The 71,657-nt window shown below is 44.1% G+C and overlaps 6 protein-coding genes across 6 annotated transcripts in view; 4 read left to right on the forward strand and 2 right to left on the reverse strand.

Moving 5' to 3' along the window:
- The first annotated feature begins 7,935 nt into the window (after window positions 1-7,935).
- LOC136751874 (uncharacterized) lies at window positions 7,936-16,398 on the forward strand. The gene is made up of 3 exons (XM_066707626.1): window positions 7,936-8,373; window positions 9,298-9,702; window positions 12,118-16,398. The coding sequence occupies exons 1-3, from the start codon at window positions 7,936-7,938 to the stop codon at window positions 16,042-16,044; spliced, it is 4,770 nt and encodes a 1,589-aa protein (XP_066563723.1). The 3' UTR covers window positions 16,045-16,398.
- A 191-nt stretch (window positions 16,399-16,589) lies between these two features.
- rps19bp1 (ribosomal protein S19 binding protein 1) lies at window positions 16,590-25,612 on the reverse strand. The gene is made up of 4 exons (XM_066707124.1): window positions 25,372-25,612; window positions 22,904-23,089; window positions 18,412-18,509; window positions 16,590-17,222 (listed from the first exon to the last, which is right to left on the reverse strand). Exons 1-4 carry the CDS (start codon window positions 25,424-25,426, stop codon window positions 17,070-17,072), a joined length of 492 nt encoding a protein of 163 aa, XP_066563221.1. The 5' UTR covers window positions 25,427-25,612; the 3' UTR covers window positions 16,590-17,069.
- Window positions 25,613-25,685: 73 nt separating this feature from the next.
- mpst (mercaptopyruvate sulfurtransferase) lies at window positions 25,686-28,918 on the forward strand. Its single transcript, XM_066707123.1, has 2 exons — window positions 25,686-26,322; window positions 27,519-28,918. Exons 1-2 carry the CDS (start codon window positions 25,740-25,742, stop codon window positions 27,815-27,817), a joined length of 882 nt encoding a protein of 293 aa, XP_066563220.1. The 5' UTR covers window positions 25,686-25,739; the 3' UTR covers window positions 27,818-28,918.
- Window positions 28,919-34,778: 5,860 nt separating this feature from the next.
- Window positions 34,779-38,748, forward strand: LOC136751478 (cyclic AMP-dependent transcription factor ATF-4). Its single transcript, XM_066707125.1, has 3 exons — window positions 34,779-34,970; window positions 36,524-36,973; window positions 37,173-38,748. The coding sequence occupies exons 2-3, from the start codon at window positions 36,673-36,675 to the stop codon at window positions 38,204-38,206; spliced, it is 1,335 nt and encodes a 444-aa protein (XP_066563222.1). The 5' UTR covers window positions 34,779-34,970; window positions 36,524-36,672; the 3' UTR covers window positions 38,207-38,748.
- An 800-nt stretch (window positions 38,749-39,548) lies between these two features.
- Window positions 39,549-41,450, forward strand: LOC136751479 (uncharacterized). The gene is made up of 2 exons (XM_066707126.1): window positions 39,549-39,810; window positions 40,415-41,450. The coding sequence occupies exon 2, from the start codon at window positions 40,416-40,418 to the stop codon at window positions 41,349-41,351; it is 936 nt and encodes a 311-aa protein (XP_066563223.1). The 5' UTR covers window positions 39,549-39,810; window position 40,415; the 3' UTR covers window positions 41,352-41,450.
- A 29,741-nt stretch (window positions 41,451-71,191) lies between these two features.
- The window catches only part of LOC136751875 (neuritin-like), a 7,554-nt gene continuing 7,088 nt past the window's right edge, over window positions 71,192-71,657 (reverse strand). Inside the window, exon 2 of the mRNA XM_066707629.1 lies at window positions 71,192-71,462. Within this exon, the coding sequence (XP_066563726.1) occupies window positions 71,192-71,462 (271 nt within the window). The remainder of the gene's footprint in view (window positions 71,463-71,657) is intronic.

Consider the following 71,657-nt stretch of genomic DNA (forward strand, 5'->3'; position numbering starts at 1 on the left):
AACTTTTACAAACCGAGAGATATCACGTCAATAATGTTTTAATTGCAGAAACAAGATGCATAACATTCCTCACGTGTTGATACTTAAAAATAACACCCTAATTGCTTTGATTTCAAACTGTGATTTCAGTGCTGGTGAACTGAAACCGGTGATGATAATAATATGAATAACAATACATGGCGTTTAAATCCCCTCCATTAAAATTACATTAAATTGACCTTTGAACCCTCAAGTAAAGGTGAAAGTTCAAACTTTTTTATTTCAGAAGAACACATTTGGCCTGCTTTATATGTGGCATGGTGCCCGTTATGGATTTTGCAGTATTTTCACACTACAATCCTACAATTTCATGTTTGACTTTGAAAGAGAAGTCATAGGTCAAGTTCAAAGACATCCATGGATAGAGGCTGTATGGTTTCCTATACGTGTTCTATAGACACCATCATCGTATCTGGCATACGAAAGGAGTTATAAGCCGTCAAAGTTTTTATTTCTTTTTGCAATATCCCATGATCCTTAGCTCTGAGCAGAAAACCGATAGCATTTTTGGAAACTTAATTCAGGAGTTCGTATTAGTGTGACAGCCTGGTGATATCTGGTATTTAAAAAATAATGCTTTTAATAAGTTCATTGTACGGGTAACTCCAGTGCTAGCTTAGTCAAACTGTTTCACTGCCTAGCAGTACTGTGCCACCACATAGGTACACTTGCACACAGTTTTTGAAGGAACTTGGCAGGTAAATTGGCTCTTGGAGAACTAACCACAATTCTTCTGTGGATTTAGACAGCCTCAGTTGCTTCTCTCTCTTCATGTAATCCCAGACAGACTCAGTGATGTTGAGATCTGGGCTCTGTGGGGGCCATACCATCACTTCCAGGACTCCTTCTTTACACTGAAGATAGTTCTTAATTACTTTTGCTATATGTTTGGGGTCATTGTCATGATGCAGTATAAATTTGGGGCCAATCAGATGCCTCCCTGATGATATTGCATGATGGATAAGTATCTGCCTGTACTTCTCAGCATTGAGGAGACCATTAACTCTGACCAAATCCCCCAACTCCATTTGCAGAAGTGCAGCCCCAGACTTGCAAAGAACCTCCACCATGCTTCACTGTTGCCTGCAGACACACATTCATGTACTGCTCTCCAGCCCTTCGGTGAACAAACTGCCTTCTGCTACAGCCAAATATTTAAAATTCACTCATCAGTCCAGAGCACCTGCTGCCATTATTCTGCACCCCAGTTCCTGTGTTTTCGTGCATAGCTGAGTCACTTGGCCTTGTTGCCACGTCAGAGGTATGGCTTTTTGGTCTCCATGAAGGACACTTCTGACCAGACTTCTGCAGACAGTAGATGGGTGTACCAGGGTCCCACTGTTTTCTGCCAATTATGAGCTGATGGCACTGCCGGACATCTTCCGATTGCGAAGGGAAGTAAGCATGAGGTGTCTTCATCTGCTGCAGTAAGTTTCCTTGGCTGACCACCGTATCTACGGTCCTCAATGTTGCCTGTTTATATGTGATTCTTCAAAAGAGCTTGGATAGCACATCTGGAAACCCCTGTCTGCCTTGAAATTTCTACCTGGGATAGACCTTGCTGATGCAGTATAACTACCTTGTGTCTTGTTGCCATTTCAGTTAATGATTGTGTTTCAACCTACATATTGAATTGATGGTCATTAGACTATATACAAAATCCCTGACTGTACAAGTGTAGCTAGAAGAATTTATGCTGTTTTGAAGGCAAAGGGTGGTCACACCAAATATGGGTTTTCACGTTTCATGATTAGATCCATGTTCACTGACTTTGCATTTAATGAATTTAATATAATCTATTAATAATTAACATTTATACAATTATTAAGAAAAAAATAAAACCATAAAACAACAATTATTCAGGAAACTACCATAATGCATTGTGGGTATGGTAAATTCTTTGGTTTTACACCAGTACAGTGTAAAATCAACACTTTAATTTGACACCCTTTATTAACACTGACTTTCAAGATGGTTTAACTCTCAAAGTGTCAACTGAATCTTTTTAGTGTTGAAACAACACTGATTTTAACACTATTATTATTAACACTGGGATTTCAACACTACAGATTTTGCTGTGATAACTTATTCTCATGTTTGTACATTTCCAAATCTATTGCACAGGCACACCAACGAGAAGAAGCGCGCACTTTACCTACCCAAACAAAAACACACAACACGCACGTTTAAAACACAGTAGCCTACTCAAAGTGCTAGATGTTTAATAAAATCCGATTTTTTTTTTAAATAAAGAGACCAGGACCAGCAGGAATGGACTTCTAATGTGGTCACGTGAGGTCCCGCTACAGACCCAACATACCTATCTGGGTCGTTGTTAAGTGGGCGGTAGCAGAGCCGCACAATGAGGCGCTGTGTTTTAATCCACTAATTGGAATCACTGGGTCGGTATTATAACAGCGATCTTCTCTTTCCTGGCGCATTCGGTCTTCGCCGCTCATCTCTCGCCCGTGCTTCTTACCGCCGGTTCCCGCTCTAGTGCTGTTGTTGAGAGGTGAGTGTCACCGTGCTGCTCCGCACACCGCTCACTGTTGTAATGCAGTCTTGTTTCAATGTATTATTATTATTATTATTATTATTATTATTATTATTATTATTATTATTATCACTATCTTTACCCATTTGTGACTTTTTTATTTTACGATTTGTGAATCGTAATGCTGCTGTAAAGGACCAGGGCTGCAGACCCTACTGAAGTGTGCAGTACAGTAATAGACTGTTCTGTACTGTGCTGGAGACCCCTGGTATATATATTGGTTGCATGGGTAAAATCTCCACGTGAAAGCCTATAGAGTAACCGGTAACTGTATAAACTTTATTAGTTGCCCAGCCCAGTAGTTAATGTATACAATTATTCAAGCGCAAATTAGAAAAGTTGCTTAACTGCAATAACTAACGAACGAACTGAACTTATTTACTTAAGAGCTAAAAAAATTGAATTACTGGCATACCATTCAGTGTATGGTGAAGATAGAGATCAGGTTATTAAGCAGTACCACAAAGTTCCACAAACTCTGTACAAAGTTAGTTTAAATGGAAGTGCACCATCACAGGTGTGTGTGTGTGTGTGTGTGTGTGTGTGTGTGTGTGTGTGTGTGTGTGTGTGTGTGTGTGTGTGTGTGTGTGTGTGTGTGTGTGTGTGTTTCATCGTCATCAGTCCCCTTGTCCCTCTCCCTGCTCACGCCAGCACACTCCTCCGCTCTCATCCTCCGGCTTCTGCACTCTTCTCCTCGAATTCCACAGATTCTGTGAGTGTATGGCAGGGGCGAATTTAGGTATAGGCGACATGGGCAGCCGCATCTTGCCGGGGGCGGCACGGGGCGCCCGCACAAAAAAAATCGGAATGACGTGTGGGACTGTGGGTCAGTTAACCTTGTCAGAGTGGGCGCCCTGATTCTAGTTTGTGAGCTAGGCAGGCTACTGCCTGGGAAGGTCTCCCACTCAGATGTACAAGATGGGGAGGGGGGCGGGGGTAGGGTGACCTCAGGTCTCCCCATTGGATGCCCGAGCGGGGGAATCAATCAAATCGCGCACCTCTAACTTTGTTCAGTACTAATGCAATTAGTAAAATCATTCACACTACGAAAGTTTAATTTGTGTGTTTTTTGTTAGCAATATGATAATAATGTAATTCGATTGTCTTTTTTATTTATTTATATACTACAATTTGTTTATTTGTCTTTTGTTACTTTTTGATATTTGAGTCTTATTTTTGTATATTTTTATATTTATATAGTTTTAAATGTTATGATTATGTTATTCCAAATGTCTGAAATTGACAGTGCATTTTATTTTATTATTATTATTTTTTTGGGGGGGGGGGATTCGCCCATCCATCCACTCACTCACTCAGTGTCAATAGCCATTCATACAGTGCAGGTTCAGTACAGAGTGAACCGGAGCCCAGCCCAGCTAGCAGACATAGGGCGCAAGGCAGAGGGGTCTGTGTAAAGCTTATCAGTTCAATTTTCGGAAAATTCCCAAAAATGAGAGAATGCGATTAGGATCTCATTTAATTAGGATCACATTTTCCCATTTTTAGTTTTATTAGTGCTGTTACAAAATTGGACACATTTAATTTTGGTGAAATACTTTTTTATTTTGGTTTACTCATTACATAAATCAGAACTTGGGCGTGTTGTTTAAAACTACTCTAATTTATTTTTCATGCTGGTTTAAATTGAAATGTATCAGTAGCGCACGCTTTGGTATTCGTCTGTTAACACTATAGTAGTCATGGGGCAGCGGAACACCGAAGAGCAGAGCTGACAAGGGTAATTTCTCTTTAGTGAAGGAAGCATTCAATCAAAATGCCAATATCTGTTTAGACTTGACATTAATTGTAATTTAAATTGCAATTTATGATCATGTAAAAATACAATGTGGGCACGTATATGCAAGTAAATACAATATGATAAAAGGTATGTTATTTCGTGGGAACACCAAAATAAAAATATAATTAAAAAATTACTGTTATTTAGAACTAAGAAAACTAAAACAAAAAATGAACAACGAGATCATAATTAAACGAGATCATAATCGTATTGTCTTAATTTTAGGGAAAGTTGCGAAAATTAAACTAATAAGAATTACACAGACCCTGCAGGGGAATCCAAGGCATCAAATGCCAACACATCGGGTCTGCTTTAATAAAATCAAATAAAAATAAATGATGCAACGGAAGCAAGTTTACATTGCGGAAACACGTCTTATTGGAGACCACTGCCCATAAATACACACAGCAAATTTGAATGTTTGAATTTAACACCATGAGTGTTCAATTTAACACTTTTGAAGTGTTTATATGGGAACCACCACAAAAGTGTTAAATCAACACTTTTAAAAGTGTTGAAGTTCTAACACTTTCTCGGAGTAAATGTTTAACACTATGAGTGTCATGCATATATACTATTTATTGGGTGAAGTATTTTACATTACAATGTAAAAAATATTCAAAATTGTAATACTTATGATTAATTAACTTATGATGAATTCTAAAATCACTTAAAACTTTTAAAATCTTAATGTGATTTAAATTAAACCAAAAACACAAGAACTCAAATAAACATGTGCAATAAATCAATCAAACAATGAACTTGTGATAAAAAGGCAATACTGCCAAATGAAACATCATTAAACAATTAGGTCAAATGCATTGAAATTAACTGAAAATGTATCATAAAATAAAAACAAATCCAAAACTATCTGATGCATTTAAAATAAAAATCCAAACGGTCAATGCATTTGACAAAATAACAGAACAAAAACAACCAAACAATCAAAACAACCAAGTGCTTTTAAAATCAATACATTCTTTAAAAGCAATTAAAATTCATTTTTAAATCATTTTTAAAAGCAATCACAAAATATGTCATGCATATATACTGTTTTATTGTTTAAAGTATTTTACATTACAAATAAAAACAATTCAAATTTTTAATACTTATGATTCAAAACTTTTTTTAAATCAATTCTTAAAATCACTTAAAATTTTTAAAATCTTTGTGATTTAACAAGAACAAAAAAAAACTTAACTTTAAATAAACAAGTGCACAAAACAACAAAACAAACGTGATTAAAGCAAAACTGCTAACCAACATATCATATCAAATACATTGATAATAACTGAAAATGCACTGGACAAAATAAAAAAACAATTAAAAAGGAAAAAATAAAAAACAAACAAAAAGGTCCAATGCATTTAAAATTAAATCCAAAACGGACAATGTATTTGACAAAAAAAAATAGAACAAAACTATACCAAAAAAAACCTAAACAATTAGTGTTTTAAAAACAACTAAATCTTTAAAAACAGTTAAAATTCATTCTTAAAAGTCATTTTAAAAGCAATCATTCATAAAATGGTTAAAAGATCTTGGACTCGGGCTCCAGCAGGGGGAACTGACCGTCCCCGGAGGTGGGTCCCATCATGGGATCCTGAGCTCCCCCAGATCTTGTATATGCCAGTTCTTATAGGCTTCCTCCTTGCCCCTCTGATGGACCTCCAGATTGACGTAGTCCCTCACGAGCACCATGCCCCTCCGCGCGATGACAATCGGGTCCAGCTCCTGCTTATTGAATAGACAGATATGTCATGCATATATAGGTCATGCTCACAAGCACCACCACAAGCAGAGAAATACAAAAGAATATTTATAAAAAAATGTGGTAGGTGTTGGCTCAAAGACATGACTTCCAATTTAGGGTAGGAAAACACAAATATTAATATATTGGTGGGTAAATACACATTTTATATTCAAACAATAATTGCTTTACAATAATTAATATTTTTACAATAATTGTGTGCTTAAATACGAAATAACACAATAAAACATCAATTATTCTGGAAACTACCACAATGCGTTGTGGAAAAGTTTAGTTATTTGGTTTTACACCAGTAGAGTGTTAATTCAACACTCTTTATTTTGACACCCAGTATTAACACTGACTCTCAAGATGGTTTAACGCTCAGAGTGTTAATTACACCCAATGAGTGTTGAAACAACAATGATTTTTAACACTACATTTTAACACTATAGATTTTGTTGTGCATAGCACGTCTGTTGATCTTAATTGTATTGTGCACTGATTGTATTTGTATGATGTCATGCCTTTGAAAAATGTTTGTTGTGACAACTGTAAGTCGCCCTAAGTCTGCTAATAAATAAATAAATAAGAAATCTAAATATTAATAATACACACTATGAGTACTGCTTGTAATACACTACTACTACTAGCAGCAGCAGTGTGTAGGGGAGACCAGGGATAGTTGTAACATGGGCCAGTTGTAACACTGTCAACTGTCATTCATTGACAAAAACAGTATATTTTTGATGCTATTGATCATCAGTGCTAATGTTATAGTAGTAAGCTACAAAATGAAGTGGTTTATTAATTTTAGGTGTTTGGGTTAATTGTAACAAATATTTTTAAAAATTGAAGAGGTCATGAAGAAGCACAATTTGGATGGAAAATGACATTTGCAATGTTGGTGAAACAGGGATGACAACAGGGACCAAATTCCTGGGTGACCTCTGACAGGGAGCAGGTCTGTGGGAGGTTGGCTGGCAAGCTGGGGGACATAGGCCTTGGTAATTCCTGGCATTGCAGAGTAATTTAAGCAAACAGTCTGCACTGTGTGTTGCCCTGTATGAAGGGGATTATGGGTAATATAATTGTATTAATCCAATGAAGGCAAGTATGTCTGAAGGGCACAATAACAACACTGAGAGAATCGCCCCTCACAGCAGATCAAATAAAGATTTGTATTTTATATTTAAAAAATAAAACCCTAATACTGACATACATAGAGAGACACAGATACACCAGAGACAAACAGTCACACACACACACACACACACACACACACACACACACAGACCGCAAGAGACATTCACATACACACAAATGGACAGAGACACAGACAGACACACCTGCACACACCAACAGACAGACATGCACAGATACACACACAGAGTTACACAAGATAAAAGCTAATTGCCTACACTTTAGAATCCTACAATCCACCAAGGTCAATATTATTATTATTATTTTTTTTTTTTTTTTAAATCAGGCAGACTGAAAGCATGTTGTCAATAGAGGCCGACCCCATTGGCAATAGATGTCTCAAGCTCAAAAACAGTACTATCACAGTCGTTCCATTCCCTTCTGACTCTGTATGGCTGTGCCTCGTTAGTCCTCTACAATTACTGGAGACCAAAGCGTGGGTGGGGGGGCACTGGGGGGAGTAGGAAAGAGCATGGAAAGGTACAGTACAGTACAGTACAGTACAGTACAGCACAGTACAGTACAGCAGGGTCGCCAGCCCTGGCGTCTTAATACTAACATTGGCTTGTAATACCTCCTCCAGCCCACAGGATGGTGCTACCCAATTATCCCGTGTCAGAGCTGCAAGTGACCCTGAGGGAGGCGAGCCGGGTGCTATCACTCATCCTGCCGCCCCGTTGCTTCCAGCAGTATGAGGGTGTCCTCCATGGGCAGGAGGGGGTGCTGCAGGAGACTAACCTGCGCCTGGCTGCCATCGCCACCACCAAGGAAAACTGGGTGACCGAGCAGTTCAAGGAGCGGCTGCTGTCTTGCCCTGATCCCCTGCCTGGCTCGGCCATCCTGTCTGCCCTGCTGCCCTCCTCCTCCGCCACCCCCTGGCTCCAGCGGGCGGCGGCCCTGTTGTGGGCAGTGGCCCGACTGCGCTGCGAGCCCCAGCTGCTGGAGGGGGAGGCCCCCACCGAGCGCACCCAGCAGGCTGAGGTGCTGGCGGCCGCACGGCTCCCTGGGGAAGCCGGAGACCACATCCAGGTCAGTGTGGGGATGAGAGAGAGAGAGTTTAATACAGTACAATAAAATACAGTACAATACAGCAGACCTGGGATAAATATATTTTATTTGAACTAGGATGTATGCTTATTGTAATTTGTACTGATTGTACTACTGCACTTTTGTAATGCTTTCTGATGTTTATTGTGTAAACTATATGTCACTCTGCCTCCTAATAAATAATAATTATAATATACAATATAGTACAGTGAAATACAGCACAATATGATACAGTACACTCCATTACAATACAATACAGTAAAGAATCCCATCTCATCCAGATTTGTCCAAGTTTGTTCACTGGCTTTCAAACCAAGTACACAGATTTCCATCAAAACTGGTCTACACTGCAGTTCCCCCTGAATCACCCCACACCCCTTCCTGCCTGGGATATCAAATTAACAAATGAGACACCGTGTGCACCTCATTAACACATTACAACCTGGAGACAGCCCTGGGCTTGAGGGGACAGTGGTTTGTGTCACAGTTCAAATGGGTTTGATTGGCAGGTATGCCAGAGTAATTCCAGAGTGTGTGTGTGTGTGTGTGTGTGTGAGAGAGAGAGAGAGAGAGAGAGAGAGGCTAGTTACTGATATAGAGCCGAGGAAGAAATTGTGTGTTTAGTCTAGATTGATTTGATTACTGCCTAATTCCCTAACCTAATTGTAGTGTGGTGTAAGATCGTTTACAGTACACTGTCATATTGTGTAGTGCAGAATAGTACAGTGACATATGGTATAGTCCTGTACAGTAAAAGAATATCATATAGTACAATAGTATAATAAAGTACAGAACAGTAAAGTGCAGTAAAATATAGTACAGTACAGTAGTACAGAAATCAGTGGTATCAACTGATAGCAATCACACGTGCCAGTAATTAACTCACCCTCATCCTCTCCCCCCCAGTTGTACCCTGACAGCCTCCACGCCATCCTGCTCTGTCCTGGGGGGGGTGTGTACCCAGTGGACATCCTGTCCTGTGGGGGGGGGGCTGGCACCCCCCTGTTGCCCCTCCCCCTCCCCGAGATCTACAGACAGATATCGGGGGTGGTGGCTGGGGCCAAGGCAGAGAGGGAGCAAGAGGGGACACACAACTTGGCCTACCCAGCCTGGGCCTATTCTGCCCTACCACGCCCGACCTGGAGCTCCCTGAGACAGGCAGTGCTAGCTGGGGGAGGCGGGGGCCTGGAGATGATGGAAAGCTCAGTGGTGGCCCTGGCCCTGGAGGACTGCCCACCTCCAGCAGACCTGGCCGATGCCCTGAATGCAGTGAGGCTGGGGGGGGGCACCTGCCTGAGATACTACGATAAGGTATGGCTGCCCACTATAGCTCCTGCTGTATCTGGACTTTGAATTGCCTTTTTGACTGTAACATGGGCGGGTTTTACTAACACGATCCGATCTTGATCTTGATCTCAGATCCGAGTTCAAAAATGATCCTGCTTTTGAGCAGGATCAGAGCTTGATCCGACTTTTTAAAAATACAGGAACTCTGTATACTTCATCTAGTTCGCCGGTGTCAAACACGCAGACCCGGGTATTTAAAGAGGTTTTTCAGGAGGAAGACGTATGAAAGGGGTATAGATTAACAGCATGAAGCATATTTGATAATATTGATAATATTTTAGGACCTACATCGAAGCAATCATGCCTTACCAAAACCTCTGAAGCTGCGTTTAGCATTGAGATATTTTGCAACCGGCAGATTTCAGCAAATAGGTAACATTATCGATATAGACAAATCTGGTTAAGCACAGATAAACAACGAAAATGTGATTTGCATGGGGCGCCAAATGTAAAACAGCGCACACTTTTTTCTTTTTTTCACACATTTAACTTAAACCTTTTTTTTTCACATTTAGTAAATACTTAAACTGTTTTTTCCACGTTTATAAAGATTTAGTTTTTTAAATAAATACTTAAATGCTTAATCTCTTTTTGAAAAATAAATATTTATCGTTTGATTAAATATTTAACTTAATCCTAAATCTATTTTAAAAGTTTTTTAAATAAATATTTAGTCTAAATATAAATGTTAAATATAAATGTAAATGTTAAATGTGGCGTTTGCAGAATAAATATATAGCTAACATGCAAATGTAGCCCCGCCCCTCTGGTCAGGTCAGCCTCTCACAGCAGTGGGTGGTACTTCAGTAACCCGTGTAATGTGAGCCGTTTCGGTGCATCGTTGGTTCATCAAATTTTCTGATTGTGTTTTCGTGATGCGGTCAGTGGAGCTAGTGGTCACTGATCACTGAGTGGATACTGGCTCCCAGTAAAAACTGAATTAAAAAGAATCTGCGGATCCGGCGCGAGGTCAGGGCAGGACTTTATATACAGTGAGCGGCCAGCGGAGCAGCAGCGCAGGGTATGTTATGGAGGGTGATCAGTGCCAAAATTAAGATGAACGTGATTATGAACATGAAGATGAACATGAAGATGATTATGAAGATGAACATGAAGATGACTATGAAGATGATTATGAACATGATTATGAACATGAAGATGAACATGAAGATGATTAACATGATTATGAAGATGATTATGAACGTGAACATGAAGATGACTATGAAGATGATTATGAAGATGATTATTAACATGATTATGAAGATGATTATGAACGTGAACATGAAGATGACTATTAAGATGATTATGAACATGAATATGAACATGAAGATGAACATGAAGATGACTATGAACATGAAGATGAACATGATTATCAACATGATTATGAAGACGAACATGAAGAGGATTATGAACGTGAACTTGAAGATGATTATGAGCACTGGATAGGACAATAAGCGCACTGGCTACCGCCCACCAGCTCTGATTGACAGAGTTCAGAGTATTTGAAAGTGCAAATCTTTGTAAATAATGTAAGTCACATTTTTGTTGTTTAGCTGTGCTTAACCAGACTTGTCTACATTGATAATGTTAACTACTATTTGCTGAAATCTGCCCATTGCAAAATATCTCAATGCTAAACGCAGTTTCAAACGTTTTGGTAATGCATGACTGCTCTTCGATGTAGGTCCTAAAATAGGATCAATTATGTCTGTAAGGTTAAATATGCTTCATGATGTTAATCTATACCGCTTTCATACGTCTTCCTCCAGAATAACCTCTGAAGGCTTTTGCCTGTCTTTAAATACCCGCGGTTTGTGTGGGAATACAGATGAAGTATACAGAGTTCCTGCATTTAAAAAAGTCGGATCAAGCTCTGATCCTGATCAAAAGCAGGACCATTTTTGAGATCGGATCTGAGCTCAGATTGAGCCCTGATCCCGTTAGTACAACCCGCCCTGGAGATCTCAATCCAGTACAGTACAGCAGGGTCTCCAGGGTCTCATGGAGAGCTATGGTACAGTACAGTACAGCAGGGATTTGCAGGTGTTTGTTGCAGCTCAGTCAATGTTATCTTTCTTTTGTTTTCCATTGAGCCAAATACTGAAAAAGAAATCTCATCCCAAATGTGTGACCCCTGTGTGACTCCAGGGCTGGGCAGCCCTGCAGTAGAGGTGTGGGGTCTCCATGGTGACTGTGCCACTGTGACCTGGCGACAGACTAACCTGCCCCTCCTTTTCTCCCCCACTGCCCCCTCTCCCCCACTCTCCCTTCCCCTCTCTCTCCTCCTTTCCTTCTGGTTTGCTCTTTCCCTGTGCCTCTTCCTCTCTTTCCACACTCTCCCTTCCCTTTCTCTTCCTCCCCCCCTTCTCCTCCTTGCAGGTGGTCAGTGTGGTGGTGTTCAGTGACGGGGAGGCAGGGCTGCTGTTTGATCACAGCGCAGTGGACGGCATGGTGGCCGGGCTGGTGGCCGACAGCCTGTGGCGCCTCTCCGACTCCCTTGACCTCCAGGAGCTGGACACTGGGCTTACCACCTCCCCGCCACAGCCCCTGCATCTCTCCCTGCCCTCTCTGGCCCTCCTCCCCCCACCACCTGCCCCCGCCGCCCTCCCAATCCTGACCTTCGACCTGCCCTCGTACCCAGATGTGTTCTCCACACTGCGGGCTGTACGTGGGGCCTACGACGCCTGGGTCAACTTCTCCCTGCAGCTCGCCCTGTGCCGTGCCTACGGAGAAGGGGGAGAGGGGGGGATGACAAGCTTCCTGCTGGTCACCCCCACCCATATGCGTCACTTCAAACATGGCCGCTGTGACCCCACCTACTCCATCAGCCGCCCCGCCCACGCCCTTGTTTCTGCCCTGCAGGACTCGGGCCCCCCCCAGTACCACCACCTCCTCCCCCTCTTCCACACTGCTTTCCTGGAGCACAAGAGGCTCATCAAGGCCACCAAGAGCGGCCAGGGGGTGGGGCCGCACCTGGGATCCCTGCGCCGGGCCCTGCCCCCTGGCTGCCCCCTGCTACCCTTCCTGGAGCTCTTTGCCCAGCCAACTGTGTACCTGACAGGCAAGGATCTAATGGAGGGGGTGCAGTGTGCCGTGAGCAATGTCTATGCCCCCGAACAGCTGGCTGTCACCTACCTGGGCCGCCGGGACCGTGTTAGGCTGGTGCTGGCAGCCCGGGGCTCCTTCGCCCCCCACCTGCCCACCCTCAGGGATAGTCTGCAGGGGGCGATGCACCAGCTGCTGGGCCTGGCGCTGCGCTACTGCCTGGCCTCAGAGATGGGCGCCTTGGACTGCCTGCTGGAGAGATACCGGCAGGGGGAGGAGGAGGAGGAGGAAGGAGATGGAAAGGACGAAAAGAAGAAGGGGCAGGGCAAGGAAGACAGGAAGAAGGAGAGGCCGATAGGGGAGGCAAGGGCTGATGAAGGGGCTGGGGGGGCATGTTCAGGCTCCAGTGAGCAGCAGGACTTCACGCTGGTGGTGCATGGCGGGGCAGGTGAGGAGCCGCTGCTGAACCCAGAGGTGCAGGGCACAGTGCGGTTTGCACTGCGGGCAGCGCTGGCAGTGGGGGCACAGGTGCTGGTGGGTGGGGGCAGCAGTCTGGACGCAGTGGAGGCCAGCGTGGCGGCGCTAGAGGACTGCTTCCTGTTCAATGCAGGCCGAGGTGCTGTGCTCACCCGTGACGGGCAGCACGAGTTGGAGGCCTGCCTTGCAGAGGGAGGGGGGCGTTCAGGAGCGGTGGCCTGCCTGCGGGGGGTGCGCAACCCAGTGCGGGGGGCACGGAGGGTGCTGGAGGAGACACCTCATGCCCTACTGGCAGGGGAGGGAGCCGAGCACTTCCTACGGGGCTGCAAGGGTGCGGGGGAGGCTGGGCCAGAGCACTTCTACACTGACCTGCGCTGGCGAGAGCTGGAGGCACACCGGGGGGGGGAAACCACTAACCATGCCCAGACCGTGGGCGCAGTGGCACTGGACCGCTGGGGACAGCTAGCGGCTGCCTCCTCTACAGGGGGATTGATGGGGAAAGTGGCGGGGCGTGTGGGGGACACGGCGGTGGTGGGAGCAGGGCTGTGGGCAGGGCGGGCACTTGCGGTGGCGTGCTCTGGTGATGGGGACGCATTCCTCAGGCAGGCGGCGGCACGGCGAGTGGCAGAGCTGTATGAGCATGGGGGCCGCTCCCTCAGGGCCGCCTGCCGCGAGGCACTGGACAGTCTGGGTGGGGCGCGGGGGGGCATGATTGCAGTGGACCAGGGTGGGGAGGTAGTGATGGAGTGCAGCTCGAAGCTGATGTTTGTGGGCTCAGTTGCGGGGGGGGTGCTGCAGGCTGAGGTGCTGCGGCCCAGGCCCAAGTTCCAGCACGTGATCTGGGAGACGGAGGAACTGGTGGCCTACCTGGACCCTCGGCCATGGACACCAGGAGCCACAGTTCTGACCTGCAAGGCAGGAGAAGGAGGCCCAGTCAGTCTGTTCGAGCTGCCGGTGTGTCAGTACAGCACTCTGTTGCAGGGGGCGCGGGCCGTTGGGGAGCTGCTGTGCCAAGGGCTGGGCGTGCAACGCTGCGCCCTGGTGGCTTACCCCAGGCCAGGCTGCCCTGCCCATGCCCAGCTGCTGCCTTTGCATGGCCTGGCCCCCTGCTGGGAGCCCATGTTGGCCCCTGACACCATGCTGCAGCCCCTGGACCCAGGATACTGCAGCTCCCGCAATGGCCCTCGTGCCCCCGATGCAGATCTGGCACACATACAAGCCCAGATCCGCGCCCGGCTGCCTGTGCCCACCCCCCCCAGCCATGTCTTCCTGGGTGACCCAGCGGATGGGCGCCTGTTCGCACGGCTGGTTCAGGGAGAGGAGCCACAGTGGCGCATTTGGGAGGATGATGCCCACGTGGCGTTCCTCACGCCCTTCCCCCAAGCACCAGGCTGCACCGTGCTGGTCCCCCGCCGGCCCCTGCCTAGCGACCTGCTGCGGCTGCCGGAGCTCGAGTATGAGGCGCTGGCTCTGTGCACCCGGCAGGTGGCACTGCTTCTGCAGGAGGGCCTGGGTGCACGGGGCTGTGCGCTGGTGTTCGAGGGCTATGAGGTGGACTACGCTCACGCCAAGCTGTACCCTCTGATTGCACCCCCCCAGCTCCCCTTGTCCCCTGTGCCCGAGTTCTGCCCCGTCTACCCTGGTTATGTCAGCTCTATAGACGGGCCACCAACCAGCGTCCAGGAGCTCCGCGAGCTGCATGCTCGACTCACGCGGTGCAGGCCGCCCCGGTCCTGGGATAGCCCGAAGGACCACGCCCTGTCAGCGCCGTGCAGCCCTTGGTACCAGGCTGTGCTGCAGCTACAAAGCACACTGTTCCATGCCACTGCTGACTTCTTCCAGCGCCGCGGCTTCTGCTACGCACTCACACCCCTGACCACTGACACAGTATCCTCCCCGATTGGGCTGGGCTCTGACTCGCAGCCCGTGGTCGTGCGTCTGCTGGGCCAGGACGTGTTCCTGGCTGACTCCATGCAGTTTACACTGGAGTACCTGCTGCGCTTCCAGGATGGGCTGCCCGGAGCCTATTATGTGTCACCCAGCTTCCGGGGGGAGGATCCTGACGCCTCGCACCTCAACCAGTTCTTCCATGTGGAGTGCGAGCTCCGGGGGGACATGGAAGCAGCCATGCACGTAGCCGAGGCCTATCTGAGCCACCTGACTCGCTCCCTGCTGGACACCCACCACGATGCCATCCTGCGCTGCGCCGGCACCCTGGAGCATGTCCACCACCTGCTAGGGCAGCTGGGCGAGGCAGGAGGAGGGAAGGGAGGTGTGGGGCAGGGAGGGAGGCTGCCCAGAGTCACCCTGGAACAGGCAGCCCAGGAACTGCTCTCCTCAGACTGCCTGGACTGGGTGGAGGAGGGCCGGCCTGAGCTGGGCCGCAAGCTGACACGGCGAGGGGAGCAGGCACTGCTAGAGCGGCACGGAGGGGCGCTGTGGGTGACAGAGATGGACCACCTGAGCGTGGCATTCTACCAGGCCTACGCGGGCGACAGCGGGCACACCAAGGCCAAGGCAGCTGACCTACTGCTGGGGCTGGGGGAGACACTGGGGCTGGGTGAGCGCCACGCCACCCCCGAGAGTGTGAGGGAGGCACTGGAGCACCACGGTGTAGCACCACAGCCCTACCAGTGGTACATCGACATGCGCCAGCTGCAGCCCCTTGTCACAGCGGGCTGGGGTATGGGGGCCGAGCGCTATCTGTGCTGGCTGCTGCAGCACCATGACGTGCGCGACATGCAAATCATTCCCCGCCTGAAGGGCAACAAGTACCTTCCCTGAAGGTCCCCCCCAGCATTATCGGTGCCTTACTGCCCATTTACTCCCATACTAGCCTGAAGGATTCTACTGTCCCCCCACTCCTCTATTCCCCTGTGCTCTGTGCGCCTTTGAGGATTGTACTCTCCCTGTATCTCTAGTCCCTTCCTTTTTTCAAACCACACCTCTATAGTACAATGTATTATAATAGTGTAGTGCCGTATTTTATAATAGCGTAGAGTATATTATAACCACCGTGTGTGCACTGTCAATGAGTATCTGCTTAGTTTGTGACTGTTTAAACCACCGACTAAACCAAAAGTGAGTCAACTCCAGGCCAGCGTTGTACTGCTTCAAAATTAAATCCTGACGACCTTATAGCCTTTCTGAGTCCTTTGTTCCTGCTTTCCATCCACCCTTTGCACACTCCTCTTTGAGTACAGTGATTCAGTACAGTAGTGTATGTACAGTGAGTACGTATAGTAGTGTGTAGTACACAGAGTACAATGTGTAGCACAGTCAATGTGCAGTACAGTATTGTTACAGTAGACAGACCAGAAAAGACACACTGCTGATACCTCTCTGTGCTTTATTGGATTACCCATTCTCACACCCTCAGCCTGGCTCACACAATGCAGGCCATTCACATGTAACTGACCCCTGACCTCTATGCTCAGATGCCTGAGCCACCACTGACCTCAGCACATGGGCCATCAGTGTTGCTCTCAGCTGAGCTGGGTATCTACAATGGAGACAGGGGAAGGCAGTAGGTTTCTATGGAATCCATTAAAATTTGTTTGATTGATTGACTAATACACTGACTTGACTGCATGGTCCTGCATAGTTTTGCTCACTGTATTAAAATGCCAATATGGATTTACTTTTTTTTTAAATTATTATTATTTTTGTGTGAATTTCCCTTATAGTAATAAGCAAGAGAGATTTCATGGATTTCAGAGGTGAGACCTGAATAGGGTGACCAACATTATTGCATTTGAGGGACTGACCCCCTCCCCCTCTCCACCAGCATTTCAGGCGTAATGTGGGGGTCACTGCACTCCCTCCACTGTCCTGCCGAAATATTCCTTCTGGAACTGCTGGAACTCCTCCTCTGTGAAGACAGACCGCGGCTCCTTTGCCCGTGGCTGCTCCCTTCGCTGTGGGACGTCCCGAGACTGTCTGCCCCGTTGCTGGGTCAAAATCTGAGGATGAGGGGAGTGGAGCAAATTAACAAACAAAACTAACACACCTGTCCACAAAACATATATAGACCAAAACCAATTCTGGGAAATGTGGAAGAATTTAAGTAAAAGCCCACCTCAGGAACTAGACAAAGAGGATGGGGATATTTGGATACATTACTTTGAAAACCTATACATTTAGTTAGAACAGCAAATAATTCAGGAAAATCAGGCTGCAGCAGAATCTGGCCCTGCTGGAGCAGTAGTGTCAGACCTGGGCCCTGGCAGTAAATATGAACCAAATCAAGATCAAGATCTTCCAAAAAAAGGGCCAGATGTCAGGAAAGCAGATACTCTTTCACCCCAGGCAACACTGCCCTAGAAAACACCACACCGTATACAGTATACTTAGGCCTGAAAAATCAGTGTGTCGGGGAGCTTCAGCCTGGCAGTGATTTGGGAAGAAAAAAAAAAAAAACCCAGAAGAGCTTTCTATGCCATCAAACTGAAACTGTACAAAACAAAAATACCCATTAGAATCCATTTAAATGTACTGTGTACATTTGTCTGTCACTTGTTTTATCTACTTTGAGATCGGAGATCGAGTAGTTGTATAGATTTGAGTTTATGGATGATTTTCTGATGAAAGGGCCCTCTACTATTATATTTGGAAGACTGGATGTGTGCAGTAGAGGTCAAGTTTTCTTCTAACCATGCCTCTGGTTCCAGCACCCATTCCAGATATTTGAGCTTTGCCACCAAATCACCTTCTATCTGGAACATTGGGACAACCAAACTAAATCCCAAAGTAAACTGGATTGCTATTGGGCCCAAACAGACTCTCGTTCACTGTCAGAGATACAAAGCAGAGACAGATCCTGACCCAGTACAGACTCAGTGATCACAGCCTGGCCATAGAGACAGGCCAACAATGGCAGATCTGGCTTGCCAGAGAGACTGGCACTGTGGTCACTGAGACAGGAGAGGTGGACACAGATGCACTCTCTCCTTCACTGCAATAAATAGGCCCAAATAAGGGACATATTCTTTAATAAAAAATTAATGTGTTAGTCATGCAAAAAAGCACCTTAAATTGAAATTGAACTGAGAGGGGAGATAGATACTATAGATGAATGCTGTCTGACAGTCCAACCAATGAAATATTGACATTAATAATATCACTGATCATCATCATAATCATGAAGCTCACCTTCTCTGTAACTGCTTGCTCCGTTTTGAATCCTGTTCCCAGAAAATACTGCAGGTTTGTGTTCATCTGACTGGGACTCTGCTGCCTCCTGAACTCCTCTGAAACATTAGACAGAGAGAGGGGAAGGGAGGGGATTACACTACACAGTACTAGGGCTGGGCAGTATAAAGTAAAAAACGATATACCAGTATTCATTTAAGGACTGGTTTGGACTTTGGACTATACCTTCATATCGATATTGTAAAGTTTTCTATGCTAAATTGAATAATTTATTAATTACCGTGTCATTCAGTCAAAGCATTCAAGTACAAATAAACTTGATGGCGTTCGTGTATCCCATGACTTGCTGCTTGAGACTGCGCTGTCTGACATGAGATGCATCTGATCAAAGAACGTAGATAGCGTTCATGTAACGCAAATTTCCGCAGATCTGCACGGCTCCACCAATGGGATCGGTTGGATCCTGCAGTTCTGCGCAAATCTGCTCTACAAGAAAGCGACCACATTTCTATGGAGCATTTTAGGGGTCAAAATTAAATCTTTAATTAATAAATTAATGAGTCAATTCATAAATCAATTAATTTATTGCGCTGTTTGCCAAGTGATCTTTCAATTTAATTTGCCAATTGATCTTTCAATTTCATTTGGCAAACAAACTTCTTTTAATGCTTGTCAATCACCCGAGGGTGGGTTTTGGCCTTCTGGAGGCACCAATCGCACGCAGGGGGTGGGTCCGATCAATGGTGCTGTGATTGTGTAGCGTGGCTGCTGTGCTGCTGGGGAGGGACGACTAGTGTTGACAATATTCCGTTTTGACCCGTGATAAGTGCTTTAAAGTGAATGTCCAAAAAGCATATGTAATAGAGTGCTGTAACCCCATATACAATTTTGTTCTCAATTTATACATTTATTTTAAATGAATTTACAATAATTCAGTCATATGGACTACACATAATTAGGACAGTTGTCTGTGTTAGGAGGGTACTTTACTGTGTATGGGCTGGTGTAGTGGTTAAGAAATACAGCTACGAACCTGCGGATATGGGTTTGACTCCATACAGAGGAGGTATTATTACTTATGTAATGATTTTTTAAATACAATTATAATATTTTTGAAAAGCAATACCAACATATTAAAGGGGTCATGAACTGAGAAATCAAAATTCCCTTGATCTTTTGACATATAGAGGCAATTGTACTAGAAAAACATCCTGTAAGTTTCAGAACTCAAAACTTTATCGTTAGTTTAAAAACTTATATTGCTTATATTGAAGCCAATCTGCAAAAACGACAGGATGTGGAATGTGCCACTTTATTACGTAATAGTGTGGCTAAACCCCGCCTCCGCAGAAGAAGCAGGCGTTGATCTTCTACATTACTACCTGCTTAGCCCCGCCCACTGAATAAAGCATATAGTAGGTAAATAACGAGAGGCAAACGCATGTCTTTGCAGAAACCATACGATAAAGATGGCTCCCAAGACAACAATTGACAAGTTTTTACTTTAATGAAAATGATGGACGATGAATATAAGAACGACAGCTTGACAAATGATAGTACATTCATTTATACTTTGTTTACATGAAGCAGCGCAAATTATCCTTTGTCAGATATAACTGTATTAATGCCTAGTATCTAAACTTTATATGCAACAACCAATGAAATATAAAACTTGTAATATGCACAAATGTTAACAACATAACGACACAAACCGCTTTCTGTAGCATCTTCGGCTAAACTCTAATATAATGTAATAGGCTAACTACCTCACAAATACATAAAGTATAAATATAAATAAAGATGATTATTTACCACTCTGTCGCAGGCTGTAGTATCCTTGTCATTTGAGGTGCAGGTTCGTTGTCTTGTGATTCGGGATCAGACTCTGGATCAAACATGTTTGGCTGAATTTCACTGGCTGCCATTTCTCAACATCGGAAATTTTCAAAACAATTCCACACGTGTACTGACGGGGAGTTGAATTTTTTTTAATATGCAAAACTGTTAGCCAATCATACCAGTGGGCGTTTACTTCCGAGTCTACAATCCGCCACGCCTATTCAAACGGTGTGTTCCGAAGAGGGGGGTCAAAACAGGACAGAAAATAGCCTATTACTTCTAAATTATGATGTTTTCTGAAGTAAAAACTTTGATAACATTATAAGTGGACCTCGGAGAATAGTACAAAATAAAAAAGGCAGTTCATGACCCCTTTAAGTAATTTAATAACACTTGAACACAGCATAATAATAATAATAATAATAATAATTATTATTATTATTATTATTATGATAATGTATTGTTATTAATTTCAAACATTTAATTTCATCCACTCTAACTCGTGATATAAAGCAAGTTATATTACATTTCCTACCAGTGGCGCAGGCAGGAATTCGCGGGGGGGGCATGGCGGGGGTCTCCCCCATAACATTTTGAAAATTACATACATGAAATTAGGCAGATTCAAATATATCTTTGCTTCACAACCACATATCACTATGGGACAAATCTGGTGAATAAACCTCACATCAACCGACTTTATGCAGCAAACTAGACGTGGTTTCTGGTGTTTGTCAATCACAGATCTACATCGGTGGAGCTGTAATTGAAACGGGTGAGGACGCACACCTTGCTGTGTGCGTTGCTAGAAATGTGCGTGTTCCTTGGAAATCAGCTGTTTCCACTGCTGATGTAGGTGTTTGTAAGTGAATTCAAGTCTCCTGTTGTGACGCCCGAATTCATCAATAACATCAACATATATTAGTTTGATGTCCATATTTATGCACAGGTGAACGAGTCCATAAAGTCTTTCTGTCATAGTGGATCGAACATTTGAGTAGTTTTAGCCACTGAATGATTGCTGTTGCGGTCGTGACTGGTATATGAGCTGAAGCGTGAGCTGAAGCGTGGCCTGAAGCGTTGTTCTTATTGAAACGCAATTCTAATGAAGAGAAGCTATGTAAAAGCCTTATGAATCACCTTATAATTGTTCGTTCTATTTAACTCCAGGAAGAAAAAATATACAGCTCTGGAAAAAATTGAGACCACTTACAATTGATTTCTGAACTTTGAGTGGTCTCAATTTTTCCCAGAGCTGTATATATATTTAAATCCAACACCTACATAGTAAATAACTTCTTGGCTGGGTGGAATCGAACCCACAACCACAGGTTCGTAGCTGTGTTTCTTAACCACTATACCAGCACATACACAGTAAAGTACCCTCCTAACGCAGACAACTGTCCTAATTATGTGTAGTCCATAAGACTGAATTATTGGAATTCATTTAAAGTAAATGTCTAAATTGAGAAAAAACAATGTGTGTATAGGGTTACAGCACTCTATTACATATGCTTTTTGGACATTCACTTAGGAGACTTTAAAGCACTTATCACAAGTCAAAATGGACTCTGAAATATTGTCAACACTAGTCATCCCTCCCCAGCAGCACAGCAGCCCCGCTACACAATCACAGCACCATCGATCGGACCCACCTCCTGCATGCAATTGGTGCCTCCAGAAGGCCAAAACCCACACCCCCGGGTGATTGACAAGCATTAAAAAGAAGTTTGTTTGCCAAATGAAATTGAAAGATCAATTGGCAAATTAAATTGAAAGATCACTTGGGAAACAGGGCAATACATTAATTAATTGACTAATTTACTAATTAATTTACAAATTGACTAATTTATTAAAGATTTAATTTTGACCCTTATAACACTCCATACCTTTCTTCACAAACCCTGCAGAAATCGACGTAATTGGATGTCTTAATTTGTTATTTTAGTTTTTATTTAAGAAATAAAATTGCCAATCATTTAAGTAACAACTTAAATTGTTGTGCATCATAGATTTACACTATTTTTAAAAATAATTGATGTAATTATTTAATAAAGCATTGACAATGCTAGTGTCGATCTAGAATTCTATATCTATGGTTTGGACAATGCTGTTCACAGCTTCATTGCATAATGAATGTCGACATTCGCCTCTGCTAACAAGGGGTCAGTAGTATTTTTCATTCAACTTAACACGTCCCTTTGAGTTCTGCATAATCTTTTCTCACAGCCACAGCTCGCATCCCACTGCAGCTTCTCAGAGCTGTGCTAGGCTGTGAGATTCTGCGTAGATTTCTGTGGGTGGGGCTTAGTGGCATCACACAGAAACACTCCGAGAACACGTCTCTGGATCTCTGTGCAGAACTGCGCTTCTCGAACACGACCCTTGTTTTGGAATGAATGAGGCCTCAGCCTAATATTGAAAATAAATTCCATGTGTTTTGCGTGTTGACATAAACAAACGTGATAAATGCACAATGAACGAAGACAAGATGGAGGAGTGTGGGTGAAACTTCACAGCAAAGAGACCCCAGTGCATGTCCCGAAGAAAGGTGTGTAGTTGATAGTGTGGACATGATTTGGTTTCAAGACAACTGACACAGAACAGGGAAATGTAATTCAATGTCAGTTGTGTGAAGTGAACAAAGCCTTACCCACAGCTGAAATGACCCTCTTGTTCTTCACCGTGCCCTGTGCCCGCCCCTTTCCGGACTGGCCTTGCAGTCTCCACCGTTGTTTGGACACGCCCTGCCGGTTGGTGCCGATACAGTCCTTCACACTGCCTGCCCCTCCTGCCTTCTCCCCACTCTCCCTCTTCTTTTTCCCCCGCCTCTCTGTGTCTAAGAGATAGAGAAAGACATTAAACACTGTAAAACTGGAATAGGGAAAACACATAAATTAACTAGCAGGAACAACTTGGATTAAGAGTAGTATGTGCCTATTCAAACTTAAAAGTTCACATGATTTATAGATTTCATATAATTTTATGAATAATGAAAAAGTCACTCCAGCCATATCCTGGGTTTTCAGCATTTCATCAGAGTTCAAGTCAGTATTTTCCTCTGTGCAAGACTTTGTTTCCAAATGATGACACAGTCTATTCATATAGTTCAGGAACTCTTCGGTATAACAATACTTTAGACCCACGAATCCATCTTCCTTTGCTTTTAACTGGATTTGCTTACTCCTTACATTATCACTGAATTGTTTAAAAGATATCTTAAATAGTCCATCAAAATGCTTTGCTTTTGTCTCGTTCAATTTAACACCATCCTCGTTCCCCTTTTTGTCTCTCTGTAGGTCTGTCTGCTACACCATTATGGCTTTTTTCTTTGAAATATATACACCAAGAGTCGCCTGGAACAATATGCATTATTAAAGTGAGAGATTCATCAGTGGACTGTCACAAGACCGACACAGGCAGAGAGATGCAGAAAGACAGAGGAAGAGACAGGGAGAGAGAGAGAGAGAGAGAGAGAGAGATTAATGTCCCGTTTCCACTGGCGGACGCTTAAACGTGCGTTTCCACTGGCTAAGCGTCTGGACACATCCGTGTTTTGTGGACGGTTTAATATCTGGTGCTAGACGTGTCCGTAAGCGTCCGTCCCGCCCACTTAGGACATGATTCGCTTTCAGGAGCGGAGGTGTGCGCTTGACTGTAGACAGACAGGGAAGAGATCAGATACATTGTGTCGGAAGATATAATCTCAAGTGCAGTGTGCGATCACGAAGAAATTAGTTTTATTAGCAGCATGGAGTGAAATCCACGTACAGAAACAATGACTGCTTACAGTTAATATCCGAGTGTATTAAAAACTTGGATTTCACAGGACCGGTGCAGTGCCGTGACAAGTTGCGCGGCGGTATGCAAAATAGATTGACAGACAGGAAGGACATCCTATCATTAAATTCGGACCGAATGCAATGATTGGTCGATCCTTTTTTAGTCCTGTCCCTTCCACAGAAGATTATATATATATATATACATATACATACATACACACACACACACACACACACACATTTGCGAAGAGACTTTCAACCAGTATAACAAAAAATGTTAAGATTGCATACCCTACCTTTAAGGGTTAAATACTCACATACTGATCAAATTAACTACAACAGATTTTGTTTGTGTGTGTACAATATTATATACACTGGTTTCGAATCTACATTAAACATGTGCATTCAGAGAAATACACATGTACAATATGTTGTATGTATTATTATGGATTTCCTTGCCAGGTGTGCAACTTCACATAATACGTGGAAATTAGGTTAAAATGTATACGTACACCACTACACATGCATATTATTTTATTGTTGAACTGTCAATCTTTAAAATATTATATTTCTGTTGTTACTTATCTAGCATGAAACTAATATAATAAATAAATATAATAAAATATAATATATATATATATATATATATATATATATATATATATATATATATATATATATAATAAAACTAATAACTAATATTCATGACATGACTCAAGGGTGATTCACACCCCCTAACTAGGTGGCGCTGGCACATGCAGTGAGCTGTCTCTGATTGAAACATATGTCTTTGTCACACAGCGCTCGTTTGTTGTTTTGAAGCCGCGGGCACCAGCGCAGTCCCTCTGGAGAAGCTGCGCGACTGTGCAGACTTTGCAGCCTGTGGATGCGTCGCATTGTGACGTGTTTTCCGGCTGAGTTCATGCAGACGGGTAACTTGGACAGTTTCGTCACAGAGTCTGCGAAAAGTCTGCGTAGACTCGGCAAAGTATGCGTGTCGTGAACTCGGCCCTTATATGCACTGACACAGACATACCGTGCCTATAGAAAGTCTACACTGCTTTCACCATTTTCACCGTCTGTTGCTTTAGAAATTAAAGATCAAGATTATTTTAATTAATGATTTCTTAATTTGGGATTATATTTTGAGTGTGCGGTCTTCTTTCTTGTAGTATGTTGTTCCCGTTTATCTATATTTGTGTGCGTTCTTTCTTTTGTATTAAAAATAAATTGCAGTCATAACAATACGATGTTTTTCAGTAACCGACAACCGCGTCTGTTTTACTCGGGGAAAAGAAGCCTGTAGCCATTATATGAAATAGAAAATCCTTCCGTTTACCTTTTAGATCATCGCTGAGCAGCTCCAGGCCCTTTCTCATAAGAGACGCTGACATATCCTGACCCTGTCCCGCTCCAATAATCTAAGTTTTACTACAAACGATAGACGGAGACGTGTTTCGGTCCGGGATACGGTTTCGCAAAACATGCACACATGTAGACAACTTCCGATGTGTCACTATAAACCTCCGGTTGGGAAACGATGTTACGCGAAACGGGTTCCGAATAGAAACGACAACGGAATGAAGGGGGCCGGTACGTGCGCTATCCCTTTAAGATCAGAACGCTGGGGACGAGGGCCAGGGGGCGTGGCCTATACTGTCACTACTTGCGCCCGTCGCTTCATCTTCCAGCAGATCCAGCTCCAGTATGGCGCTACAGACGCTAATCGCTGCCAGGTGGCTCGCCGAGGCGCTGAAGAGCAACCGGATCGGGCCGAGTTTGCGGGTGCTGGACACGTCCTGGTACCTCCCGAAACTCAAGCGAGATGCCAAGAAGGAATTCAGGCAGCGACACATTGCGGGCGCCGGCTTCTTCGACATCGACCAGTGCTGCGACAAGACCTCGCCCCTGGATCACATGCTGCCCACGGAGGACGAGTTCGCGGACTACGTGGGGCGGCTGGGCATCGGGAACCAGACCCACGTCGTGGTGTACGATGCCAGCGACTTCGGCAGCTTCTCAGCGCCCCGGGTGTGGTGGATGTTCCGGGTGTTCGGGCACCAGGCCGTGTCCTTGTTGGACGGCGGTTTGAAGAACTGGCTCCGGGAAGGGCACCCCGTCACCGGCGAGTATTCGAAGCCCGAGCAGACGGAGTTCCGGGCGAAGCTGAACCGCTCCTGGGTGAAGAGTTACGAGGACATGCTGGATAATTTGGAGAGCAAGCGCTTTCAGGTCGTGGACGCCCGGCCCCAGGGCAGGTTCCGAGGAGTCGAACCGGAGCCCAGAGACAGTAAGTGCCGGTGCAGTTTGAGCTGGTCGTCCCGTCTCGAACATGCTAAAACGGGAGAGGACTGTTGTCATCCGCAGCGTTTGTGAAGTGTGTGTTTTGTTGTGTAACTGCGCCTAAATTCCTGATAGAGAGAAGGGAAATCATGAGAACATTGTTTTTAAATGCATGTTTTTATACTGCGACTGCGGTTTACAACTTTCAGGGACATATTTCTTAATTGTTCAGTTTGCAGTGCTAGTCTTGTTTGTGTGGTGTACTGTCCTGTCGTTGAGGCCTGCGTAAAATCTTATATCGCATGGAAGGGAGATCGTTTTCGCCCTTCGCTGCAAAATAAGGTTATTCGTTTCTTCCTCGAGTCCTTTGCGTCATCACTCGTTAATGTGTACCTGGCGTGGCGTTGTGCTGTCAGTGGTCTTCTGTTGAAAACCCGCTTAACCCCCAGACACATCCTTGTCAGGAGTCCAGCTGACTGCACTGGACTGAGATAAGGAGTGGGCGGGTGTGTGTGAGAGAGAGATCTGTACTTTTCATATTGGGTTAACTATCTTTACACGTGTTGAATATCAACGATAATCCGGATTCTTCAGCAGATCAGAACAATCGCCTTTACTATCATTACATCTTTATTAGTTATTAATTAATCGTGTCTGTGGCGGAATAACTTGAATCAGGATCGTCGTTATTGCACCATTTCCTCCCCGGCGAACAAGTGTATTAAAATAAATCGTGTATGTTTGTCTGATGTAGTAAGAAAGTGTAGAGAGAGAGATTTAAAAAAAAAATGAAATTCTAAAAAGAAAAGAAAAGAACGTACTGTCCATTTATTGGTTGATTGGACTTCGACTCGGTCGAAAGTCGCTGATCTTGCAAACTGTTGCAATCTTGCTGTGTGTTTAGAGCTTTACTGATTAAAATGGACCTCAAAACTACTCGCATTCAGTCAGATATTGTGAAAACGACAAATCGACAAAAGTACTGCAGTACAAAGAGTAGGATCTACATTAGAGTAAAATACAGCAGGGTCCAGAGCCCTGGTCCTGGAGAGACACAGTACAGGAAGAAGGAATTCTATTTAACTGCAATTTTGTTTCCCTTTGAGCATCAAATAGAATTAGTCGATTATTAGCATTGTACTCAAAATTATTACTTTAATCTAAATTCTCTCTCTCTCTCTTTTCCCACCACCTCACCTGCAGATACAGAGCCCGGCCATATCCCCTGCTCGATCAGCCTGCCTTTCACCTCCTTCCTGTCAGAGGCTGGTATGGAGAAGCCCACCCAGGAGCTGCGGTCGCTGTTCAAGGGGGCGGGGGTGGACCTGGGCAAGCCCCTGTGCGTGACCTGCGGCTCGGGGGTCACAGCCTGCCATGTGGCCCTGGCTGCCCATTTGTGCGGCCACCCGGGGGTGGCCGTGTATGACGGGGCGTGGTCGGAGTGGTACACGAGAGCACTGCCCGAACATGTCATCTCGGAGGGGAGGGGCAAACATGTGTGAGGGAGGGGGGAGGGGTGGTATTGGGTTAGGGGGTTTGGGTTCCAATGCACTTGTACAGCCCCTCTCAAACCAGCCCACCAGGCACAGCACCACAGATCTGACTCACTGGGACACATTGACATATAGAGACATGGACATATACAAAGGTACAGACAGGAGACACAGAGACACACAGGCCTCATGCACTTCCTGTAGTGTCTGTTGGGGGGTGGGTTTAGTGGTTTGAGTGTCTGGTTCACCCCGACTGCACTTCTTGATTGTTGACCCCTTCATTAAGCTAACAAAGGTCTGATTTTTAAAGACACCTGGCCATCAAGCACCAGGACCAGCAGAGAGGCAGAATCCTTCAGGTGTGTGAACTCCAGGTGTGAATCGCTCAGTGGCTGATTTGAGAGGGGCCTGCTGCTGACGTGCAATGTTAGATATCAGGGATGCAGTTCATAAGCAGAAGTACAAACACACACACACATTCATAAACATTGACACACACACACACAAAATACACAACCAGAGATGCCTTAAAATACAATCCAGAATAGTTATTTTAGTGTTTTTTTTTTTTTCCTCTTCATACATCCAGTCCAGTCCAGTCCAGGCCAGTGACTGCAGCACTACAGTCAAGTCCAGTCCAGAAAGCTAAACTAATTACTGTGCATTTGTAATGAAGCGTGGGGTTTCTAATTAGCAGTGACTAGGGAGATCTCCTTTAATTGTTTCAGCACCTTAGCAGAAGGGTGGGGTAGAAGGGACATTTTCTGCAATTTACAGGAAGACCAAAACAGACGTCTGACTGCATTGTGCAGTATGTGCTAGTTATGTCACGAAATGTCACGTGCGCCTCTGGCTCTCGGCCCTCTTTTTGCATTAATGTAACTAACAATGTCTTGACATTTGGAAAAGGAAATGTAGGGTTTTTTCCCCCTCAAAATAAAGGAATGAATAAATAAAGAATATGTAATGTTTATCACAAAATTATGATTAATGATATTTTATTTAGCTTCTATTTTACATTTTTTGTCTTCATGCTGTGAAATTTGGAATGGTACCAGACTGGATTTCTTGTGGAAAATGATTACCACTATTAAACATATTTTGATACTGGTGAATCTTATTGTGCAATTTATTGTATTATATGTTAAATTAAGCCAATGTTTGATTAGGACATCCTCACACTTCAGTGTCAGTTTTCACTGATCACAAAATTCGAGTAACACCTGACACAGAATATGGGTGATACCAGACGGGTGAGATTAAATATGACAACAGAGAAAACTAATGATGGTTAAATGCCAAATGTACTGATGGTGTGTCACAAACCAACTAATGCCGAGGAGTCCTAATATGGCCACCGTATAGATTAATGTATGTCCCCTTCCTTTGTGAACGCTTATGACAATACGATACAACACTACAGTACAGTACAGAAGGGGCTGTTTGCAATTGAATCGTGCCGAACTGGAGACTTTTCCAGTGTGTGCAGTGCTGCGATGAGCCACACGAGGGCGGAATGGAGGGGTGTTGAATTGAACAGTAGTAACCTGACTGCACCACCTAGTATATCCGAGAATCAAATCTGACCGACGAGTTAGTGACAGTTTCCAATCCGATGTGGCTGCGGTGCTGTTGGCGGAGCGGTGGTGGCAGAGTCGGTCTACAGAACTGTGCGGCGGCGCTTCGCGTCTTTCGTCCGGTTAATAGATCAGTGACTCTCAGGGGGCTTCGCTGTCCGATTGGATCCCGACCCACCTCTCCGGTACTGAAACCTCCACTGAGTTCCTAAATTGCATTATTATTGTATTTGTTTCTGACAAATAAGATTATTTCCTATACCTCCATCGACTCTCTGGCATAATGTAGACTCTCTAAAATGTTGGATTATTTGCACCAGTTGCTGAATTTAGCTAATTTTTTTAGTTAATGTAAGTGATAAGTCATAAGTACATTAATGCTGTGAAATGATTTCCTATTCACAACATCTGCCTCCTTTGGTGCCTTGGATCTGACTGGTGTGCACCAATGACGTTGCGGATCTCTGTAACGATCCCCCTCCCCTCCTCTCCCCGTTGCCCTCCTCCCTTATCGCGTCTCCCGCACAGACAGGGCGAATCAACACAAACCACCTAGAACAAGACAACCGCCGGTGCCATGACACTGTCGTCGCCATTTCTGGACACTGTGTGCTGTAGCTCGTTTGCGGCACGTTTGATCAATTGAAGTTGGTTATTATTATTGTTGTCATTGTTATGATGATAATGATGATTGTTGGTATTATGACAGTTCCTTGTAAGGTTATTTTATCAACTTTAAACTTCAAAGGGAGTTTTGAAGAACCGGTTGTAATAATCAAATAATATATATTATATATATATTGCAGATAGATAACGTGGATTAATTGAGGGTTAATTAAAAGAGTAAGTGGAAGCTGTATATCAGTTTTGCCACTAAGCTTAGAGAAAGTGGTTGCTATGGAGACGGACTCCGCGCCGTAGGTCTCTTAACACACCGTAAAGGATAACGTCCTGCGGTGAATATACATTGAACATACATAAATGCATACATACATATGTGTGTTTAATTTGCTACGTATATCCGTGTGTGTATTCAATAAATTAAATGCACTAGATTAGTGTAATTGCATTCAGTATAAATCAGTTGACAAACGCTATTCTGTAGCTTCAATCGTTTACAATAGAATGGCTAACTTGTTTAAACGTCATTAATCCATCAATAACATTTTATTTGTTAAAGCACCCTTGTCAAGATTGGCACAGAGCGATTCAAATAATAAAATAACAATATAACAGTAATTAAAACATATGTAAAAATAAACATAAAGCATTAGGTACGGAGGAGAGGGAAACAAAAATTGTTCCTGTTGCACTGTACCGCGATCATTGTAATTATGTCATAGTGGTCCTGCATTGCTTTAGAAATTGAACTGGATTTATATCATATTTATATAATCGTATATAGTGTATCATTCTGGCGGAGCAGTCTCCCTTATTTTGAAAACTCACTGTTGACTTGACATAGGCAATGCATTCGCAGTACTGAGTTCTCTCACGTCTTGAACCATCTCCCTCACATACCTGTTAATCGTCACTGAAATTTTGCGTTGGAAAGAGTGCTTGGTCATTAGCAATGTAAGCAATGTTCATTCATGTCTTGGCGAAATGCCTGATGGAGACATTTTCCAACCCACAGAACCTATTAAATATAGGCCTGCTAGTTGCATGTATTTTAGATTTGAGAAACAAGAGGACATGAATTTGCAGTTCCATGTTGTAGACGCTGCAGAACACTGGTTTGTGCTCATGGTAGAAACATACACAACATTTTTAAAAACCTCAGGGCCCATCACCCTCTAATTTATATCTCAAAAGTATTTTATAGGTAGGCCTACATGGACAGCTGGTATTCCCGGCTTTGCTCGATCCACCATGTACTGACTCGCTATAGCAATTGATTTAATTATTTTTAAAAGTTTTTTGTAATAATTTAAATATCAAACGTTAGCGTAACTAAATCTTTCGCCTGGCATATATAGATGGCATATATGTTTAAAAATGTTGAGGTGTTTCTTAGGTAAAAATAAAATTAATAAAATCCACAAAGTGGGTCAATAATCAAATAGGGCCCTATAGCACGTGTCTCTTAGAGCAGTCAGTCTGTACGGTATATTCGTTTCGGTTAATAATTGTAGATCTAAAAAAACGTTAAAAAGGAACTAACTAACTAAATAAATATATTATAACGAGTCCAAAACCAAATAATGTAATGAAGCGAGTAAGTAAACTACTCAGGAGCCAGAAACTTCTGGCGATTCAAATTCCTACAATTTAGTTTATTATTATTATGATTATTATGATTATGATGCGATTATGATGATGATTATGATTATTAGTATTAGTAGTAGTATTCATTAATATTAAAAACACATTTATATTAGTATTTAATACATTGTGATATTAGTTGTCGGGTTTATTAAACCTATCCCCATTAATTCAATGATCCTGTTTAGCACATATTTTTCTAACCTCATAGTGCAATGCATAATTGTATAGTATTTTAGTGCTTTTAATCAATCAATATTTAATCAATACATTTGTATAGTCTTATAAGCAGTATGACTGATGATATCATAATTCTGTATACCAGCAAATTAACGGCATGCAGCAGCATTCTTTTGAGCAAAGGGTCAATATTATAATGAGGGCTGCCTAAGTTCGATGTTTATTACTGCTGTCACTCTGCCTCTAAAGATGTAAAAATAAAATAATCCATAGTATATTAAACAAGTTGAGCATATAATTGTATTGTCTATAATACAGTATAAACACGTTCCATGATTTATACCGTGATGCTGGTTACCGTGGTATTTTTGTTTATGGTTATAATATGATTCATACTATGGAATTTGTTCCTACTCCAGGCAATGGACAATAAAAGTGCACTTGAATTGGAACGGTAAAATAACTAAAATACGTCTGTATAGAAAGAGGTATGGTGAGATTTATTTGTATTATTATTAATTCTTTCTTCGTCATTCTAGTTTAACCAGCTGTTTGTTTTGCCTTTTGAACATTTGCCAGGTCTACAGGAAGTTGGCCGCTGGGTTCCCGTCATCGCTGGCGGGGCTGTTCTGCTGAGCCCGAAACACTGCCGGATGACACGTACTATATTTGCTTGAGAGGAGAGAGATACCGCCAAAGCCTGGCTGATATGCAAATCTACGAACAACTGCGCAGCATGACGCTTTTGTCTGTTTTAATTGAAGTCATATTATTATTATTATTATTATTATTATTATTATTATTATTATTATTAGCATTGCCTATTGTCTCGTATTTTGTAATTTTAACATGCGCGCGTTGGGGGTGGGGGATTTTACAAAACACTGGGTATGATTATGGTTCTTCAAAATTCTCTCTTTCAGTCAGCTTCCTGTCCAGTTGTTCATGTCTTCTTTTCTAAGTAAATGAAAATGACTCACTTTCGAGTTCCTTTTTAAAAACCAAAAAAGGCACCTGAACCAATAACCTCTTCTTTTTTATTATTGATGATGATGATGATTATTAATATTATTAGTAGTAATGGTAGTAGTAGTAGCATTGATAATACTACTACTACTACTACTACTACTACTACTAATAATAATAATAATAATAATAATAATAATAATAATATCGCATTCGGTGCAGAAACCACTCAAAGCTACATTTGTTTGACGTACAGAAATCGTTTAATTACAGTCATTTGAGTTCAAGGTTACAGTGCAACTTTGAATAAGCCGGGTTTTGGAGACACGAATTAAGCTCTATTACGTTTTCTAGGCATTTTTCAGATGTATTCCGATACATGATTGTGGAGTAATGTGGTCTGAGTACAGACAGTACAGTGTGTGTGTGTGTGTGTCTCGGACCTTTTGTATTTAACAATTTATCAGGATCTAGTTCAAGTATTTCCATAGAACAACGAGTGGAAATTGGAGGCTGTGCGTTATCGGTACCACGCAGGCTATCTGCACTCAGGGCAGGGTAGCACTAAAATAGTCAAACTCTTTAAACGAAACAAAGTTATCCCGTGGTTGGTTTAGCTTCCTCATCACTGTCCATAGTGTGCTGTGTGGAAGTGTTTGTCATTAAAGTGAGAAAACAGTAGATGACACATTTTTAATTAAAACTAAATTCCTATAGCCTACCAATTTCCGTACACATTGTTTTCCACGTGGGAGGAAAGGTAATTTATTAACTGTTTTTCGATCTTAGTAGAGACAGACGAAAAACAGACCACTACAAATCTGGTATTTATTTACATGTTTTTTTCTTCATCATGGGAACTTTCCAAATCCCTCATTCCCCATCACCCCAGCAGGATATGCCTGGACAAAAGCTTTGATCTCCAACTATCGGCCAATCAGGAAGGAGGGTTTTTCACACCCTCCTCCTCGGCGGCCAATCGATGCCCTGATTTTTACAACCGAAACACGTGACTTGCAAGTTCAGGGGCATAAAGTAGTGCCGTCAGACACACACTGAACTCATGTGACCCAAATCCCAACCCAACAGAACAAATATGTGCGTTTACACAAACATACATATATACATGCATACATTCAAGTGCCTTAGACAGACACTTTATGTAGGTTCGATATAGCTAATCCGGGTGTAACATAAACCTCGCCAGAATAACAACAACAACAATAATAATAATAATAATAATAATAATAATAATAATAATAATAATAAATATATTTCTGTCGGCCTACGAAGTAAACGAAGGAAGAAAATGACTGAAATGAAAAAATGACAACACTGAAAGAACACGGCGACACGCAAAACGAATGGAGCCTAAATCATAAAATAAATTAATCAGAAGTTATGTTTTCATATGAATACGTCTTGCCGGTGTTGATTTGCACTGCAGTGAAACTATGATAATTATTCTGTTATGAAGGCGGCCGAGGCGATTTCCTTTTTTTAACACTAAACATTTTTTAAAATGTTTTAAATGTTTTAACCTATACTCAATGTTACACTGGCAACATCATTATAAATACTTGCACATCACAGTGATTGATAGATGAGGAGATAAGAGTGGTTGCAAGTAATTCCAATTTAAATAGTGACAATGTTTAATAAATGTTAGTGTGATGACGGATTTAGATAATTATGTACCACAAACAGGCGATCTAGAGCAGGGATATAGTATCAACAGGATATATAGTACCAACACGAAGCGGAAGTGCAGCGTTCCGTTTTGACACACCACACAACATCAACTTCTATATCTTAAAAATTAAGAAAGAACAGGTGTTTCTAAGCTTTAAAACACTGTAGCATATAAATCGACTCTATATGTTTCTTCTTTCCCCCCAGGTGTAGAATGGTTTCAGGGTGCGGACGGATTTGTAAACAACTGACGTCTGGCGGAAGGATACATGAGCAGGGTATAAAAGAAAACCGTGACTGGTGTGCCACTTTATTTATATCCCGGGAAGAAAGATAGAGTTTTCTGTAATATCAGACGCGAACCGAGCGACTACGCTCTCCCACCACCATGGCAGTATAACGGCGTGCAGCGGCCTTCCCAGCAGCGGCAAACCCGGCAGTAAAAGGCAAACTGCCCAGGCTTTATATATTGGCAAGATGGCGTAAGTATATATATATATATATATATATATATTTGTGTAATTGTTGTATTCGTTCTGCTGGGTACGGGCCTGCGACCTCTCCCTGTAGGGTCACAACACAGACCATATCAAAAAGATGTCAAATACTTTTTAAGCACATACTGGGGGATTCTTGACAATAATGCAGAATGGAATGAATGATAATATACCGGTGTTTATATTGTTCAGACACCAGTTTTGTTGTGGGTGGATTGAATTCGTTGTGAACAGAGTTAGTATTCTGTAGCAATGCGCATTAATACGGTTGTAACTAATGTAAATGTAACTAATCGCCCCGATTTAGTGCCCCCGAATGGGATATTTCCCACGCTGTAATCTACACGCTGTCAACACGCTCTTAATTTCCACGCCATCTTTTAACGGTGTTGGTGGCGCAGTGTTGGAATCGGGGGTCTGAATGCGTGTAGCGCTGCTTCAGGTCGGTATGTTGTAGCTTTGGCAACGTGGCAGCGGTTGTAAAATGGCGTTCGTGTTTCCTTCCTCAAACGCAGGGAGTCGGTTGTAGTAAAATGGCGCCTGTCACGGCAGCTGTTCCGGCTCCCCGTCTGCCTCCCTCCCAGCCCGGCGGCGAGTGTTGTGAATCCGCCCATTGTGCGGAAGCAGGCAGGCGGCTGACGCACCCACACCCTCCGCGCGGATTCCTGGAATAAAGGTTTCCATAGAAACCGCCTGGCAGGGCGCCCAGTGCATAAATTGCAGGCCGCTGAGGGCGGTGCCGGCGGTCGGACCATGCCCATATTTGGAAGTTTCGCTGCGCACTCTGGTGTGGGCGGGGTTGTGCCTCCAGGGAACGACAGGATAGGCGCGCCAAGAATAGAAATGTGTCCTCGACCGCAATCGGATTATGTGGATTGGAATAGGTCTGCGAATCCTGCAAATATAGCTGCTGTATGGCGTTATTTATACAGCACAGCCTTTCACACTCCCTATATGGTAGCAGCTAACGAATTACCTTAGTTTTCATAACATTTAGGTTAAATTGACGTAAATATAACATCCCATCTGGAGTAATGGGACAATTTATTTTGTATTTACCCTTCCCCTCCACTAAAACATTTTTGTACATGTCCTTGAGTAGCATGTGGATTTTTTTTTTTAACCTTTTGTTTTGAGGAATGTGTCTTGTGAGTTACCCCAAGAAGGGCAACTTCTAAATGAATGGACCATGTAAAAGGGGTTCCATGCTCTACTTTTAGTGTCTCCAGGTGTGTGAAGCTGAGTGGGTGCTGGATTGTGGCCTTGACACACCATTCTACTGGAGTGGCCAGAGATGTACCATCTGTTAGTGGGTTAAGACCTTTTCTGATCAGCCCTGTCCCTGCAGAGCTACAGTACAGCAGTTTAGCAGCATTTAATGCTTCAATAAATATTCATTGCATGAAAATCAATTAATCCACCCCTGCTGTCCTGTACTGGCTGTAGATGTTCTATTGTAGATCTCTAGGATGCTATAGTGAGATTACTATAAATGAGCTAGGTCTGAAAACTCATTCACTGTAAATTCATGTCTCCAGGTCCCTCGAGGTATTCCTCCGCACTGCTGCAGTCGACAGCACAGAAGACCAGCTCGACTCGATCACCCTCCCATCAGAACACTCCACTTCCTCTTCCTCGTTGTGCCTGCTCTTCCTCTCACTGTTGTCCCTGAGCACACATCGCTGCCATGCTGTCTCTGAGCTCTCAACTGGGCCTGGAGGACCTGGCCCCTCTGTGGGGGCTGGGGTCTCTGACGGCTGACTCCCTGGGTCCCCTCCTGGACCAAGAGCCTCTGGAGGGGGCACAGTCTCCCCCCTCTGCCTGCTCTCTCTCTCCCTCTTCCTCTCCTTCCTCCTCATCCTCCCCCTCTTCTCTCTTCGGCTGCCCCTCAGTGGGTAAGCCCGTCGATGACGATGATGTCCTGGCGCCCTTCCACTGGCTGTCTGCTGGCTCTCTGCTGGATGCCAATGCTGTGTATGGCAGCAAAGGTGAGCTTTGGTCTCAATGTGCTGTATAAGTGTGGGTGCATTCACACTCTGCCTGTATGGCATACAACTGCAAGTGTCTTTAAACTCAGTGTAATATTTTCTTCATAAAAAAAAAAAAAAAAATAAGCTGCTTCAGTACAAGTGGTTTCCCTCCATGCTCACAATCTCCTCCCTCTCTCTCACTCCCTCCCTGGTGCAGAGGATGCCTTCTCTGGCATGGATTGGATGGCAGAGAAGATCGACCTGAGCGAGTTTGACTTGGACTCCCTCATGGGCTCCTGTGAGTCTGACAGCCCCCCCAGCTCCCCCGAAGAGCTCCTGGCCTCGCTGGAGCAGCACATGGAGCTGGAGCTGGAGCTGGACCTGCCCCTCCCTGACCCCCTGGCCCCGCCTCTCCTCCCCCAAGCCCTTGAAGATCTAGCTCCTGCAGCCACCTCCATCTCCCCCTCTGCCCTCCCAGAGCTGCTGCAATCGGAAGCCGAAATCCAGAGCGAGCCCGTACCCTCCTCACCTCCCTCTCCTTCGACTTCCCCCCCACCAGAGCCCACCTTCTCCCTGGACCTGGGCAGCGAGGTGGATGTGTCAGAGAGTGAACGACCTCTGGCTGAACCTACAGCTCCACCTGTTGCCTCCACTCCACTGCCAGCCTTCCCCCAGCTGACTGTGCTTGCCCTCTCCCCCTCACAGCTTGTCCTGCTCCTGCCCCCCACGGAGAAGGTGGCCCTCGCTACTACCCCTCCCCCCATCACCATCGCTGCCCAGGAGGAGTCGGACAGCGACAGCGGGGTGGGCTCTGGCTGGGGCTCCCCTACTCACAGCCTGGACCCTTCCTCCCCTTCCCCTTCCTCCTCTCGAGCCAAACCCTACTCCTGTGCCGCCCACGAGGAGAAGAGGATGAAACGGAAGTCCCAAGCAGCAGCAGGGACCGAGATGACGGGCTCCTCTCCATCTGCGGCCCCAGCCCAGCCTCTCAAAGTGGTGCCGAAGCGGCTGAAGAAAATGGAGCAGAACAAGACCGCTGCTACTCGCTACCGGCAGAAGAAGCGGGCTGAGCAAGATGCCCTGAACGCCGAGTGCATGGAGCTAGAGGGGCGCAACCGGGTCCTGGGAGAGCGGGCTGAAGCCATCGCCAAGGAGATCCAGTACCTGCGCGACCTGCTGGAGGAGGTGCGCTCTGCCAAGAACCGGAAGAGCCGGGCAGCCGGAGGGGAGGGTGGGCCATTGTCACCCTGAAGGAGAGGAAGGGTGGGGTTAACAGTACAAGTTTCCCTCCTCTGTCTCATCGTAACTCTGGGTCTCTCGCACCATTGGCTGTTCTTTGAGGTTTTATCTCTTCATTTGTTCGTTTGTTTGTTCTTTCATGTCACGAGAAACTTCTCCTTCCAGTCATCTCCCGTTACCACCACAACGTCTGATAGTCATTAACATTTGTCCAGTCTCTCGTTACCTTGCTTCAACCCCTTCCCTTCTCTCTCTCTCTCTCTCTCTCTCTCTCTCTCTCTCTCTCTCTCTCTCTCAACACACACATGAAACAGTTGTCATTCTGCATTATTTTTGCTATATTCAAGTCCTGATAATGACAATGGATCCCCACCCATAAATCCCTCCCTCCCGCCTGTCCCCTTGCATTTAGATCCCCTGTACATACTCCTCTCTAGTTGGCAGCATTTTAACATAATAGACTCCTGGTCCACAGATTGTGTGTAAATGTGGCTTGTACAAAAAATGCGGTGTGATTTTGGTGTCTTTTCTAATAAAATCCTTCATTTAAATAACGTAGCTGTCCTGTTGTGGTTTGTTATTTTTTGGAGGGGGAGGGGTGGTGCTCGCCAAGTTCTCATTAGCTTGATGTATGAAGCCCAAAGGAATAATGAATGCCTCCTGCACTTCCTCTGACATGCCAGGTGCTGGGGAGTCAGGGCAGTATAGGGAGCTGTGACCTCACCTTAGTGTTCTGTGGGGCACAGGAAATTGCACAGCAACCCAGCTTTGTTTGGATCTGAGGGGAAAACCAGCTACAGTAGAGGGGATCTCGGGGAAGTGGGGACCACTGCATGATTTAAAAGCAGGGAGGACCGCTACTTTAGTGTCTTCAGGACCACAGCCCTAGCCTTAATTACACGCTAAGCAACACGTCAGTCCTATTGATGTGTAGCGGTGTTTATTCTATAGCCTGTTCATTGTATTGTGTAATTGCGGCGCCCCCTCATAGCTGACTGAAGTTCTGCCGCTTATTATTTTTATTTATTGGCAGACACCCTTATCTAGGGCGACTTACAATATAAGTGCAATACAAAGTGCAAAAATAGTTAATTACAATTTACAGCACTTGGGACACTATTCACCTTTCAGTCTCCTGATACAAAACTGTCCTGTGAAGACGCTGCCTGCTGTAGATGCCCTCACATCACGACCGGTTATCTCACAAGTCATGATCGGAACAAACCAGCTAATATCTAATTAAATATTGAACTGCTTTGTATGGAGGCTGTTGTTGCATATTAACACGCTGTAACAACTCTTGCAGTTCCGCATTCCCCAAGAACCCTCCCTGAGCCAGATTCCCCAACTGACTTCCGCCACACTCGCGCTACTGTTGCGCAACGACTACGGACTCAACTACCATGGCCGACATGTCCGTCCAGTGAGTCGTGTTAAAAAAACAACAGCAAAACTTCTACATTTAAGCTAAAGTCTATTTCCCAAAAGTGTTATGTAAATTATGAGGTAGACCTGACAACGGGGAAACGGAGCCTGCATATAATAAGAAGTGCAATACGATAAAGTTTTTGAAAAAGCAAGACGCGTAGTTTCTTTTGGACTAATCTTCTGAGGAGGTGGGTTGGTTAAACTTCTTCTTAGAATGCTGTACCGCTTTACCGTATGTATTGACAAATAGCATTGATCTATCGCCTCTGATTTAATGGTAATTTATCATTAACTTGTTCTATATCGGACACATTAGGCCTAATCTGTGTACGATTATTTCTGGGTTGTTTTATTTACATTATACTTATAGTATTGGTTTCCACAACCCAGAACACATTCTTGTTCCACATACCAAAATTAATTTCGGCTGTATTATCTGCTGTTTGACTCCCATGAGCACAGTCAAGTGTCGCCGTCTGGTGGTCTCTTGCGGAAGCTGCTTGTACGCCCTGCAACGTTAAATCACTGTCAGCAAACCTTATTATTAATTCCCAAACTATTACTATACTGCACTGACTGTAAAATACTACACTGTACTGTACTGTATTGTACTGCAGTATTCTGTTTGGTTTTATTTTTAAGTACTATACTGAGCTGTACTTCATCTGCACTGTTCTATGCTGTATTAATTCTGTAAAAATACTACACTGTACTATTCTGTGCTGTATTATACTGCAGTGTACTGTACAATACTGCTATGCACTATTCTGTGCTGCACTGTTTCATTCCCAGGATGGCAGCGAGGGGCAATGAGGTGCTGGCCTGGTCAGAGCAGTGTGTGATCTGGGAGACAGAGGAGCTGGTGGCCTACCTGGACCCTCGTCCCTGGACGCCGGGGGCCACGGTTCTGACCCGCAAGGCAGGGGAAGGAGGCCCAGCCAGTCTGTTTGAGCTGCCGGTGTGTCAGTACAGTGTGTTGTTGCAGGGGGCGCGGGCTGTGGGGGAGCTGCTGTGCCAGGGGCTGGGTGTGCAGCGCTGCGCCCTGCTGGCTTACCCCAGACCCGGCCACCCTGCACATGCCCAACTGCTGCCTCTACACGGCCTGTCCCCCTGCTGGGAGCCCAAGCTGGCCCCCGACATTGTGCTGCAACCCCTGGACCCAGGCTACTGTAGCTCCCGCAGTGGCCCTCGTGCCCCCGATGCAGAGCTGGCACGCATACAGGCCCAGATCCGCGCCCGGCTGCCTGTGCCCACCCCCCCCAGCCATGTCTTCCTGGGTGACCCAGCGGATGGGCGCCTGTTTTCACGGCTGGTGCGGGGAGAGGAGCCACAGTGGCGTGTGTGGGAGGATTCCGCTCACGTGGCGTTCCTCACACCCTTCCCCCACTCACCTGGCTGCACCGTGGTGGTGCCCCGCCGGCCTCTGTCCAGCGACCTGCTGCGGCTGCCTGAGAGTGAATATGGGGCGCTGATCCTGTGTACACGACAGGTGGCATTGCTGCTGCAGGAGGGACTGGATACTCGGGGTTGTGCGCTGGTGTTCGAGGGCTATGAGGTGGACTACGCCCACGCCAAGTTGTACCCTCTAATCAGGCCGCCCCTGCCTCCCCTGCCACCTCCGCCTGAGTTTTGCCCCGTCTACCCTGGCTACGTTACCTCTGTGGACGGGCCGCCTGCCAGTGCCCAGGAGCTCCGTGAGCTGCAGGCCCGGCTCACACAGTGCAGCTAGAGCAGCACATATGGGGTCAGGGAGGACATGGATCAGGAGTGCACACTGATATTTGTTACTTTGTTAAGACCAAAATAAATGTTAAATATTTTTGAGCAACAGATTGAATGTACAGTATGTACTCTCGCTCTCTGTCTTTCGCTGTCCCTCTCTCTTTCTCTCGGTGTGTCAGTCTCTCTGTGTCTCAGAACCTGTAAGTGCCTGAGTCTTTCCTTCTCTGTGTCTATGTGTGTATCTGAGTTTAATTCTAATTACAATGGTGCTTTCTTGGCATGACAAACATTTGTAGTAATGCTAAAGCAATTACATATACATCACATCACATCAACAATAACAATAAACATTACACAGGGAAGTGGGATAGATATATATATATATATATATATATATATATATATATATATATACATACTTAAACCATACATACATACACATGTATACATACCAACATATACACACATACATACACACACACACACACACACACATATATATATATATATACATACAGGGTTGGAGAGTAATGGAATATAAGTAGCGGCCATACGTAGTCATTTACAGTTACTCCTGTCAGAGTATTCTGATTACTGATACTGATTACAGAGGAGTAAGAGATGACTGATGACTTATACATCATTTACATGACAGTGTACACGTGTAAGGGAATCCGAAGGGGCACCACGTGTAGTATTTTTGTAACATTGTTTTTATTTACACTGTAACCAAAGCTTGCAGGTGATTTGGCGCCATTCTACAACAAACAGGCAGAATTGGAAGCTGTGTCAGCATCCAAGCTAATAACACAGTTCTACAACGTTGTGGCAACACTGTGTGTTAGCAGGGATTTAACTTGTTGAAATACATGCAATTGTTAACTTTCAAAGAAAACAAATTGAACAAATTAACAGTGCAATACAAGATGTGCCAACCATGGGACAATGTACTGTCTGCTTCCAAGGACTCAACTTCAAAATCTAAACAAAACATCTGGAGGTAAGATTTTATGTTTTAAATGTGTGCAGCCGTAATACAATTATGCTTGACATGCGAGTAGAAAATATGCATTTTAATAAAAAATATATATGATTTAATAATTACATATTTGTATGAAAGCATAATAATAAGCAAAATGGCAGCACAGGCATAGTACAACCAAAAACCTTATTGAAAGGATAACGTATTACTGCAAATACAATCTAAATTTAAGATAAATCCACGTAAATTATAAATAGTTCCTGGGCATCCTAGCTGGTTCTATTACATTAACATTGACAGACTTAATAGAATGCCAAAATAACAACATACAAAGTGTTTGAAGAGCCATTATTAATGTTTAATATAAGCTGTATAATATTTTATATTGATATTAGAAATAATGACGTGTGCAGACTTGGCAAATTGGATTTATTAGTAAAAGGCCAATGAAGCAGTTGTTAAGGATACACCCTTTCTTAATTCCTCTCAACGCTTCAATTTGTCTATGATATAGGTTTGTCTGTTTGTGGATTTCCTGTTTCTCCTCTCAAAGCTGAAGATGTCACAAACGGGATAAGGCTATTGTATTAATTGGTTAATTGTATAATTACTTTTTTGTTCAATTGTATATTCACTTGTTAGCACTTATCTTTCATGATTGTTTTGATTTGTTTTGATTGTTTGATTTATAAATTGCTTTATCACAGGGGAGTTTGGAGCCAGAGCCCTTAAGTGATCACACCTGCGCTAGATGGGGCGTTGCCAGTTCTCTAGCTCAATCACTGGCACAGCCGTTCTCTGCTGCTGGAATGAGAGGGGAGCCCTATAAGTATGGGGCGCCATTTGTGTCATACATAATTTCATCCACGAAAGCTCTTTTGTGCACGAAATACACATTTCGTACCACTAAATGTACAATATCTGTAATTCATTTCGTGGACGGAATGATGAAAGAGGGTTTTAATTTCGTCCACGAAATGAAATGCAACTTTTGCATTTTGTGCACGAAATGTATTTTCCCTTACAACATTTTGTGGACATAATGCAAACTCGGGTGTTCATTTTGTCCACTGAAGGCAAAGTACATTTTACATTCCATCCACAAAATTGCTAATACTAATTATGTGCACGAAATGACATTTTGTGGGACGAAATACACACGAAATCCCATTTCGTGGGACGAAATACACATTTCTTGAATCACATGACTGGATTCGTGACATCACCGTGACAGGTGAGATGTATTGGCGAATCAGACGAGACTGAGGGCGCAGAGGTTTCTGAGGGAAGCTGGTAGTGATGGCGGATCCTGAAAGTAATAGCGTTGGTGTCGGACTGCAGACACTGGCTGAAGGGGTCAGCAACCTTGCACTTTGTGTTATGCAGACTTTAAACTGTTCCACCACTAATGGGCTACATTATGAAAAAGGTATCACATTTATTTATGGTCATTGTACAAACTGGTGTAGCAACAAATCAAAATGTCCTCCACTGGTTTTGAAAGTCGGGTGTATAGCAAACAGTGTTGTTGACTTGTGAGCCTGTTCATCCGTGAGCTGCATGTGTTTATTACCAGTTTGTACAATGACCATAAATAAATGCGATACCTTTTTCATAATGTAGCCCATTAGTGGTAGAACAGTTTAAAAGCAATATTAAACATCCAAAAACAATTGATGCTAAGGAAAATATGTAGAAGAGAGAAGTCTGCAAAACACAAAGTCGACTTACTGTACTCAGGGGTCGACAGTTGCCGCTGTTGCTGATGTAAAGCAGGAGGTGCCGATACCTCCATGAAGTTGGCACCCCATATAATTAAATAATCACCAAAACTATTCCATTAATTTTTGCTGTGTTTGTGCTGATTTGTGCCACAAAAATGAACATTTGTGCTGGTTTGGTCTTTGAGATATTAAGCATTCTTTTTTGGGATGTATGACGTCACTCTCCACCCCATCTCGCTCAAATCGCTCCAAACCGGTGTCATTCATTTGTGCTCGATGTGTGTCGGTTTGTGCCGTTAAAACAAATGCTGTAACTATTTCCTTTCCTTAGATATAGCAAGAATGTTTTCGGGAGCAGTGACGTCATTCTCCACCCCATGTCATCCGAATCGCTCCAAACCGGTGTCATTCGTTAGTGCTCGATGTGTGCCTGTTTGTGCTGTTAAAATAAACAATCTAAGTAATTCCCTTTACATAGAAATAACAAAATTATCTCCCGGATCTGTGACGTCAGTCATGCATTTACCCCATCTCCTCCAACGCACTCATTTTCTGACTCGTTCGTTTGTGCTCTCGGTGCAGGTTTCTTACCGTCGCTGTCATTATTATTATTTTTTTAAATATTGACAGTTTGATCATTGACAGTAACTTCAAACCTCAAATCCAAATCACATATGCCCTGTATCTGTGCTCGTGTAGCACTTGTTTGAATTCACCTCGTGTATATTGGTACTTAATATAATGTTGTTTGTGTTCTGGTCCATCGCTGAACCAAGTATTACATCTCGTTTATTACCATCATGTTTTAGGAGTTTATTCAAAGTAAAAAGTAGACTAACTTTACCTCAGTGAATATATTGTTAAGGCCACTGCGTTATAATAACCGTTTGCTCGATTAGTTAGTGTGTAACTTGATACAAGTGCAGCTTATGTTCAAAATGGTTATTGCATTATGCAAGGACGATGATGGAATGATTAGAATAAACAGTTTCATAAGAAATTTAGATAGTTTAAGCTTTTTATCTTCAAATTTTCCTCATCTCTGCTTGCAGTTCTCAGAGAAACCTGCATGTATTTAGTCAGGCGTAACTACGCCCAGCGTTAATGATGGTTAAGTCTGGCTTATGAAATGCGCGTTCATGTGAATACAATGTATATGTAAATAAATCCACTAATTGTTTTTTAAATAATTTATACCTAATTGCAGTATGTGTAGACTGCATACATTTCCTTGGAAATCATCACTGGTAATTCCAAAGTAGTTGCTAACTACCCAGAAACAACTTTCTTAGCGTTAGTTAACGGCAAGATGGAGGCACCAAACGCCAAAAAGAGGAAAACTAACTTTACAGACACATACATTCGTAAACTACTTGAATTATATAACAAAAATAAATCCATTCTGACAGCGAAACAAAACAATACAGTTTCAAACAAGCGAAAACAGGAAATTTGGAAGTAAATAACCAATTCGGTAAATGAGTGCTGCGATGAGCATCGTAGTGTTGAAGAAATTAGGAAAAAATTGAAGGACCTTTTAGCAAGAGCTAAAAAAGACATGAGTGCTCGAAAATATCCCTCAACTGGTGGAGGACCATTGCCTAAAATATCTATTTATAGCGACACAATAATTGACATATTCGGAGAAGATTCTCCAGCATTTACTGGTTTGGTCGGTGTTAACAGTGGCATTCAAAATGACAGCGAAAACGGCCTGGCTTCTCTCGAAAGTGATGCTATTGTAGTCGAAATGACACAAGCAAGTGTGATATTTATCAGCTCCATTTATACTATAAAGTATATGAAACGGATCATATGCAGGCTACCACGTAACATTCACATTACGCTGCAAGTAATCTACTCAGCTGGAATTCGCCTACTGTAACTTTCTTATGTTTATGTAATTGTTTAAGTTTATGGCACAGTCCCAACCCTTTACAATTTTAGTTAACACACTGGAAACGTTTGTTAAATAACAACAAGAACAATTGCGACTTGCCTTTTTCTCTTATGACAGCGAATTTAATTTAACCCTCCCACTGTTTACGTGCTCCCTACACCAGTAGTTAAAAAGGGTTAAGCTTACTTTATTGCTGCCACCTACTGGACTGGAGAATTCATTATATTGTATTGTCTATTATTGCCAAAAAAGTATACATTGTAGAAATTGCCACTCACTAAAGTGATACAAATGTAGCACCCATGGCACAGGCTGCAACCAAATGCAAACCTACCGTGTAATGTAACGTTGTAGCCTATACGATTTTTAATAATTGCTACTTTTTGTAAATATATATATATACACTCACCTAAAGGATTATTAGGAACACCATACTAATACTGTGTTTGACCCCCTTTCGCCTTCAGAACTGCCTTAATTCTACGTGGCATTGATTCAACAAGGTGCTGAAAGCATTCTTTAGAAATGTTGGCCCATATTGATAGGATAGCATCTTGCAGTTGATGGAGATTTGTGGGATGCACATCCAGGGCACGAAGCTCCCGTTCCACCACATCCCAAAGATGCTCTATTGGGTTGAGATATGGTGACTGTGGGGGCCAGTTTAGTACAGTGAACTCATTGTCATGTTCAAGAAACCAATTTGAAATGATTCGACCTTTGTGACATGGTGCATTATCCTGCTGGAAGTAGCCATCAGAGGATGGGTACATGGCGGTCATAAAGGGATGGACATGGTCAGAAACAATGCTCAGGTAGGCCGTGGCATTTAAACGATGCCCAATTGGCACTAAGGGGCCTAAAGTGTGCCAAGAAAACATCCCCCACACCATTACACCACCACCACCAGCTTGCACAGTGGTAACAAGGCATGATGGATCCATGTTCTCATTCTGTTTACGCCAAATTCTGACTCTACCATCTGAATGTCTCAACAGAAATCGAGACTCATCAGACCAGGCAACATTTTTCCAGTCTTCAACTGTCCAATTTTGGTGAGCTTGTGCAAATTGTAGCCTCTTTTTCCTATTTGTAGTGGAGATGAGTGGTACCCGGTGGGGTCTTCTGCTGTTGTAGCCCATCCGCCTCAAGGTTGTACATGTTGTGTCTTCACAAATGCTTTGCTGCATACCTCGGTTGTAATGAGTGGTTATTTCAGTCAAAGTTGCTCTTCTATCAGCTTGAATCAGTCGGCCCATTCTCCTCTGACCTCTAGCATCAACAAGGCATTTTCACCCACAGGACTGCCGCATACTGGATGTTTTTTCCTTTTCACACCATTCTTTGTAAACCCTAGAAATGGTTGTGTGTGAAAATCCCAGTAACTGAGTGAAATACTCAGACCGGCCCGTCTGGCACCAACAACCATGCCAAGCTCAAAATTGCTTAATCACCTTTCTTTCCCATTCAGACATTCAGTTTGGAGTTCAGGAGATTGTCTTGACCAGGACCACACCCCTAAATGCATTGAAGCAACTGCCATGTGATTGGTTGGTTAGATAATTGCATTAATGAGAAATTGAACAGGTGTTCCTAATAATCCTTTAGGTGAGTGTATATATATATATATATATATATATATATATATATATATATATATATATATATATATATATATTTTTTTTTTTTTTTTTCACACCCAGTTAATGTAAATGCATGCATTATCTGTGTGTGTGTGTGTGTGTGTAAAGAAAATGAGTGACAATCATATGCTGGTAAATTAGAATTCATGTTTACTAAATATGTTTTACTTATTTATAGACACCAGTGTGCTCCTACTCAGTGAGCCTCAGCCAGAAACGACACACTCTTTCACTGGGACACATAGCACACCAAAAGTGAAGAAAAGGAAAACTCGAACTGACGATCTTCAACGCTCACTCTTGGAGAAAGAAATTCTTAAAGTAGAGACAGAAACAAAGAAACTAATTGTAGAAAAAGAAAAAACTCGAGAAGATTGAATTAAATCTGGAAATAGACATTTTGAAGCACAAGATGAAAGAGGACGGAATGTACAGTGACAGACAGAATAATGGTCTCGTGTTTGAAGATGGAGAGCAGTCTTTTTTAGTTTTGTAAATTCAGAAAACAAAAGATGACTTTTATAGTTATAAGTACATATCTCTCTCTCTCATAGCATATTCTGTTATAAATCCCCCAAACAGCTAGTCAATCAACACGCACACACACAGTAATATCTAACACAAGATCATATGTTATTTCCATATATTGTATTTTATTTAAAATAATTTCAATGTTGGTATTAAATCTTACATATTTAAACAGCATGCTCTTGTTTTCATACATTTTCTATTATTAAATAGATTGTATTGTTAAAAAGTACATTTAAAAGTAAGTGTTTATGATGCCACTTCGAGCCAAGCGCCCATTTATATAATCTCGGATCCCGCCAGGGTGGTGCAGAATGTTCCCATCATCTGCTGCGACAGCCTGCGAGACATCTTCTTGAGGCAGCGGGATGCCTTTTTTGATGCACATGTTATGGAGCACAATCACAGCAGCGATCACGATACATGCTCTCTCAGGGTGCATTCTGATTTCCCCATGTAAACAATGAAACCGTCTCTTCAACACACCGATACAGCGTTCAATGACGTTGTGTGGCAGTGTGTGCGCTGTTGTAACTGTTCTCCTTCGGTTCGGGGCCATAGCACTGGCGTCATCAGCCATCCCAACAAAGGATACCCACTGTCCCCAAGAAGGACTCCATTTAATGTTCTTAATTGAAAGTCCCAGTATAGAGCGCTTTCTCTAAGAATGCGGGCATCGTGTGTTGACCCGGGCCATCTCACTACACAATTAATAATGGTCATGTATGCATCGCAGACAAGTTGGGCATTTAGGGAGTGTTAAGCTTTTCGATTTACATATATATATATATATATATTCATATTGAGCTGAGGCTTGGATTCGAAAGTGTGTACCATCGATGCAGCCAATTATGCCGGGGATTGCAGATTTCTACTTGAACTTCTGCTTCATAGCTGCAGTGTCTCTGTCAGGTGAGTAAGACACACACCTGTTCATCCGTCGTTGCAGCGCCAGCGAAACTCGGCGAATTGCACGACAGGTGGTCGTCCTGTGAACGTTTATCATGTCTCCCATTTTATTTTGAAAGGCACCGTTGGCATAAAATCGTTGCGCTATCATTGTTTGCATCGCTGGGGGAAGTGCGTCGTTCCGATCAGACCCGTGTTAAATATCAGTTGATATTTCCTCAATTAATTCAATTATTTTTTTACGATGAAAACGAAACCTTTCAAACAATTCCTGGTCGTCATATTTATCTAAAGGATTGTTTCGATCTCTTCGTTCACGCCTAAGAGCTTGCTGGTATTGTAATGTACTAAACGTAGCATATTTTTTTATTTAACGTTATTGATTTAATTTACTGAATTGATATGCACATTGATTTTACGTTCTATTTGTTGTTTTAAATAGTATCACCTGGGACTAAATCCTTACATCTACTCTTTATGAGGCGTAGGACTTAAGCCCAGGTGGTGCACTAGGTGTACTAGGTGTTTTCAGTCAAGTTATTTATAGTTTTAAGTCGGACATAGCCTAAAGCCAGGCCTACGTCCAGCTGGTGCACTCCACTCCAGGATCCGCCATCACTACCACCTTCCTTCAGAAACCTCTGCGCCCTCAGTCTCGTCCGATTCGCCAATACTTCTCACGTGTCACGGTGATGTCACGAATCGAGTCATGTGATTAATGAAAGCATTTTGTGCACGTAATGTGTATTTCGTCCCACGAAATGGAATTTCGTGCACATAATGCTCGGCGTACAGGGCGGCTGGCTCAGTGCGAGTGAGTGGCCAGGCAGTGGGATGGAAATGGAGAAAAGGGGGCAAGGCAGTTGAGTGACAGCCCAGCACCCAGCCGGCCCGGTGACACTGTTCCCGTGCTTGTGTTCCCCTCGCCTGAATAGCCGCCCAGTCCTCACTCGTGTACCCCAGAAAAGCTTGCATCCGACAGTGGAGTCTGCAGCCTGAGGGACAGAGGGGAGCTTTAATTAATGGGTTTTTATTTTAAATTAGTATTTATGTAATGTATGGTGATAGACTTTGTTCTGCTTTAGGTTTATATTGCTGATCATTCATTCTAAATAAATTCTGAAAGGATAGAAGCTGTTGTCTCTGTGTTGGTCCCCTCAAGCGTCGAACCTGTACGGGGGAAGTGGTCGTTGGTGAGGCCCCCGCCCTCACATTAATAAAACGGGGAGGCGTGGTGGGGTCTTGGTGGGGGAGCCCCTTTCGCCTTTACTTAAACAAGATGCATAACATTCCTCAGTTACTGATACTTACAAATAGCACCCTAATAGCTTGTTAGCATATGACGTCACGTCACTGCATTGCTGTGGCGCGAAATGCAGATGGAGGGCAGGAAGTGATTTTCTAAATAGGAAGCACTACCACAAACTCAAAATGCTTGTTTTGCATCGTTTACAGTTGCTCAAATCGATCAAACTGAGAAACCACAAGAAGCTTTTATCGTGTACCAAAAGTTGTTGTTCATAAGGAGGGAGGGGAGGGGGGGAATGCAAGAAATTGACCGAAAAACGCCGGAAAAAATTGCTTGCAAACCTGCGTCTGCTGTCGGGAAGACCCGAGTTGGATAATGCTCGTGTGTGCTCGTAGCTGCTTCCATACTTTGTAAAGTTAAAGTAATTGTTTTTTATTTTCATTGTTTGAGTCTGTACCCCTGTAATTGAACAAAAATATGTAACGTTAGCAAAGCTAAGTACAAAGTGTTTTGCAGGGTGTAGCCTTATTTATTGCTACGGTGTTGTTCTTTTTAGGCTGTCCTGGTGCTTTAAACGATGTTGAGTCTGTAGACAGGGCTCCTACAGTAAGCTCATGTCATGCCATGTTAGTGGCGTTTCGGTGGCGCTACCTGCGACACCTTCGACTGGCAAATTCTCGGCCAATCCGTACCCGCCATTCCATCTTTCTAGAGCCAATAACGTAGCCGCGATCCATTTTGCAAAGATGGACAGAACCAATCCCGTTGCCGTATTCCATCTTTGCAAAGATGGACAGAACCAATCGGGTGCCAGTATTCCATCTTTCCAAAGATGGACAGAACCAATCGGGTGCCAGTATTCCATCTTTCCAAAGATGGACAGAACCAATCACAAGCTTGATATGCGCCAGGGGCATGTCTCGCAACACCGCCATCTTCAGGTTACCAAGACAACTGCACGTCACTCCAGCGAAAGAATTATATTTTACTGAGACGAACTCTGTTTTACTGCGACAAACTCTGTTTTACTGCGACAGGTAATACGTTCCATTTCTTAATTATATTAACCTAATGGCCGTAATTAACCTAACTTGACAAGTGGTGATTAAAAGCTAAACTCACGCTAACACGATTTTTTAAATCCCTACCGATATTTAAAATGGTGGGGTGCTCGCACTTAACAACAGGCAGGATTATTATTGATACTCAAAATAATGTAACTTTTATTTCTGCGTTCTTATAATGACTCTGACCGAGTCAAGTCTTTAATATGAATCGTGTTTGAGATGCTCTGGGCCCCCAAATCTGCTGGGTTTTGTCCCAACCGAACTCTCAATTACTTCATTGAACCTTAATTGAATTAACAATCTGCTTAGATATTACTTTTCAAATTGTGTAAAAAAAGAGTTTGTTCTTAATTCTATACTGAACTTAAAACCCCTACAGTTTTACATTATTAAAATGCTCTGATTAAGAAATTATTGATAGTTACTTCAATTAAGGTCCAATTTAGCAATCGAGAGCTTATCATTTGGCTACTTTACACTATGGCTACAGCATTTCAGGGAGTAATGACAGATGCTTTTAGCTCACATTAGTTACTGTGTCATCTCTTGTTATTGGCCACTGCTGTGTGTAAATGAGTGAAATCACTCAAACTGATTTTTATCGTGATTGTCTGTCTGATTTATATCATTGAGTTTATCGAGTGGTTTGGATCATGTCCAAACAAAAACCACACAAGGCCATGGGGGATGGGGAGTGGATGTCCCGCCTACGGCGATTTGCCAGCACAGGGGTTTGGCCTGCCGATGCAGGCAACAGACCTGCTCCGCGCCAGAAGAGATGGTATGACATCTTTCAGAGGGTATGTATTGACAATAGATAATGGGAAACCCAGTGTAAAGCCATGTAACATAATCTAAATGTTTCTTCCTAATGGACAAACGATTAATGTCTTATTGTTATACATAGAGAAATGCCCAATTCAGGTGTGTGGACAGGCGACTCTATTTGGTGGCCCACAGAGTTACCGGTGTGGATTCCATCCTAAAAAGGTAGTCTTGTCCAGGGTTTTCAACATCAACCATGTTGCTGTAGGTGGGAAGTTTTGATTCTGTTTTATTGTTATTTTTCAACAGGCTACCAGTGGACCGCCTGCCTCCACGTCTGCCCCAGCTCCTGCCCCAGCTCCTGCTCCTGCTCCTGCTCCTATGCGGCCTTCACTGACCATGTCAATGGTAATAGATTATTCAACTTGTCATATAGGCTAGTGACAACTGTCTCTAAATGGTGGTGATGCAAACAGCACCAGGGTTTGAGAGCACAGATAGAAAGTGGCCAAGTGTGTGCATCAATGGTATGATTTCATATGTGTTTTCAAAGTAAGTATGTATTATTTTACATGTATATTATTTTGTGCTTCCGCCCTTCCAGTTTACAAAACCACGATTTGGGGGCTCCCATGGTGCTGCAGCAAGGCCCACTCTGAGTTCCCCACGGAAGGCTGTTCAGGTACATGTAATAAACTTAATCAACTTTATCATTGCTTTTGTTTGTTTGTTTACCTTAAAAATGCTAATCTATGTATCCGTTCTCAAAGCCCCACTCCAGCCCCTCTGCTAGGGCCTCTGTAAGTACTGTCTTCTTTGCCATAGATGGACTCTATTTTTAGTGAATACTGAACTTCAATATCCATGCCTTGTCCGAAACAAAATTGTGTCAATTCGTATCTGTAATGTTTTACTGTTTTTTAATTAGATTGAGCTTGTTGCTTCTGCTGCTCCTGCCCTGGCTCCTGCCCTGGCTCCTGACCTAGCTCCTGCTCCTGCCCTGGCTCCTGCTCCTGCTCCTGCCCTGGCTCCTGCTCCTGCTCCTGCTCTGGCTCCATTTTGGCTGCCTGGTAAAATGAGGGCGACAATCCCCTCTCAAGATCAGAGGTGGATTTCCTCCGCCCTCTTTCACGCGGGCAAGCTGCGGCCTGATGTGAAGCTGTGGTATGAGCCGCCAGTCCCGTCCCTCATCTACCACCAGGCTCCAACACCAGACCGATTCTTCACACACAGGCTGCTGATATGGATGCCCTATCACCTGTGGAAGGTTAGGGTGTTCTGTCCTGACTGTGGGAAGCAGCTGACCGGGTATGGGGCCCATAAGAGGGCGCGGAAGGTCCTGGACATCGACAGGTACTACCTGATGGTGACGGAGACACTCAGGTGCACTGTGTGTTGCCTGAACTACCTGTCTACCAGCCAGACAGTCCTGGAGCAGCTGGACCTGCCCCGCCGCAGGATGTTCCGGCTTATCCTGACGCGCAAGTGAGTTCCAATCTACAGGCCTTATATTGAATATTCTAATAAAATATGCATAATATGATTAATCTTCTTAGGGTGTTTTGAAAAAGACATGGAATGAATCACTTATACAAATCTCTTTTTTATTTCTATACAAAGGTACGCGTGTGACATTCGTGTCATACGTATGATGCGGGAGAGGACCCTGGGGAACAGCTTGACCCGACTGGCGAAGCAGCTGAAGGAGAACCACGGAGAGGAGTGGCTGGACCGCCTGTCCCACTACCTGGGGGAGTGCGCCGACTTTGTTGACCGTCCCAGCCTCTTCCCAGTTGTGTGCCAGGACCCCCCGGAGCCCATCGATGTACCCACCAGTAGGTGGCTGCTGTCTGTATACGGTCGGGACATTATCAGCCGCATGGACCACATTAAGGCCAGCATCACCTCAACGTTTGGGTCCATTTTAAAAATGGACTCAACGAAGAAGGTAATAAGAAGTTGGGTAACACTTTTATTGGTGTGTTAACTGTTGTGCACTTGTGTTATTCATGTGTTATTCATGTTTTGAGTGTATATTCTTTGTCATTTCAGATCACGAGGAAGCTGGCAGGCACAGCCAAGGGCACTGCACAGTGGCTGTCCTCCATCAGCAATGAGGTTGGCCAGGTCCTCATCAGTGTCCTGACTGCCCAGGAGGGACCAGGTCTGGACCCCATGGTGTCAGGTGTCATCAACAGGTACAGGCAGGCGGGTGTGGCTCCCCCTGTGCTGCTGTATGTGGACACTGGCTGCTGTGTGGAAGCGGGGCAGTGCAAGCTGCAGGACAGGTTCGGTGGATGGCCCAACCTCCACATCAGGCTGGACATCTGGCACTTCATGCGGCGGCTGGCAGCAGGGTGCACCACGGATGCCCATCCCCTCTACCCCACCTTCATGGCACGTCTGTCGGTGTGCATTTTTGAGTGGGACCCAGCCGACGTTGCCCTGTTACGCCAGGCGAAGAGGGAGCATCTGATGCTGGAGGGGGTGCCTCTCATCACTGATGACCTGGTGGACAGACACATCACCAAGAAAGAGCTGGCCCTCTACTGCCGTCGGAGGACACGCGGAGTGGAGTCCACCATCCACTGCATGGAGCTGCTGCTGCAAGAGCTGATGGGGAGAAGGGGAGAGACCTAATGGGCAACCCTCTGCTGGACACTGTGAGGATGGAGCACATCTGGCGTGTTCAGAGGAGGCACGTGAAGTGCATCCAGGACGTGCCAGGTGTGTCTCTCTACACTGAGACCGGCTTCACCACCACCAAGAGAGGGTTAGTCCTCACTAAGTACAGGTGTGCCAGAGGCTCGACGTCCCTGGAGTCTTTCCACTGCCACCTGAACAGGTTCATTGCAGGTTTGTGACTTATTACTATTATTTCATTTTGATCATTTATTTAGTTTGAATGTTTAAAAATGTATGTTCCATTTGCCCTGTTAATCTTTTTATTTAAAATGATGGAATATACCCTTATCGATTGTGATATGTATTTTCAGGAACCAGCGCCAACAGCCAGAATTTTCAGCTGTACCTCCTGGAAGGCCTGAACAGGTGGAACCAGGACAGGGGTGCGGCGTCCCTGGCCGCCAGACCTTCCTCTCTCCTCAGCTATGCAGGGGACGTGGTGCACTGTGTGAATACCAACAGCCTTAAGATGTTTGGGCGGAAGCACGTGCCCACCTTCCTCCCCCCTGCTCAGTACACTGGTAAGACTCACACTCCATTGTGGAGCAAACATCTTTTTTCTCCTCCTACTCTAGGCTTATTGGTTTACTAATCTACATTCTGTTTATTTAGGTGAGCTCATTGGAGTGGACTACCTGCTGAGACATACAGGGCAGCCACTTCAAACTATGGACCCAGATGCTGAGGAGACAGACCAGCTGCTGGAGGATGTCGATGTGGAGGAAGAGCAGGAGGATGAGGGATTTGAGGACAACATCGGTGTTGACCCCACCCTGAGTTCTCTCCTGAATGAACTCACCACCGGTGCCCAGATTGTCCCACCGACAGTTCAGCCACCACTGTCCACTGTCCCCTGTACCCTGCTAGCAGCCTCTTCCACCCTGCCAGCGGCCTGCTCTACCCTGCCAGCAGCCTTTTCCACCCTGCCAGCGGCCTGCTCTACCCTGCCAGCAGCCTCTTCCACCCTGCCAGCGGCCTGCTCTACCGTGCCAGCGGCCTCTTCCACCCTGCCAGCGGCCTGCTCTACCCTGCCAGCGGCCTCTTCCACCCTGCCAGTTTCTGGTGTCACCACCACCCTACCTGCCTCCTTCACAGTCCAGCCTGCTGCCACCACACCAGGTGCTGGGGCCCCCCCTCAGGTGCCTGAGGAGCAGTGGGTATGTAAAGATTTCACAACGATCCCAACATTTTCATGGAATATAAATTCATGTTTTGAGTAATTTATATTAATTTATAACATGATGACAACCACCACATAAAAATAGTTTAAACTATAGAAATAGTGGCAGTTAATGGTCATTTTATTCATCTTTTTATTTATCATCTTTCTGCACTCTGCATATTGTACTGTTTCAGGCTGTGGATGAGCACAACATTCCAGGGATGGACCGGGTGGACAGCCTGGCCGAGTGTCTGGTTGAGTTGAGGACCCAGACCAGCTTGAGAGTGTAGAGAGACACACCTGGCACGTCCTGGATGCACTTCACGTGCCTCCTCTGAACACGCCAGATGTGCTCCATCCTCACAGTGTCCAGCAGAGGGACGCCCATTAGGTCTCTCCCCTTCTCCCCCATCAGCTCCTGCAGCAGCAGCTCCATGCAGTGGATGGTGGACTCCACTCCGCATGTCCTCCGACGGCAGTAGAGGGCCAGCTCTTTCTTGGTGATGTGTCTGTCCACCAGGTCATCAGTGATGAGAGGCACCCCCTCCAGCATCACATGCTCCCTCTTCGCCTGGCGTAACAGGGCAACGTCGGCTGGGTCCCACTCAAAAATGCACACCGACAGACGTGCCATGAAGGTGGGGTAGAGGGGATGGGCATCCGTGGTGCACCCTGCTGCCAGCCGCCGCATGAAGTGCCAGATGTCCAGCCTGATGTGGAGGTTGGGCCATCCACCGAACCTGTCCTGCAGCTTGCACTGCCCCGCTTCCACACAGCAGCCAGTGTCCACATACAGCAGCACAGGGGGAGCCACACCCGCCTGCCTGTACCTGTTGATGACACCTGACACCATGGGGTCCAGACCTGGTCCCTCCTGGGCAGTCAGGACACTGATGAGGACCTGGCCAACCTCATTGCTGATGGAGGACAGCCACTGTGCAGTGCCCTTGGCTGTGCCTGCCAGCTTCCTCGTGATCTGAAATGACAAAGAATATACACTCAAAACATGAATAACACATGAATAACACAAGTGCACAACAGTTAACACACCAATAAAAGTGTTACCCAACTTCTTATTACCTTCTTCGTTGAGTCCATTTTTAAAATGGACCCAAACGTTGAGGTGATGCTGGCCTTAATGTGGTCCATGCGGCTGATAATGTCCCGACCGTATACAGACAGCAGCCACCTACTGGTGGGTACATCGATGGGCTCCGGGGGGTCCTGGCACACAACTGGGAAGAGGCTGGGACGGTCAACAAAGTCGGCGCACTCCCCCAGGTAGTGGGACAGGCGGTCCAGCCACTCCTCTCCGTGGTTCTCCTTCAGCTGCTTCGCCAGTCGGGTCAAGCTGTTCCCCAGGGTCCTCTCCCGCATCATACGTATGACACGAATGTCACACGCGTACCTTTGTATAGAAATAAAAAAGAGATTTGTATAAGTGATTCATTCCATGTCTTTTTCAAAACACCCTAAGAAGATTAATCATATTATGCATATTTTATTAGAATATTCAATATAAGGCCTGTAGATTGGAACTCACTTGCGCGTCAGGATAAGCCGGAACATCCTGCGGCGGGGCAGGTCCAGCTGCTCCAGGACTGTCTGGCTGGTAGACAGGTAGTTCAGGCAACACACAGTGCACCTGAGTGTCTCCGTCACCATCAGGTAGTACCTGTCGATGTCCAGGACCTTCCGCGCCCTCTTATGGGCCCCATACCCGGTCAGCTGCTTCCCACAGTCAGGACAGAACACCCTAACCTTCCACAGGTGATAGGGCATCCATATCAGCAGCCTGTGTGTGAAGAATCGGTCTGGTGTTGGAGCCTGGTGGTAGATGAGGGACGGGACTGGCGGCTCATACCACAGCTTCACATCAGGCCGCAGCTTGCCCGCGTGAAAGAGGGCGGAGGAAATCCACCTCTGATCTTGAGAGGGGATTGTCGCCCTCATTTTACCAGGCAGCCAAAATGGAGCCAGAGCAGGAGCAGGAGCAGGAGCCAGGGCAGGAGCAGGAGCCAGGGCAGGAGCAGGAGCTAGGTCAGGAGCCAGGGCAGGAGCCAGGGCAGGAGCAGCAGAAGCAACAAGCTCAATCTAATTAAAAAACAGTAAAACATTACAGATACGAATTGACACAATTTTGTTTCGGACAAGGCATGGATATTGAAGTTCAGTATTCACTAAAAATAGAGTCCATCTATGGCAAAGAAGACAGTACTTACAGAGGCCCTAGCAGAGGGGCTGGAGTGGGGCTTTGAGAACGGATACATAGATTAGCATTTTTAAGGTAAACAAACAAACAAAAGCAATGATAAAGTTGATTAAGTTTATTACATGTACCTGAACAGCCTTCCGTGGGGAACTCAGAGTGGGCCTTGCTGCAGCACCATGGGAGCCCCCAAATCGTGGTTTTGTAAACTGGAAGGGCGGAAGCACAAAATAATATACATGTAAAATAATACATACTTACTTTGAAAACACATTTGAAATCATACCATTGATGCACACACTTGGCCACTTTCTATCTGTGCTCTCAAACCCTGGTGCTGTTTGCATCACCACCATTTAGAGACAGTTGTCACTAGCCTATATGACAAGTTGAATAATCTATTACCATTGACATGGTCAGTGAAGGCCGCGTAGGAGCAGGAGCAGGAGCAGGAGCAGGAGCTGGGGCAGGAGCTGGGGCAGACGTGGAGGCAGGCGGTCCACTGGTAGCCTGTTGAAAAATAACAATAAAACAAAATCAAAACTTCCCACCTACAGCAACATGGTTGATGTTGAAAACCCTGGACAAGACTACCTTTTTAGGATGGAATCCACACCGGTAACTCTGTGGGCCACCAAATAGAGTCGCCTGTCCACACACCTGAATTGGGCATTTCTCTATGTATAACAATAAGACATTAATCGTTTGTCCATTAGGAAGAAACATTTAGATTATGTTACATGGCTTTACACCGGGTTTCCCATTATCTATTGTCAATACATACCCTCTGAAAGATGTCATACCATCTCTTCTGGCGCGGAGCAGGTCTGTTGCCTGCATCGGCAGGCCAAACCCCTGTGCTGGCAAATCGCCGTAGGCGGGACATCCACTCCCCATCCCCCATGGCCTTGTGTGGTTTTTGTTTGGACATGATCCAAACCACTCGATAAACTCAATGATATAAATCAGACAGACAATCACGATAAAAATCAGTTTGAGTGATTTCACTCATTTACACACAGCAGTGGCCAATAACAAGAGATGACACAGTAACTAATGTGAGCTAAAAGCATCTGTCATTACTCCCTGAAATGCTGTAGCCATAGTGTAAAGTAGCCAAATGATAAGCTCTCGATTGCTAAATTGGACCTTAATTGAAGTAACTATCAATAATTTCTTAATCAGAGCATTTTAATAATGTAAAACTGTAGGGGTTTTAAGTTCAGTATAGAATTAAGAACAAACTCTTTTTTTACACAATTTGAAAAGTAATATCTAAGCAGATTGTTAATTCAATTAAGGTTCAATGAAGTAATTGAGAGTTCGGTTGGGACAAAACCCAGCAGATTTGGGGGCCCAGAGCATCTCAAACACGATTCATATTAAAGACTTGACTCGGTCAGAGTCATTATAAGAACGCAAAAATAAAAGTTACATTATTTTGAGTATCAATAATAATCCTGCCTGTTGTTAAGTGCGAGCACCCCACCATTTTAAATATCGGTAGGGATTTAAAAAATCGTGTTAGCGTGAGTTTAGCTTTTAATCACCACTTGTCAAGTTAGGTTAATTACGGCCATTAGGTTAATATAATTAAGAAATGGAACGTATTACCTGTCGCAGTAAAACAGAGTTTGTCGCAGTAAAACAGAGTTCGTCGCAGTAAAACAGAGTTTGTCGCAGTAAAACAGAGTTCGTCTCAGTAAAATATAATTCTTTCGCTGGAGTGACGTGCAGTTGTCTTGGTAACCTGAAGATGGCGAGTTGTTGCGAGACATGCCCCTGGCGCATATCAAGCTTGTGATTGGTTCTGTCCATCTTTGGAAAGATGGAATACTGGCACCCGATTGGTTCTGTCCATCTTTGCAAAGATGGAATACGGCAACGGGATTGGTTCTGTCCATCTTTGGAAAGATGGAATACGGCAACGGGATTGGTTCTGGCCATCTTTGCAAAGATGGAATACGGCAATGGGATTGGTTCTGTCCATCTTTGCAAAGATGGAATACGGCAACGGGATTGGTTCTGTCCATCTTTGCAAAATGGATCGCGGCTACGTTATTGGCTCTAGAAAGATGGAATGTCGGTTACGGATTGGCCGAGAATTTGTGCGCAACTGAGAGTGGTTAACCTGAACGTACAGTAAACAACCGTAACGCTAACACAGAAAGGCGTTGAATGTCTGTTGCTATAATCCACAGGACAAAAAAATAAATGCCACTCACCCGGGCGAAAACCAAACGACACTCATTGTGGAACACCTTGGTACCGTGGACCCAACCACTAACAAAACAGTTGTATGTCTCCATATTTTTGTATGCTTTTATTTTTTTTCTTGGATGTCTGGAGGACAAGGTAGTTGCTTATGTCTACCGCCTCGATAGCAGGCAAGTCTTTCAATTCAGTTGAGAAATCGTTCCTCTTCATAACACAAGGATTACGTCCAACATATGTTGTGATTTTCTGTTTATACCTTTCTCTCGTAACAGCGTCAAAACTAGTACAGGACGGACTTTCCTCCATCTCGTCCATTCTTCTTTTCACTTCCTGCCCTGCATCTGAATTTCACGCGTCATCAGAATCACGCGACTGCAAACAAGCTATTGCATTGATTTCAATCTGTGTTTTTGGTGTCTGGTTATTTGAAACTGGTGACTGCGTTTCTCATGGATATAACAATATGTGACATTTAAATCCCCTTTATTACAGCAAGTTGCTTGATCCGTATATCTTCACAGATCGAACAATATAAACTGTAGTCGCATTAAATGTACAGTACTATGCACAAGTTTTAGGCAGGTGTGAATGCTGTAAAGTAACAATGCTTTCAAAAATACATGTTAATAGATTATATTTATCAATGAACTAAATGCAAAGTGAGTGAACAGCAGAAAAATCTGTATCAAATCCATCTATGGTGTGACCACCCTTTGCCTTCAAAACCGCATCACTTCTTCTAGGTACACTTGCACAAAGCCAATGTTTTTTGTAGGCATATAGTCAGGTGTATGATTAAACAATTATACCAATCAGGTGCTTATCATCAATTCAATATTTAGGTTGAAACACAATCATTAACTGAAACAGAAACGGCAGTGTAGGACGAATAAAACTGGGTTAGGAACAGCCAAACTCAGCTAACAAGGTGAGCTTTCTGAAGACAGTTGACTGTCAAAAGTCATACACTATGGCAAGACTGAGCACAGCAACAAGACACAAGGTCACAAGGTAGTTATACTAAATCAGCAAGGTTCAAGGCAGATGGGTTTTAGATGTGCTGTCCAAGCTCTTTCGAAGAAGCACAAAGAAAAAGGCAACGTTGAGGACCATAGACATGGCGGCCAAGGAAACTTACTGCAGCGGATGAAAGACACCTCATGCTTACTTCCCTTTGCAATCGGAAGAAGTCCAGCCGTGCCATCAGCTCAGAATTGGCAGAAAACAGTGGGACCCTGGTACACCCATCTACTGTCTGGAGAAGGCTGGTCAGAAGTGGCCATCGTTGAAGACTTGCAGCCAAAAAGCCATACCTCCCATGTGGCAACAAGGCCAAGCGACACAACTATGCACGAAAACACAGGAACTGGGGTGCAGAAAAATGGCAGCAGGTGCTCTGGACTGATGAAATATTTGGCTGTAGCAGAAGGCAGTTTGTTTGCCGAAAGGCTGGAGAGCAGTACACAAATGAGTGTCTGCAGGCAACGGTGAAGCATGGTGGAGGTTCCTTAAAAGTTTGGGGCTGCATTTCTGCAAATGGAGTTGGGGGATTTGGTCAGAATTAATGGTCTCCTCAATGCTGAGAAGTACAGGCAGATACTTATCCATCATGCAATACCATCAGGGAGCCATCTCTGATTGGACCCCAAATTTATTCTGCAGCATGACAATGACCCCAAACATACAACAACAGTCATTAAGAACTATCTTCAGGGTAAAGAAGAACAAGCAGTCCTGGAAGTGATGGTATGGCCCCCACAGAGCCCTGATCTCAACATCATCAAGTCTGGGATTACATGAAGAGAGAAGCAACTGAGTCTGCTTAAATCCACAGAAGAACTGTGGTAAGTTCTCCAAGATGTTTGGGCCAACCTACCTGCCGAGTTCCTTCAAGAACTGTGTGCAAGTATACCTAGAAGAATTGATGCTGTTTTCAAGGCAAAGGGTGGTCACGCCAAATATTGATTTGATGTAGATTTTTCTTGTGTTGACTCACTTTACATTTTGTTAATAGATAACTATAATCTATTAACATGTCTGTTTTTGAAAGCATTCTTAATTTACAGCATTTTTTCACACCTGCCTAAAACTTGTGCATAGTACTGTACTTACAATTTACAGACAAGGTACCTATTTAAGTTTTTAAAAAAAATGTGTTTGACGATATCAGTGATTAGCAGAAAACTGAAATAAACTCCTGCATTACAATGACAGGGAACGTGATGCACCTCCTTTGATTTAGGTTATGTTGGCTTATACAAATTGAAAGGGTATCAAAATGCAATTCATCCACTACTACAAATTAAAAATTATAAATATGCAAGAAAATTTAACTGATGCAAAACTTAATTGCCATTTGAATTGTTTGTACTGTGCTTTTGTTTTTAAAGGAAACAAAAAAGTATTCCAAAAGTAATCTAAAAGTATTCTGATTAAGTTACTGACTGGAATATACCTGTATATACAGTGAGGGAAAAAAGTATTTGATCCCCTGCTGATTTTGTACGTTTGCCCACTGACAAAGAAATGATCAGTCTATAATTTTAATGGTAGGTGTATTTTAACAGTGAGAGACAGAATAACAACAAAAAAATCAAGAAAAACGCATTTCAAAAAAGCATGTTAATGAGGGAAATAAGTATTTGACCCCTTCGACTTAGTACTTGGTGGCAAAACCCTTCTTGGCAATCACAGAGGTCAGACGTTTCTTGTAGTTGGCCGCCAGGTTTGCACACATCTCAGGAGGGATTTTGTCCCACTCCTCTTTGCAGATCCTCTCCAAGTCATGAAGGTTTCGAGGCTGACGTTTGGCAACTCGAACCTTCAGCTCCCTCCACAGATTTTCTATGGGATTAAGGTCTGGAGATTGGCTAGGCCACTCCAGGACCTTAATGTGCTTCTTCTTGAGCCACTCCTTTGTTGCCTTGGCTGTGTGTTTTGGGTCATTGTCATGCTGGAATACCCATCCACGACCCATTTTCAATGCCCTGGCTGAGGGAAGGAGGTTCTCACCCAAGATTTGACGGTACATGGCCCCGTCCATCGTCCCTGGACTGCGGTGCAGTTGTCCTATCCCCTTAGCAGAAAAACACCCCCAAAGCTTAATGTTTCCCCCTCCATGTTTGACGGTGGGGATGGTGTTTGTAGCATTATGTTGGGTGTATTTTGATAAGAGCATTTTAGCTCTGAGCTGAAGCACTGATCTAAAGAAGACCTCTCCCCCCCAAAGTTATCAGATTTCCTTAACTCATCAGCTTGGAACTGGTTTACATCAAAGTGACATTTTGGGAAGGATGGCACCGAGAATAGGCCAAATAGTTTGGAATCCTGCTATGAGATGTCTGGAGAAAGGGGCCTGTAGGTATTAAAAAACTCTTTGAAGTGGACGAAAGCCGAAATCCCGACATAGAGCTACGAACCCAGGCCAACCGGCATTTCATAATGCCAGTCATAAATCAAGCCCCCCTCCAATAGGACACTGGGAGCTGAAACCGAAATCCAATCTCAAAAACTCAAGAACCAATCACCTATTGATCTGACAGACTATAAAAAACAGCGCACGGTCTCTCTCTCTTTCTCTCTCTCTCTCTCACCTGGACCAGAAACTCGCTGCCACAGCTCAACCTGTAGCTCTGTTGCCAGAACCGGAACCAGAAACCAACCAAGTCTTTGCCGGCAACAGAAGAGTTAAACTGGGAGAAGGAGATTGAGCCGTACGAAGCATTCTTTTAAAGGACTTTATTAAATAAAGAACTTTACAGACTGCGCATGCCCGCCTGTGCCCACCTGATCAGTGGAGTTTTACAGCTGGACAATTGACGACTGTATACGAAAGTGTTCAATCATTTAAATAGCTATTTGAGTCTTAAGAAACTTGACCCTTGGAACAAACAGGGCCCTGCTTTCCTCAAAAACTTTGTCTTCAAGTAACTACGGTGGAACCCTGCTTACAAAGAAGATTTTGTGCACAACCTTGGAGCCTTCAAACCAGTGGAAAATCTGTTTGGAAAAGACTCTACATTCGCGAAACCCAACTTCCAGGTGCATCGACTGAGTGGAAGTTCTTGGACAAAGCCGAACCGGACTGCCTTTGTTCCAAACCACACGGACCTCGTGCCGTGTGCTGTTATCTGAGCCCGAAGCCAGAGAGGCCTCTCTGCGACGAAGTTCAGATAAGTTTAACAGTTTGGAGTTTGTGATTCATGACATTTGAGAAATCAATTAGAAATGTTAATCTGTGATTCATAACTCTAGAATGTGGAATATCATTTAGTTTTCTTAAATATAAATGTGTGTTGCATTAAACTGTTTTGTTGATAATTTTAGAAATAAAATCTGTCAATGCCGAGAAATATCTTCTCATTCCTGTTTAACTGTTTAGTCTGAAATTGACACAAGTTAATAGACACCAGATTATAGGTGGCCCTGCCTATCCTTAATCATTGAATAATAATCAGTTAAGGGACATTGTGGTAACAAGTAATGATAGGATCTTTCTCGGCACCTAAACGTAAATGAGACTGATATATATATATAACGAGAAGTTACCTGACATAAATACTAACCTGCGTAGTTATTTAATGTCCGACTAACAATACTAATGAGAGACTCACCTTCGTCTTACTAACCGGTATTGTAGTCAATGTGTTTATAACCTTTTTTGTTTAACGATTTGTGTGTTATCATATGCGATCCCATGGTCTTTGATTTGGTCACGGAAGTGATTTGTCTTTGATTTGTTGATCTAGAGTTGAATTTTAATTAGTTTTTCCCTTTTTTATAATTAGTGTAGTGCTACATTTAGTCTTTGTTTTTGAATAAATTTGACATACAGTAGTGTACAGTGTATACAGTGTAGTATAGTATTGTGACCCAGACTGGAGCCAGCGCTGTGGACTAATAGTATAGTATAGTATAGTATGTTATAGTATAAGAAACATATGAAAATTTACAAACAAGAGGAGGCCATTCAACCCTTGCTTGTTTGGTGTCCATTAATAACTAAGTGATCCAAGGATCCTATCCAGTCTATTTTTAAATGTTCCCAAATTGTCAGCTTCAACCACATCACTGGGGAGTTTGTTCCAGATTGTAACAACTCTCTGTGAAGAAGTGTCTCCTGTTTACTGTCTTGAAGCCCAATTTCCATTTGTGTGCCCCCGGGTCCGTGTGTCCCTGCTGATCTGGAAAAGGTCCTCTGGTTTGATGTGGTTGATGCCTTTCATGATTTTGAAGACTTGAATCAAGTCCCCTGTTCCAGGGTGAAAAGGTTCAGTTCCCTCAGCCTCTTTAAGTAGGACATTCCCTTCAAACCTGGAATAATTTTGGTTGCTCACCTCTGAACTGCCTCTAGAGCAGCGATGTCTTTTTAGTGTGGTGCCCAGAACTGTACACAGTATTCCAGATGAGGTCTAACTAGTGCATTGTACGGTCTTAACATTACGTCACTTGATTTAAATTCTACACTTTTGACAATATACCCTAACATTCTGTTTGCCTTTTTTTATTGCTTCCCCACATTGTTTGGATGGAGAAAGTGAGGAGTCCACATAGACTCCTAGGTCTTTCTCATGCGTTACTTCATCTAGTTCTATTCCTCCCATAGTGTAATTATAGTGGACATTTTTGTTACCTGCATGTAATACCTTGCACTTGTCCACAATGGATTTCATCTGCCAGGTATCTCACAACTGAATATTATTGAAGCCCCTTTGAATAACCTGTGCTGCCGAGATTGTATCTGCTGAGCCACCTTTTTTAGTATCATCTGCAAATTTGACAAGTTTGCGAACTATCCCAGAGTCCAGACCATTAATATAGATTAGAAAAAGCACAGGCCCTAATACTGATCCCTATAAATAATAATAAATAATAAAATATAGTTTAGTATAGTATAGGTGCCCAGCCCTGAGCCAGCACTGTGTGGAATATAATATAGTATAGTACAGTACAGGGTCCCAGAGCGGACCCAGCACCATGTTGATTAATAGTATAGTAGTATAGTATAATATAATATATTATAGTATAGTGTAGTGTAGGGGCCAGACAGGAGCCAGTGCTGTGTGGTCTAGATTAGAGTACTTCCTCAAATACAAACCATCCATTACAATAAGCTTTCAAACCAACCCCCTCCTACATAATTCTGATCTCCGCACCTGCGGGTCCCTGTCGAAAGGCTTCAGAGCAAATCAGAGCTGTAAGGTGAGAGGTGTGGGCTGTGTCACTGTGTCTGTGTCATTGTGGGGTGTGTCACTGTGCTCCTTTGCTCCTGGACATGCACCTGCAGAACAGAGACACACACAGACACACCCAGAGACAGACACCCAGAGACAGAGACAGACACCCAAAGACGCACACAGAGAGACACGGGCTCACACACCCACACACAGCAGTGGCTCTGAACACCATCGCCCGTGCTTGCCTCAGCTGTGGTGGTCCTGATGTCCATGTGTCTGGTAAGTCAGCATGTTTGTAATGAGTGACTAATGAGTCGAGTTAGGAGTTCGACACCTTGAAGTCAGTACAGTGGAATAGGACAGAATACAGTGTAGTGCAGTATATTACACTGCAATGTGTTGTAATATGGTACAGTTTAGTACAGTACACCACACTGTGACATGTTACCACACAGTACAGCACAGTATTCTGTAGCTGGTCATCACATTGAAGTCAATATAACAGAATACTGTACTACAGCACAGTACAATACACTATAATACTGCACAGTACACAATAATACAGCACACCGTACAGTACAGTATAATACAGTACAGTACACTATAATACTGTACAGCACAGTATAATACAGTACAATACCGCCCAGTACACTATAATACAGTTTATCACAGGACCGGAGAATACAATTCAATACAACACAGTTCAGCATAGTACGTTATACAAACTATAGGGAAAAAAAGAAAACAAAGCTGATGTAATTTAACTCATTTTAAAATGTAATGTACACTTCTTAAAATTCAGTATGATGTACATTAACTTTACCAAATTGATCTTATCCACAACAAGAATTAAGAATTAAAACATATTAAACTCAGTTGAAATAGGTTAATCAATATTTGTTCTCAATTGAATCAAATAAAGCTAAATAAAGTTGATTACAATAAAAGTATTAAGCCTAACTGTCAATTTATCAAATCTTTTCCCACATGTCAAAAATGACTTTTCCGTCCCTAAAATGCACTTTTTTAGCCTGCCCCCTAACATCTGCTTAATGTCACTTCCCACCACCAGTGTTAAATATAGTTCATATATATATTGCATTGTATAACATTGCAATATAAAATGCATTTTTTCTAAATCAATGAAATGTAATCAAGCATTTAATGTTTTATAAAGGAGACACGGCCCATCTAACTTCGAGCTGTGACATCAAAGGGGCGGCATCATGGGCCAGTATCAAGGGGACGTATTTGCTACAGAAGTCGAAACAGACATGCTCGTGTTTAGTTATGTGGGTTTACTCGTATTCAAATTATGTGATCAAAGACAAATTAATTTTCATATGGTAAAGCAGGATAGGTTTGATTTGAAGTTTTAATGATGATCTATGTTTTACTGAATACTGTGATACTGATTGATCTTAAATTCAATATTATATCATGAGGCAATACATGATATATATTTGTTTTGTACAGTATGGTGCAGTGCACTATGATACAGTACTGAACAGTATACTACATTACAGTAGAGTACATTACAGTACAGTATGATACAATTAGTTTCTTCAGTTTTTCTTCTGCTCAAGGCCTCTTGTTCTGTCTCCTCTGGTTTCTCCCTTCCCTCAGCTGGCCTCCCTCACCTCCAGTGCTATGGACTACCCCTGCCTTCCCACCTCAGCCGCCAACTCCTCTTCCCCCTCCCTCAACTCCACAGCCGCCACGCTGCCCCCCTTCCTCGAGCTAGACTGCTATGCCTCCTCCCCGGAGGGCATCTATCTGTGGGTGGGGGTTGAGTTGCTGACCTGTGCCCTGGGGCTACCCACCAACTTGCTGCTGCTCTGGACCCACCTCAGGCACCCCCCTCCTGCTGCCACTGCCTCCCCCTCGCCCTCCACCCTGCCCTCCTCCTCCCTATCCCCTTTTGTCCTCAGCCTGACCTGCATGGACCTTCTGTTCTGCCTGGTGGCGCCCCTGGATGCGGTCAACTACCTGTCCCTGTCGAGCACGACTCTGTACAACATCATATACTTCTTCCTGGGCTTCAACGAGGTGGGCGGCCCCCTGCTGCTCGGCTTCCTGTGTCTGGACCGCTATCTGGCCGTAGTGTGGCCCCTGGTGTTTCTACGGCTGAGGGCAAGGCGGTGGTGGCGTCCAGCCCTCGTCCTGCTCTGGGGCGTCTCGCTGGCCTACTGCACCTTCTCGGCCTGCACCCAGTGGCAGTACTTCTACGAAGTGGCGATGGTGCTGTACCCCCCCGTGCTGCTCCTGGGGGTCTTCTGCAACCTCTCCATCTTGAGGGTGCTGCGGATGGGCGGCCCCGGGAAGGAGGGCATGGGCCCAGCCAAGCAGAGGGCCTTCACGGTGGTGTCCCGCGCCCTGGTCATCATGTTGTTCAGCTACACGCCCACGCTGGTGGCTGTCGGGCTGAAGCCGCATGTCTCATCTGTGGTCTTCTACTGCTACGTCTCCATGGTGGCCAGTGCTGCGGTGGCCATCAGCAGCTGCATCCAGCCCCTCACCTACCTCTACAGCATGGGAAAACTGCCTGGGGGGGGTGCAAGTAGAGAGTGACTGGGGGTAAATGTCAGGAGATTGTGATGGGGGGGGGAGCAAGGAAGATGAGGGAGAAGGAGAAGGATGGGGAGAATAGAGGGAGAAGGTGGGGGAGAAAGGAGAGGGGGAGAGGAGAGGGGTGGTAGAATGGGATGAGGAGAGAGGAGATGGCAAAGGCGAGGGAACAGGAGGGGAGAAAGGGACGGAGGGAGAGACATTCATGTGTGTTCTTACTTAGAGACAGACTCTGTCAATTGGTTGTGTAAATGTGAATTATAATCCATTAAAATAAATCTAATCAATCACTGGACAGTTGTAGAGAGAGTTACTGCTACATATGCCCACAGAAACAAACAAACACAAAAAGAAAGAAAAAGAAAACACACAAGCAATACAATTAAAATACACACAAAGAAGACACACAAACAATTAAATCAATACATACATTCAGAGTCACGTATGTAAATTAGGCTCCGTGTGTAATTGTGTACAACAGAGTGGACACCCCATCACAGCCACTGTGCCACCGCAAAACACACTGGGGTTGGGTTACACAGCACCTTTCCATACAGGGAAATCTGGAATGGCAGTTGTGACCCCAGGGGCGACCCCACAGATGCAGGTGTTGTGCGGTCAGTGAAAATGAAAATAGAGACAGACATATAATCACAGATTGTGCAGAGTGTATTTGAATACACTGAAAACAGTCAAGGCATCAGTCTCAGAGACTGGACTGGACTGCTGTAGAGTCACTGACTGGACTGGACTGGACTGCTGTAGAGTCTGACTGGACTAGACTGGACTGCTGTAGAGTCACTCATTAGACTGGACTGCTGTAGAGTCACTGACTGGACTGGACTAGATTGGACTGCTGTAGAGTCACAGACTGGACTGGACTGCTGTAGAGTCACTGACTGGACTGGACTGCTGTAGAAAAACTAAATAAAATCTGTCTTACAGAAAGCATAATTAAGTCCTGTATACATATGTCTGTGTCTCTGTTTGTGTGTATGTGTGTCTGTATGTGACATCAACAAGAAAGGACACACTATGGTCTGATTGTATTTTTTTCTTCCTGTTTATTAAAAATATATTAAAAAAAGAGTATACATCAATAATAATAGTTAAACAGTTTTAGCAGTTTGAAAGGTAGAAACACACACACACACTCTCATACACTCAGTCTCGCACTCTTCACACACTCACGCACTAACATACAAACATATACTTACACATACACACATACACAAACACACTTGAACTCACACACACACTCACACTTGCATACTCATACCCATACACACACAAACTCACATTCCCACTCACACACACATATTCATGCACACACATACATAGAATAGCAGGTGCCAAATGCCTTGGGACAGGTCTGGTACCCTGCACCTTACTGAATTCACTGTGTTCAGCTGTGTTAAGGTATTTGGCCTGTACTATACTACACTATACCAAGACTTTTTGAAACCGTGGCTGTCCTGTTCAGAAGTGTGAGCTGGTGTTCAGTGGTGTGTGACATTGCAGATTGCTTTCAACGGTGTAGCACTACAGTGCCAACGATTTTCAAACAGTAAAACCTTATATGTACATCTTCATGCTATAAAAGACACTGGGTAATTTTAATCCTTTTTTCCTCAAGGCAAATCATATTAATTGTAATTCAGCTCATTTCCCTAATTAAATTATCAGTTAGGATATTTCAATTAACCACGTTTGCAGACTCTTACAGGAGCCCCTGTACTGTACTGTACTGTATACAGTCATCAGCTGACATACATCATCTCGTCTTACATTGTTCTGCACTTACGTTGGCAACATTGCATTGGGCACTATTTTATACTTACTAACACTGATCATTTGGACACTGGTGTGAACATGGTGCGGCATTGTTAATGATTACAGTGCCTGTGTGTCACTGATCGTGCAGTACTGTGTATATATAAACCCCTCTCTTACCCACTCTCATCCTCTTGCTCTCTCTTTTTTCCTTCCTTCTACTCTCTCTCTCTTCCTCCTCCATCACTTTCTTCCTCCTCCTCTTCCCCTCCCTCCCTCTCTTCTTCTCTCTACCAGCCACTGCTCAAAGCCAATGCCACCCCCAGCAACAGAGGGAGGGAGTGGGCGGGGCAGAAACACAGATGGTCGTCGGGGGCATGGCTGGTGGCTGCAGCGTGGCGGTGCTGGTTGGCCAGGTGGTGGTTTCGGCAAATGGAATAGAGGTTGCTCTGGAAACGCAGGCGCTCTGATTGGCTGCGCAGGGTGTCCCAGACGGAGCGCACCTCCACACGGCACTCGGACACCACAGACATCCCACATGCCTGGAACTCCTCCCAGTGACTGAGAGAGAGAGGGAGGGAGAGGTAGTGGGGCTTAACGTGGTTCACTCAACTGTATACAGACGGGTGACAAATTAAAGTAAAAAAACATAAAGTGTCTCAGTAAGGTGTTGGGCACCACGAGCCGCCAGAACAGCTTCAATGTGCCTTGGCATAGATTCTACGAGTCACTGGAACTCTACTGGAGGGATGGAAC

The sequence above is a fragment of the Amia ocellicauda genome, chromosome 6 (genome assembly GCF_036373705.1).
Source record: "Amia ocellicauda isolate fAmiCal2 chromosome 6, fAmiCal2.hap1, whole genome shotgun sequence".
NCBI classification, from domain to species: Eukaryota; Metazoa; Chordata; class Actinopteri; order Amiiformes; family Amiidae; genus Amia; species Amia ocellicauda.

What these genes read in the sequence shown, in the direction of transcription:
- LOC136751874 (XM_066707626.1), top strand. Translation starts at nt 7,936, where the DNA reads ATGGTGCTACCCAATTATCCCGTGTCAGAGCTGCAAGTGACCCTGAGG. An exon ending in AAGCCGGAGACCACATCCAG is followed by an intron (nt 8,374 to 9,297) that starts GTCAGTGTGGGG and finishes TCTCCCCCCCAG; the next exon opens with TTGTACCCTGACAGCCTCCA. An exon ending in GCCTGAGATACTACGATAAG is followed by an intron (nt 9,703 to 12,117) that starts GTATGGCTGCCC and finishes TCCTCCTTGCAG; the next exon opens with GTGGTCAGTGTGGTGGTGTT.
- rps19bp1 (XM_066707124.1), bottom strand. Translation starts at nt 25,426, where the DNA reads ATGTCAGCGTCTCTTATGAGAAAGGGCCTGGAGCTGCTCAGCGATGAT. An exon ending in GCTCAGCGATGATCTAAAAG is followed by an intron (nt 23,090 to 25,371) that starts GTAAACGGAAGG and finishes TCTATCTCTTAG; the next exon opens with ACACAGAGAGGCGGGGGAAA. An exon ending in GAGGGTCATTTCAGCTGTGG is followed by an intron (nt 18,510 to 22,903) that starts GTAAGGCTTTGT and finishes CTAATGTTTCAG; the next exon opens with AGGAGTTCAGGAGGCAGCAG.
- mpst (XM_066707123.1), top strand. Translation starts at nt 25,740, where the DNA reads ATGGCGCTACAGACGCTAATCGCTGCCAGGTGGCTCGCCGAGGCGCTG. An exon ending in CGAACCGGAGCCCAGAGACA is followed by an intron (nt 26,323 to 27,518) that starts GTAAGTGCCGGT and finishes CCTCACCTGCAG; the next exon opens with ATACAGAGCCCGGCCATATC.
- LOC136751478 (XM_066707125.1), top strand. Translation starts at nt 36,673, where the DNA reads ATGCTGTCTCTGAGCTCTCAACTGGGCCTGGAGGACCTGGCCCCTCTG. An exon ending in TGCTGTGTATGGCAGCAAAG is followed by an intron (nt 36,974 to 37,172) that starts GTGAGCTTTGGT and finishes TCCCTGGTGCAG; the next exon opens with AGGATGCCTTCTCTGGCATG.
- LOC136751479 (XM_066707126.1), top strand. Translation starts at nt 40,416, where the DNA reads ATGGCAGCGAGGGGCAATGAGGTGCTGGCCTGGTCAGAGCAGTGTGTG.